The 72089-nt window shown below is 35.5% G+C and overlaps 2 protein-coding genes across 4 annotated transcripts; one reads left to right on the top strand and one right to left on the bottom strand.

Annotated features, from left to right (window-relative positions):
- Nucleotides 1-13672: 13672 nt before the first annotated feature.
- On the bottom strand, nucleotides 13673-47664 carry LOC147072746 (arrestin domain-containing protein 17-like). 2 transcript variants are annotated; one of them, XM_085946176.1, is made up of 9 exons: nucleotides 47458-47664; nucleotides 26563-26715; nucleotides 24956-25167; nucleotides 24253-24435; nucleotides 23305-23493; nucleotides 18570-18849; nucleotides 15594-16534; nucleotides 14591-14926; nucleotides 13673-13800 (listed from the first exon to the last, which is right to left on the bottom strand). In XM_085946176.1, the coding sequence occupies exons 1-7, from the start codon at nucleotides 47570-47572 to the stop codon at nucleotides 16368-16370; spliced, it is 1299 nt and encodes a 432-aa protein (XP_085802302.1). In that variant the 5' UTR covers nucleotides 47573-47664; the 3' UTR covers nucleotides 13673-13800; nucleotides 14591-14926; nucleotides 15594-16367. The 2 variants fall into 2 exon arrangements, with proteins under 2 accessions (XP_085802302.1, XP_085802301.1); XM_085946175.1 differs by having other exon boundaries at nucleotides 14591-16534.
- Nucleotides 47665-54921: 7257 nt separating this feature from the next.
- LOC147072745 (arrestin domain-containing protein 17-like) lies at nucleotides 54922-71674 on the top strand. Of its 2 annotated transcripts, XM_085946185.1 has the most exons (8): nucleotides 54922-55164; nucleotides 59498-59710; nucleotides 60654-60806; nucleotides 63459-63670; nucleotides 65300-65482; nucleotides 66477-66665; nucleotides 67071-67311; nucleotides 70752-71674. In XM_085946185.1, exons 3-8 carry the CDS (start codon nucleotides 60776-60778, stop codon nucleotides 70889-70891), a joined length of 996 nt encoding a protein of 331 aa, XP_085802311.1. In that variant the 5' UTR covers nucleotides 54922-55164; nucleotides 59498-59710; nucleotides 60654-60775; the 3' UTR covers nucleotides 70892-71674. The 2 variants fall into 2 exon arrangements, with proteins under 2 accessions (XP_085802311.1, XP_085802310.1); XM_085946184.1 differs by lacking the exon at nucleotides 59498-59710.
- Nucleotides 71675-72089: the final 415 nt, after the last annotated feature.

Genomic DNA, 72089 nt, shown 5'->3' with positions numbered 1-72089 from the left:
TTAAATGAGGATTTAAGTAGGTACCAAATCCACTAGAATTGTCGGTACTTGGTATCATATTATGAAGCACTGATTGCGACCCCCTTTTGTGATAGCCAAGTAACATGCCACACTTGGCCATATAAGTTAAATAGTCATTTTTATTAGTTGTAAAATAATAAAATAAAACTCTAGTCGTAAAATAGCGCCTTTTTTTGCTATTTGTTAGAGTAAATTTGTGGTGTGTGTTTATCTCACTTAACTAGTCGACCTGTCATGGGCCTCCCCCTAAGCCAGGGGCCCTAGGCCAAAGCTCTGTCCTCCTTGTGGGGGCCATGGGATAAGGAATTGTGAAACACAACACTAATATTTAGTTATCAAATATAATATGTAGTACATACTAGCAGAGTCAGCTGTCTAGCTAGGTCTTGTACTATTATAATCTAGATTGGTATCATCATCATCAATCCAGATCGCCATGGCATGTCCAACGCCTCCAAGAATTGATTTGCGAAAATTTAAAAAGGGTGTACACATTCAGTTGTAATATAATATGATTTCATTTATATTTTGATATGGAAGCATTAACCATTTTTATTTCGTATCACTTGATTCATATTATATCACTCACGACTTACCGCAGAAGTGAGAGAATGAGAAGATGTAAATCCTCGTGTTTTAAACTGAGGCATAGTTTTCTCTTACCCTCGCGCCAGAGACGAAGGGTGAAGATAGGCTGTTACGATCCGATATAAATAGTGCACACTAAACTTATTTGTTTTAATTGACCTAAGACTACAATGTGGAGATAATGTTTATTAGTTTTTTAATTTCAATTAAACCCAGCGTACCAAACCATAATAAAATTGTCAAATATTCGTATATCTATAAAATATCTATAATTAGGTATGCCATTAAATCAAACACGATTTTAAATATTTTATTGATTTAACAATTTTTTTTCTCTATTATAGTTTGTTTAGGCAGGCGTAACAAGAATTTAAAAAACTAACCAACATCATCTGTAATAAAAATGTGTGCACTATCTGTGTCAGATCTCCACAGCCTACTCCCACTATGATGATTTGGTTTGCGCAGGGTTAAATCTGCAATTTGTATTCTAAGTTCAATGAAAACAAATAAGCATGATTGACAAAGTTTAGAATACATTATTTATATCGGATTATCACAGCCTACTTCCACCCTTCGCTACTGCGATGCACAAATGGATATTGGTTTTTATGGGCACTTTCTTACCCATGACTACAATGCAAACACAATAAGTTTATTTTAAAAATATGTGATTTGACTTTAACTTTGTATTGAGTCCAAAATCTTCTGGAAGGTGATCACTGTAATCAGACAAATTAGACAGGTTGATAAAAAAAACCACAGGTTATTTTAATCGTTTATTTTTTTCTCACAACATAAAATTACACAATATAATAGGTAAAATTATGCCAAAATGGTTTAATATAACCATAAGTTATAAAAATATGCATATAATAATATATTATTATTTTTAACACTACACAGGTCTAGACAGGCCCAATGACAGTGTATTTAGTAATATAAGTGAAATAATCACAAACACCAAGGCTTTCGGAAAACGCATAAATATATTGTGTGCTCACCGGGATCGACCCCAGAGCTCCCGGATGAAAGGCCAGCGCCTTACATACTGAACCACGAGAGCCATTTAAAGAATATAATGTATTATAAAAATAAATTGCAGACCTGACAAAGAAAAATATATTTATAGTGTAGAAAACCTTAATTATATGTACTGTTGCCATTACGCATATGGTATGATAAACACAATTAATTTAATAACACAGCTCACTTTCGTTTATATAGACTAATGAGGTAGGCAATTCACCATGATTCACCATTGGTAGTTATTCATAGAAGGCACAGACATAGTATTTATGTATGGCATGTTGAATCGTTAAGTTTTCGTGTCCCTTTCATAATATTAGACATATAAATGTAATATAAAAAAATATTTTCATATACTAAACACAATGTTTTTAATTAAACTATTTTTAATTGGTAAAGCACATTGACTGGAATTCGATGGATGCAGGTTTAAGTATATTTCATGAATAGATCTTATAAATTATGTAAGTATATTAAGTACTGTTTTGTATCATCTTGAGTTAAAAAAAGATTTAAATCTAAATAAGGCCTCTTGAGAACAATTATCATTGTTAAGGTAGACTGTAATAGATATTAGAGACATCTAGTAACATATTTAAGAGACATGGAAAGATACGTGTTCCTCTGTAAAATTTACGAATTCAGAGACGTCAATTTGACTTATCTCTTTTCGAATTTACTCATAATGTATTAAGTACAGTTAATTAAGCATATTCAACTCATTTTTCAATTTATAATGCCTTTTCTTTTTGTTGATATAAAACTATTAAAAATAATTACAAGATAAAAAGAACTTTTTATATACGTTTTTAAATTTTCTGTTGAATTATTATGCTCAATATGCTCAAACTTGTACTTCATAATATGAAGTAAATAAAAAACAAACAAATATAGAATACTGAAATGTCATTTTGATTTCCATAGTTACGCACGTATATATTAATAATTTAGTTGCTAGGACCACCCCTAAGCAACCAATATTAGTCTTTTACTTTTTACGGATATTTCTGAAATAACTTTCTATACAAAACAGAATTAACTGAAAATGAATTCAATTCTGCTTAAAGATGGCTAAAAGTATTAAAAGAATGCATTGGCATTGTGTTCTGATATATTCTAAAAGTTTCAAATGTCTAGCTAGTCGGGAAGTTAGTTAAAAATCGATTGCAAGATTTGTACTGGATAAACAACCACCGGACAAACAAGAATACGAGCTAATAAAAATGGTTGTAAATGACTAAGTCATGATATTCTGTGTGCGAATGGAAAAGGAAGATAGGTCACAAAATCACAGCCAAAAGCGAATTGAGTTTTCAACCATTCTGTGTGTGAACTTATATGGTTCTGTGTGAAATTAACTAGTTAATAGTCGTCGATTCGACACATCATGTTAACTTTTTTAATATTATTATTATAGATTATAGGTACATCAATTCTTTTTACAATTTCAAGACTTCTCTCTTTTCTTTTAATATAAATAAAAATGATTTCAACTTAAAAACATTTCATTTTTTAGAAAAATTTATTTTGTTTATATGACCATAGTTCTTGAGAAAAATAAAAAATGAGTAGTATTAATTAGTCAAGCGACGATTCTATAAATGCTTATTTTAAAAAGGCCTATTTACACCAGCAGACTCGCAGACCGTTGTGAGCAATCGTCGACTTTAAATAGCAGTTACACAGTACGATTCAACTACTAACCCGATTGTATTTGCTTGATTTTATTGGTTGATAATATACCCTTAGTTGCTAGTGTTAACAACTATAAATAAATCAAAAAATATCTATTCGTAAGTTTGGTGGCAACACTAAACAGTCTTCCCTCATATTATCTTGTTACTTTATTACTTAATAATTCAAATGGAAACTATTAGAGATTACATTTGGACAAGGAACAAGTTGCTTATTATATTTGGTAGTATATTATTTTATTTTATATTATTATTGTCTGTTAACATAATGAAGAAAGTTAAGCAACATGTACCTAAACGTCAAATTTGCGTTATGTTGAAATCAAGAAAGGTCGCGCTACGTGAGGCCCTTGTTGGAAGCTCACGGGTAATGTGGATAGTTTCATAAGTACTCGCTAACCTTCGACCCAACTATCAACAATTGGCAAGTGAATCGAGAACTAAAAATATGAATTGTTCTATTTTGGCCACGACTCCAGGAAACGATCCAGTGACATTTTATGATCAGTAACGATCGATCGTTGTAAGAATAAGCCAATTTAATTTGAGCTTAGTTATTTTAATTGTGTGTTTTTCTAGAATTAAAAAATATATTTTTTATTTTAATTAGATATGTCAGTCGTTAACAATCAAAACTGGATGTGTCCACTATTTACCGTTCAGAGATCTTTTCTATAATTCGATTTGCCGTAATGATGTAAGTATTAAAAAAAAGTTTAATAAAAATGATCTATACCAGGGGTTCACAAACTTTTTCGTCAAAGGAACAATGTTGAAATCAAAAATATATCGCCCTTTCTTTTGTATATACTTATTTTGTTTTTAAAAAACAAGGCAAAAAAATATTTCATTGTGTAAACTTATATTTTAAACTAAATATACATTATTATTACTCTTATTAATATACTAAAAAATAATATTTAATTTTTTTCACTGTGTGATTTATGCAATTGTTTGTTTGAAAGTAAATCTAGTAAAGTAAAAACAGATGCAATATGGTTGTCTGTTAATTTTGATCTAAGTTTGATTTATTAATGCTCATTGTAGAAGATGTTTTTTCACAAAATATATAGGTACTTCCAAATAAAGAACCCATTTGATGAGCATGAACTATATTTGGATATACCTCAAGTGAAAGTGCTTTGTAGAGTTCAATCAAATTCTTATCACGATAAAATGCTTTTGCTTCCACGTTCTCTTGCAAATCTATTAATTCAAACTGCATATTTACGGGAACATACGGTGACTATACGCTTACATCATTGGCTGAAATGATCATGTATCATTCTGAATGTAACTAACGTTGGACATATCCGGATTAAATCATCCCATATTAAAAACCTATTTCCCATGACGTTTATTAATGTTTTTTGGTTAAAATTGAAAGTCAACCGGATATGAATGCAGTTATATATTCCGCTAATAACTCATTTTAGGTATATGTATATGGAACATGTCCAGTTTGATTTACATGCCTTACGCGTCGGCTTAAATTTCGTGGGTCCCAGGTTCAAATCCTGTGTCTGCCAAATAAACATATTGTTTAGGATATATTAACATATATTAGGATCGGACATGGTCAAATAATAAAATAATATTTAATTAACAATTTTTTTAATTCAACGAAGATTTAGAATATAATATTCTTTTTCGCGCTTCAGAGAGTATTGTAAGAACCATTAGTTAAAATTCGTCCCAATTATATAAGATGCCTATAGTATTGTGGTCAATACGCGTGAGTGCGAATCCCGAGACGCAGGTTCGATTCCTGCAGGGTGTCGTATTTTTTAAAAAAGATTTTTTCTATCGGTTATATATTTTTCTGAAGTTCGGAGAAGAAGAGACAAATTATGTATGTAAAATAATATTTAATTGCATGTATCATATTCCTATCACTGGATGTCCCTATCACTGGATGTCGCTAGCACCTATCAATAGAGCTGCTATATAAAATTGTTGAATGTTCATACAATTGTCATTGTAAATATCTATATTATATCTATAGCTCCATATGGATCATTATGAAAGATTGACTCATTGACAATGGCTACTGAAGGGGATTATTAACTGCTCAATTCCGCCCTGTCAATATGGTGGTCATTAAGAATAAAAGATGTACTATTTGTTACATGTATCACATATGTCACATGTAATATGTTAAATGGTAAACAGTAAATATATCAATAATTCTATCTTAAAAATAACTTATATTCTATGTATATGAGTTTAAGCAATAATTTTAATATCGAAATATAAGAATATTAATATAGTATTTATATATTACTAGCTGAAGTACCCGGCTTCGCACAGGGTCGCTTCGTGGTTATATTTATCTTAATCTGTGTTATACAATATGGCAATATGAAAATAATTCTAATAGGAGTAAAGGTCAAACAAAATACCACTAAATTAAAATCGAATCCAAAACATGCCAACGTTATTAATGTTATTAATATGTAGTAAAAAAAATCAAAATTGCATGGATCAAACAAACAATAAACGTTGTATTTTATATAATACTAATTTAGAAACCTTCGCAGGTGTGCGCACAATAGAGGTGGGAAAACTGGTCGATTTTGAAGACTAAGTATACTTACTACCAGTATTAAAAAATACTTAGTATTGAAACTTGTTCCAAAATACTTACTAGTATTTGAAATATCGGCTATAATAGAATCGTTAAAAATACATCCGCTTTTCGAAAAGTCCCATTTTCGAGACAGGTACAGCTGGAATTATGGCACTAGTCACTCCTGTTTCAGTAGAAAATACTGAAGCATTAAAAGCACTGGTTTCATTTATCTGTAAAGCATTTTCATTTACAGGTGGAGCTATATTTTGCCTGGCAAATTCAATATGAATAGTTGGGTGCTTGCGCTGTAAAAGTTTCTTCAAATTTGACATTGACTTGTATGAATTTTTTATTTTACAAACATTACAGATGGCATAATTTGTAACTATTTCTTTGGAACGATTCCACACGAAACTTAACCTTTTAGTAGCCATTTTTACAATAATTGTTTGTTAAGTATAATATAATTATTATCCATTTATACAATCACGCATACAATTTGAATTCAGTTTATGTTTATAAGTTCCAATTATAACACTAAAAATCGAGAAACTCGACGTGACAAAACCAGATAAACACGTAGTCAGTTCAGTTATTCATTTTCAGTTATCAGAACTCCGCTATTCCGGCTTGCGACTGACGTCAACTCGATGTAAATGTTTTACTCAACTGAAACTAAAACTAAAACCCGTCGCATACTAAACATACGCGAGTCGCGACGCCGAGGCGATGATTTCATACGTAGCAAGACTACAAACTAGCCAGCGGACGGCGAGATCTCATACCATGCGTCGAACTCCTGTACTCGATAAAGTTTCATACTCAACTGAAACCAAAACTCTTAAACTAAAACCCTAAGGCGAACTCAAAAGTATACTATAAAACGAACATGACGTGACCATTTCTGTCCTTCACTATACCAACTTTACAACAGAGGAGAAAGGGAGAACAATGACAGTTGAGTATAATATCACGACTAGACATACGTGTATCATGATATCTCGCTCGCGCGCATTTAATATCAATAGCGTTGAAAGTCAACCAGCATCACGGAATAGCGAGTCACGGCGATGATATTATTATCGAATGCGTTCGAATTCGAACATCTAATACGTTTCAAGTTTCTTGAAACAAGTTTATTGGGCAACAAATACTTAGTATGGGTAGTTTCATCCGAAACTTAAGTACACAAACTGGTGACAGTATTTCCAACTCACCTCTAGCGCACAACAACTGACAAAAGTTTCATTGTAATCGGATGAATGTTATAGGAACGCATACGAATAGAAGAAGAAGATGATTTTCTAATTCAGAAATCTTCGTGGGCATGCGCACGACAACTCACCAAATTTTCATTGCGAATAGAAGAAGATAAAATAGAAAAAGAAGGAGATGGTTATTCTAATTCAGAAACCTTTGTGGGTGTTATCACAACTTCTGACGAAGGTTTCATCGCAATCGGATGAATGGTACAGGAACCATACGAATAAAAGAAGAAGTAGAAGAAGATGGTTTTCCTAATTTAGAAACCTTTGCGGGTGTGTGTACAATAACTGACGAAAGTTTCGTCGCAATCCGATGAATGGTATAGGAACCATACGAATAAAAGAAAATAGAATGATGAAGAAGAAGAAGATGATGATTTTTCTAATTCAGAAACCTTTGCAGGTGTGCATACAAATACTTACCAAAATTTCATCGCAATCGGATGAATGGTATAGGAACGCATAGGGGACAGACAGAAAGACAGACAGACAAACAGGCATACAGACAGACAGACATTCATTTTTATATATAAGATATAGCCTATACTCTTCACGGAAGTGCAAGCAATAAGTTAACAAAGTTTTATCGCAATCGGATGAACGGTATGGCAGTGCATTCAATACGAACAAACAAACAAACACACAAACAAACAAATATTAGTTTTTATATATTAGATAATAATTAATTTTTATTTTATAATTCAATTCAATAGAACTGCACAATATTGAACAACATCTGTACCTCAGAGCTATAGTGTTGTATGTACGATATTGCAAGAAATGAGTTAAGTACAAAATTTATTTCTGAAGCAGTGTTGCCGACTGTCATTCACAAAAATATACTGGAAGAAATTAAGCTAGATGGCAGAATAAATTCTAGATTTTTTTTAAATGAAAAAAGTATCTGGAACTAGCATTTCAATAAAATGGGTCAAAAAAAAACAATAATTTTATTATAAACATCGTTTTACAAGAACAAAGATCTAAAAAGAATTTAGTATCTTATAATAATAATTAATTATAGAATAAGTCATAAAATTTAAAACTATGTTGGTAAGAAATTTAGTTATCATTTTGTATGTAACATTTAGTGTATTAATAAAATTATAAGACATTTATATTTGTCTGCAACGCAGCGCAAAACACACACAGACATTTAAGGTTTGAATACATTATCATCACAGTAAGTTGCGACTACGGGAAAAATATGTATAATGTCATTTTTCTTGATATTTAAAATGTTATCAGGCTGATGCTCTCATCCCGTAGCACATTTTGAACCTTTAAAACGAACATTGTCAGTAAAATCTGCCGAAATGGCCAGAACAACAATGAGGTCACCTCACGCGTATTGTGCTACATCGCCAACCACTTAATGAACGTTTTTCTATTAAATTATTATCTATGTCTACTCTCTATGTATGCTGGTTGGGGTCTGTTCAAATTTTATCTATGGACGCAATATCACAAGTAATTTTAACGTATGCACACTTAGAAACTGTTAAAATTAATTGAAATTACCAAGAATAATGAATTATTCAAAATACTAGATAATAAATTAGAGTTGGCACTTTCCTTAATTGAATTTATACAGATAGTGATCATTCAAAATATTCTGTGGAACGACGAAACCATGGACTTAATTTGTCATCGTGACAGCATATGGCACTGCCACTTGGTATGTTTTCCTAGTAAGATATATAGTATGTAAGACCAGCATGTTGATTTTCAAGCAAATCTGGTATAATATTCCAGCTTTATTATGAGAAGTTTTAAGCTGGTTGTGGTGTCCAAAAAACGCTAGATTTAACGCCGTACACCCGATGGAAATGCAAGCTGCCTATTCAAAAATGCGAAATCTGTCAAGAAAAACGCCAGGTTGGCAACGCTGATTTGAAGTATTATAACTCTCAGAGCCAATTCAAAATAGAAACCTGAAATTTCTAAAATCAAAAGCTGTAAGTCTATCGACATTATTGTTCATACTATATACTAGTTCTGAGGTACAGATATTATTATACATGATTCGTATTTATACAATTATGTTTTACATACACACTATTATAAAAGTATAATTAGTTAGGTATCAATTATTACATTTCGTGTAATTAATAGTGAATATGGTTTTCCTTTTCAAGAGATCCAACATTCACTTGGTGGACAATTCATGATAATTCTATAAAATTCTTTTTCAATCGGTATTCACCACATATAAAAAATAATTTTATGGTGAATACTAAGTGATTGTTAAAAGATTTTACCATAATAACATATCAATGTAATTAAATGCTATTATAGGTTATTCTGTGAGTAAATAATATTATTGTATTACAATTTCATTACTAGCACCATAGTTAAGACAATATTTTTTATAAAAATGTATAATAATAATTAAAATATAATTAAAATTAAATAATGTTAGGTTTCCAGATGTTTTATTTTTGTTATATAAATTTAATCCAAGGGCAACATTGTAATATATTTTATCACAAGTGGCGTAATTTTGTATTGAAACCATTATTTCATGCATTTTCTAATTGTTCTAAAGCAGGCGTTATTATTTCATTGTGTAAACTTATACTTTTAATATTAATACTATCGACTGAAGGTACTTGATTGAATTTAAATTTAAATTCTAATGCCGTGTACACTCACCAAAGGTAAACACACACTGGTGCCGAAGATGCCGAAAGGCGAAACCCGGGTCGCAAAAAACGACTTAAATGGAATAGTACAGAGCTTGAATCCATTAGAATTTATATTTTTAACTAAATATACATTATTATTACTACAAAATAATATTTAATTTTTATCACCATGTGATATATACAATTGTTTGTTTGAAAGTAAATCCTGCAATCTAGACGGAAATTTTGTGGTATGGATACGCAAAACAGATGCGATATGGTTGAATGCAATTGCAATATAACCGGACTTACAGTGGTGATTTGGGGGTTATATTTTGCAACAGAACCGATAAAATTTGACGGCTAACAATACAACAATGGCAGCGGTGCGACTGTAACTGCGCCAAACCCCCCTCACTTCGCACATCCGCATACACAAATATCAAAGTGTCTGACCATTCCTTCTTGCTAGAGGATATTTAATTTTAAATAGTCGATTTGAGGAATAAAAAATAATACAGATTTAATATAAATCTCGCAGGACACATCATAAAGTCACACTTTGTGAACCCCTGTTCTAAAGTGTTGAAAAATAACGTTATATTTTACTATGCTAGACATACATTTTAGTATTTTAAATTTTAAGCTACATATCTATATAATATGATCTTAGGATTGGTTATAGTTCATTTTAAAAGTTACATATTATCAGATACTCCAATCACTCTGCATTCTGCATTACATGCATATTTGCATGATGGAACTCAGTATCAACTCTATTAATATTCAATCAAACACTTGGCGATGAAGTGGCGATCGTCTGCAGTGGAACAATAGAGAAATGGCACATGAGATTCCACACAGAGAGACACAGAGTTCCCGATGTCGGCGTATAGTCTGAACAGAACATCTCAGTTGGGAGGGCGATAAACCGAACACTAACAAAATCAAAATAAAGGAGAAGAGGATACTTGCTTTTCCCTCCCTCACCCGCCACGTCTTCACACCAGTTATGCAGGCGTATACCGTGGCGTAACGAATGTTAGGCGCTCTTCAAATTTGTGCCGAGAGTGTCCCAGGAGCAACTTCCCAAGACCTTGGTTGGCGTGCACTAGAGTGTGCGTGATTCCTACTTAGATATAATGTACCAAGGTCAATTCTTGATGAGCAAAGACCTTCTCGCTCGCCGTAAAATGCCACAAACTTTTTAAAAGCTGAGAAATTTTCCCTCGTAGTCGCAATGGCCGACCGGTCCAACTGAGGGTCGGACCGGCTTGAGAAGCTCTTCCCTTTCAACCGACATATGGGGACACTCCCAGAGGATGTGATCGGCATCCTACAATTCCTCACATAAGCAAATCGGAGAATTTATTAGGCCAAGCTGACAGAGCTTGAAGGCAAAACCACCGTGGATACTATGATCTCACAAACTATACACTGAAGAAAGTGGAGAACACCTCCTGACATGTCCGTCTGCTGCAAACATGACACGTTGAAAGCCAATACTGTGGCCAAATATTCAAGTTAACAACCCCACAAAACCACACCGTCCAGCCTTGCACCACACCCGGTGTTAATCAGGCGTATCACGAGACCCTATGTTTGATGTAAAGCATATTTTTTTTAACCCTGGGAATGTCTCAGGAGCAGTTATCCAAGACTAAAGCCAAAGTACACTAAAATATGCTTTGAATTTAAATGACTTTAACCCTTAGAATGCTACGCAACGATATATCGTTGTTTTTGATAATGGCCAGAAATGCTAACAACGATCGTCGTTTTGCTTTTGATTTCTGAAATGTTAAGTTAATTTGGGAACATACTACTGCACCAGTGGTACGAAACATTGTTTATCTATTTAGTTTTATTGTTGTGTAATATAACCCGATTCATATATGTTTTGTGACTTAGTAGGTTTAGATATAGGTATTTTTTTCATGACATCACCCTTTTTACAATAAAAACAATTCCAAATACAAATTTCAGTTTACCATATAAAAATTTGTTTACAGTCAAATTCTTGTTTTGACAATGTTTTATTTTATTTTATGCATTTGAAATAATGGGAAAAACTTTTACTCAACTCAGTGTTTAAAGTAGAGTGGATTTGTGCTATATAAAAACAGTTTCATTTATAAAAAAATAATGAAATAAAATCATTTGCAATACTTATTTTAAATGTTCCAATAAAAAAACACCATGAAGACCTTTTTCACAAATCACGCATATTGTACGCGATCTTCTAATGAGTCCACCATGCAAAAATTTTCTTTTTAGCCGGGTAGTTTCCTAATTCCACTACTTTGTATTGTCCCCCGTGTGACATAACCGATTGTTTCCAATAACTGATAAAAATCAAAAATCTGTACGCGGATCGTGCATTTCGCTCGCTCTCGCGATCGCCAGTATGATAGAGCGAGAAAGAGGTATGTCAATTACTTGCCTCGTAATCTATTAAAAACGATAAATTAATTACGAAACGTGTCTTCATAATATTCCGATTTCGCAGAATGAATTAGAGTGGTAAGGTGTCTAAAAATAATACAATACTTTAATTTATCAACAATTGTTGGTAGCAATCCTCGACCGGATTTTGCACAACATCGTAGCAGCCAAAGGGTTAAATTAAGAGGAGAGGAGCATGTAGAGGAAAAATTAAAAACTGTAGTCTGTAACAAAACTCCCAACCAATCTAACTGAAGAGGTCCTTACTTTGTAGGCGACCAGGTCAGACAGTCCGATGGGCCCAATTAGCTGGTTGAGCCGACTTGAGCAACACTTCCCTTTCCATACATATGTTATGGTGTAAGCGCGAACCCCGAGAAGTGGCACCAATTTTTCGTCAAATAAGGGTCACATTCTAAACGTGTGTAAATACTAAGCCAGGCGTTTGTGGCGCTTCTGAAAAATGCCAATCCGTAAGGGTTCTCATACCAGTGATGTACAACTCTATGACACTTATTGCAGTCCTGTTTATATAAAAAAAAAAACGCTTTATGAGAATGTGTAGCCGTAATCTTATAATTGTAATTTATTAATTTTGAACAGTTATATTTATATTATCAAAGGTTAAGTTATAATTAGAGGCAATGCACTTAGTTTGAACACATTATGTTACTAATATTGACCTCTTTGGATAAGGATTAAAAATGGACACAGATTTTACAATAGAGTTCTTAATTCATACTTAATCTATGCATGTACACATTAAGTATCTCTTGTTTCAATTATGCAGAAAGCAACCGGTCCACAGAGAAATAGGTATTAGGTGTGATTATTTGAAACCATACACCCTATCAGTGGCGAAAGGTGGAGATAAGCTGTTAAAATCCAACATAAATTGTGCACATTAAACTTGTCAAACGTATTTGTTGTCATTGAACTAAGACTACAATGTGTCGATAGTGTTTGATAATTTTAAAATTCAATTAAACCCTGCCTAATCCAAGCTATAGTAGATAATAGTCAAAAAATATTCATTTATTTATAAAGTATCTACAATTATGCCATTAAACCATGCATTATTTGATTATAGTTTGGTATATGCAGGGTTTAATGAATATTAAAAAACTAGCCAACACCATCTGTAATATGTATTCTTAATTCAATGAAAACAAATAAGTATGACTGAAAAGTGTGCACTATTTATGTTGGATCGCCCATAGCATACCTAAACTATTATGGTTTGGTTTAGGCAGGAGTAATTTGAATTTGTACTCTTGGAAACAATTAAGTATGACTGGCAAAGTTTAGTGTCTACTATTCACGTCGAATCTTCACAGCCTATCTCCACCCCTCGCCAATGCACGCTATATAGAGATTTAACTTTTACGGAGATGAAATGGAATGTTTATGTATTTTTAGTGTGATTTTTTTCAGCAAATCAAAGGTTTGTAGAACATTTTTGTATATAGGGAGCTTGCGCGGTTCATGCACAATTTATAAAGAGCATGTTAGATTATGGTGCAATACAATAACACTTTTTTGCCCAAATCGTGGACTGGCTGGTATCTGCCAGTGGCGAAGACTCCATACTAGGCGATTATTTAAAGCCTACCTTCTTAAGAAAAATATTTTTTAATTGCATATTGACATATTAATTTACTTAATCACTTCATTATTTTATGTTATATAAAAATAATTTATTTTGCCAACGAGATCGCATATGTAGGAATGTATTACAGTATTACACAGTTTACAAAACAACTGCAAAGGTATTAAAAAAACCACAGCGCGCCGCGCCGTAAATTAAATAATAAACGCCGCGATTTCTCGACGTAAATAAATTTCCGATTATGTTTGGAATAATTCTGAATTTTTTTTGTATGGACTTTACGTCTCGTAACCTCAGCAAGTCTGCAGATTTGTAGGAAATGAGGCAAGCTCCTTTCGCAGAGCCTAAAACATTCGCGCATAATATTGTTGTCACGACTGCGCACTTTGTCCAAAATCATTAATAATAAGATAATTAAAAAAATAATTTCAACGGCATTTAATCGAATATTAATAAATAAGTAAGTATAGATTGTTTTTAAAAATAAAAATAAATTTTATCTAATGATTTTTGATGGGTATACATGTTTTGAAAAATACGTAATTTAAACACATCGCTCATTTTTATGTCGTCAATGAGTTTTTGAAGTTTCATTGAATTAGTGTGTCGTTATCATTTATTAGTGTGTGCCTATTCATTAGTAGTAAATATCGTACTATTCTCGTAAGTATAACTGACAAGTGTGCTCTTTTTATCATATCTCCACAGCCTACCTCTTTCCAAAAGTCACCCTTCGCCACTGGTATCTGCATAACTACACTTAAATGCAAAACAACTGCAAAAGTCGTGAACTTGATAATGTAAAAGTAACTGAATGAACATGCAATATAATGTAGATATAAACCAAATATTACGGTTTTTTTTTAGAAACTCTATTTCTCCTAACAAAGCGAAGATTTCAAACCATAATATATCGAAAATATGTCTTTTGCAGATGCCTTGGTTTTACGCCCACGGTGGGACATAACCAAAGAGGGAGCCTTATAAAATTTTAGTATAACGTAACTTAATGACGATTCGGCAATGTTGTTAATATAGTTGAATTAGTAGATACAGAAAAAATTATATTTTGTACGCTGGCAAATTGAAATATGCTGCCATTTTTAGCAAGTATTGTGATGTTTCGTACGTATGAAATATGTGATATTGTAATTTGTTCATATAAATATTTTAAATAACTGTCAGTCTGTATATTCAACAGCCTATTGATGTATGTTATAATGTAAATGTTTTGGTTTCAGTTAATCAGGGTTTGTGTTCAACAAATTCAAGCTTTAAGCTCAGTCGCGCATAGAAACTCGTCTTGACTGCACGTTGAAATTGTGGATGTGATTTTATTGTCATTCAGAAATCGTCGATTTGGTAGAAATCTGCTTGTCGCATGTAACAAATTTCACTTGACATTGGCCGCAGGTAGAATATCAAAATGTTGCATTAGCACATGTGAGGATGCTGTTTTTCATTAGTTTCAGCCAGCTGCGTGATGTGAAGACACTGTCGCGACTGTGTATGTGGAAGAGAGTTGCAACATCGTTGGCGGTTTTGATTTATGACCATGTCCCAGTCGAGACAATTGAGGGAATTTAAAAAAATATATGGAATTAACTGTTTTTAGCAGTGTGTGTTTACAATGCAAAGTTCAATGATTTGTAGCTAATTTAATTAATAGTCTTATGCATTAATTACATTGAGCTACTTTACGAGCTGTTTGTTGGCGAATTTAAAAGCGGGCGATTCAGCTACTGCGATTGTGATGATGACACACAAAACTTTCCATTCGCTGAGAAGCCAACAAGCTAGCGACTATTTTGACAGAATGTAGTTCGTTCTTTACCGGGAGGTTGCTACTACGTTCTACTCTGCAGACGCAGTAGGCCCACGCCGGCGTGTAGCGTGTAAAGTTGACCGGCTTACAAATTTTCTCGGTAGATTGTTTACAATCTGGTTGTTAGCTTGTTCGATGATGACACTGGGCGACTTTACAAACAGATTGTAAATTCACCAACAAGCAGCTCGTCATTGACGCATTAGTTACCTTTTTTTCATGTTCAGTATTGTACAATAAGGCTCCCTTTATAACATCTTTAGCAATGACTAATTAATTTCATTGTTTTCCTTCGCATTTCACTGTCATCAGTAAAATATTAGTAAATTCAAAATCTTTCATAAACCGGTTAATAATATATAAAAATATACAGATTGGCCCATAGAACACATTCCTTTTGATCCTATAAAATAATAAATATTGATTGAAAAATCATAAAATCAATTGAAATGTTACTCAGTTTCTGAATTTTCTTGAGTGTCTCGACTAAATCGCATAGAAAATATTGACAATCTACAGTTGCTAACATCGAACAAAACTGTATCAAAAGGTTTGAGATAGCTTAACTACTGATCTCTACTATGGAAGGAATCTCTTACACTACACGTATTAGGTTATATTATAGCGGCGGTATTTTCAAATGATGTATATTGTGAATGTCGTGTGAATTATTGAATTGAATAAAAAAAAGTTTATTTTGACGAATGCTGTATGCTTGCATAATCTGGCGGCATAACGAATCCATACGTCGGGTACCGTGGGGCAAAATCATTTCTTCCGTGGATCCTCATATTCTCATTGTCGTCATCGCCAAAGATGGATTGGGCGGTGAACTGGCCTTCGGGATACGTGGGTTGAACTGAAAACGAATGAAAATATTTGTTATGTATGTCTGGCGAAAGAGGTAGACTAAGTTATTGAGAAGTGTGATCATCATCCGTCGAGGCAAAAAACAAAATTATCTCATTTATTGTACGTGGAAGAAATTGCCTCCTTTCTCTTAGAACATGATGTCAAAAGCAAAATGGCACTTGTGCAAAAATATATTTTTGCGAAAATCGCATTTTATGTTTTTTTTGAGTGGAAAAAAATCGTGTAGAGGTTATTTCTTAATATTTTGAAATGAAATTCAGAGCAAAAGACTGATTACTTAGGAGAAATGTAATTTTTAATTTTTTTTATTTTCATATCTTGTAAAGATTCTCAACACAAGGGCCCTTTTTCTGCAACAATTTTTTTTTTTTATACAAAGGCCTTTACACATTTTAAAATAATTATACATAGTATGTTTTTCTAATATTATTTTTTTAACCACTGCACATAGACTGGGAAAATCGTGTGCATGTTACGTTTTTGTTATACGTTAATTGAAGATTATATGGTTTACTTTAGTGAAATGTGATTTCATTGATTTAGCTCCACAAATGCCATTTTGCCTATAATGTAGATAAAAAAAATTACAATCAAAACTACATTCATAACTCAAAACCAATGACATATTAAATGGACGACTCACTTCATACCCGGCGCGCACGAGAAATTGTGCATGAAAGTCGTTCACAGATGTATAGGTAGATGTCACGTGACCATTGACGTATCCGTTTCCATTATGCGATACAAGCTTCGAGAATTTATAGTAATATAACCTTTATTGTAATGGCGTATTAGTGTCATGACTCATTGCGTTAGAAACAGGTTCTCGGTTACTTACGACTTCTCGGAGATTAGACGCCAGTGAGCTCAGCGAATCACAGGCGACTGACTGTCCAATGGTTCCTGTCATTCAATTGCATTGAATAAACATTCATCAATATCTTAAAATGGCATTTTATAAATAATAAATAATACTAACACATGCAAAGTGATATCCCATCTTTCTTGGAGTGTTTAGTAGATTTTTTTACAATTTTTAACTAGGCACATTGGCATTTTGTAACATAATAATAACGGTGGAGTCGAAACCTGACAGTCAGAAATTTTGTATGGGCAGACCCAGCGGTGTCGCCAGACCGCTTGCAAGCAGAATGTTCATTTGAGCGTAGGATACCGATATTTAAATATGAATTTCGCCATCCGGCAGACCCGTCACAAAGTGAGTGTCATTTTATTTTCTAGATGCTTCGTCCATATTAATGTCATTGCTCAAAACCATCAAAATGTCACAATAGTGCCCTTTTGCTTTTGGGGCAACGATATATGGATGCCTCATTGCCCCATATCTCATTTGAAATGCATATTATGACCACAGTTAGACTGTGGCAAGTATAACGTGAAGAGTGGCCGTTTCGAGAACTACAATCCTCCCTACCCCTTTCCTCTTCTTCTCCTCGCCGTGCAATCATTTGACTTTCGTTATTTGTGCGTGCTGCAAATTCGTGTAATGTGCTCAAACGTGTCAATAATGCAAAAAGTGTTGAAAAGTGGTAGCAGGAGGATTATAAGTTGTGTTATAACCTATTACGATGAAACAAAAAACAAAATGAGTTGTGGGCCTCTAAATAAAGTCGATGCAATGACAGGTAGATTATTCTTAGACATTTCAGTGTTACCATATACTTAACTAAAAATATCCTGACAGATTGGAAAAATATTGTCATCTTGTGTTGTATTCGATATGCACATTTTGGTTCAGAAGTAGGGGAAAAAAGTCTCCTAATACTGGCAACCCTTTCATAATATATCAGAACGCCACGACGGCGGCCATGACACATCAAGTTATATTTTTTGCAGTGTAGTGAAGCACCACCATTATTTATCACAGAAAATAACAATATATAATTTTTGCTTTGACTGAAAAATGTGCATTATGATACGTTAAAATTAATTGACCCAGTTTAAAAATTATCAAAAATACAAGATAAAACGTTAAATATTCTGAGAGAAAACTTTATTACCGACAGAATCGTACGAAGGCGGCAGATTTGGGGCACTCGGGACACTTGCGCTGGGCACGGGATAAGAAGATCCCGGCAGAGGTAGCAGCGGCACGCTGCTGTTAGGCTCTGGCGTGAAGTTGTACTCTTTGTTGATGGACTCTTTGGTCTCGGTCACTTCAATAGGGGCACCGCTCTCCACGGACGGCATTTGGAAGCCGTGGAGAGGAATGGTTCCTATAAAAATGGGACGGCTCTTATCTTTGTCAGTTGTGCAGCAGTCAGAGGGCGAGCAGATAACCTGATAATCACAAATGATAATGAAATTAATGAGACTTGTCACCATATAATGTGAATACTGTGTAATTACATCTTCTTTGTCCATGTCAGCTACAGTACACTCTCAGTAATCCACCGCTCGATTATCCGACAACTACTATAATTCGCCGTTATTTTTACTAGTTGAAAGCACAAAATCAAGCTCTATAATTCGCAGGTATTCGATTGTCAAAGTCAGTAGTCCGCCACGTACAAGTATACAACGCAGATGAGACAGGCTTATTTTGGAAACTCCTCCTTCGTAAAACATAAAGTGTACCAGGGAGGAAAGTGACTAAGGACCGCATCACAATAATTATTATGCCATGCTCGAATGCAACTGAGACACACTAAAAAAGCTTTTGGTCATAGGGAAAGCCAGGAATCCTAAGCCATTCAAAAATATCTGCCTCACTGAACATTTGGTTGTGTCAAGTGATTTACTGTTTAATATTTATTTAATAAACTTAGTTTATAAATACATATGTATAATTTAGTAAATACTTGATTTTGATTATAAATAAAACAGTAATTTGCTATTACAAATTTCTCAAAAAAACTATTTTTACGAAATACCTGTTTTAATTTTTACCATATTTTGTATGTATGCACTATAATCCGCCGCTTTCACTAATTGGACACTTGTCTGGTTTTTGGGATGGCGGATTACTGAGAGAGTACTGTACCTAATAGGCGTATAATGCAAACTATATGGTGCCTCCAACAATCCATGAAACTTTCCAGTTTTTTTGGGTCATCAAAAATTATCCTATAACTGCGACGCTGTAACCCAGTAATGTTATTTGACAGCAATCCAGGATTTGTCTCCAGTTATCTTGAAAAAAAAAGGCAGGTAAGCCTCTTAAGGCATCCATGTTGCCCCAACCATTTGTAAGGTGCTATGACTTGCTACCAGTGGTGAAGGGTGGAGGTAGGCTGTGGAGATCTGACATAAATAGCGCACACTAAACTTTGTCTGTCATAGGTACTTATTTGTTTTCATTGAACTAAGAATACAAATTACGGAAGGAATTGATTAATTTTTAAAATTCAATTACACCCCGCCTAGACCGAGCCATCATAGTAAGACGTAGGCTGTGGATATCCAACATAGATAGTGAATACTGTATCAGTCATATCTATTTGATTACATTGAATAAAGAATATAAATTGCAGATGGCGTTGGTTAGTTTTTAAAATTCAAGTAACGCCTGCCTAACCAAACCATAATAGATAAAAAATATTCTATGGATAGACGAATATTTTTTTCTTGGTTTACGCAAGGTTTGATTGATTTTTAAAAACTATCAAGTCAATGTTTAGTGTACACTATTATCTTCACAGCCTACCTTCTACTATAAAACAGCACCGTCAGAATGAAAACGTCGAACAGGGTGCAGTCATGAATCCCAAACATTCCGCATTGAGTTGAATCTTGCTCATGTCATTCCCTATCGAATGGTTAGTTCTCTTTGCGATGTGCCATCTGCCACGATGCGCACCCCGGGTATTTAAAGCTGTCGACAATCTTGATGTTTTGACCGTCGCTAATCACAGGAAATCTGGATCGAGGCAGGTGCTATTGCACAAAACATTGGTTTTCTTTGGTCTGTAAATAAGCACAGTACCAATTGTTGCGTAGTCTGTTGATTATCTTCCGAATGGCCTCGATTGAACTGTCAAATAAAATATCGTTGAATTACTCCAGATCGCACGGTTTCATCCGGTGACAGCAATGCCTCGGTCAGGTGGTATTGATTTTCGTAGTATGAAGTCTAAGACATATTATGTATACTGAATAAAAAAGTTTTACTCCAACCTTATTTTCATCAGAACATTTATAGCGAAAAATGTAAATAATTTAAATAGACAGAAAATAGTATATATTATTTTATATTTGACAAAATAAATATTATTACATAGCTCTATTTTTTTAACAATTGAAGAGTGACATTCCAAACCGGCCTTAGTCCAAAATTACAAATTTTCATGTTTTGATGGAATCCGATAGAGTGTGCTGAGATCTATATTCTCACTAAAACTTATATTTTACAAAAAATCCTAAGTCTCTTAAATTTGATGTCGAAATGTGTCTTTTTTCTCAAAACAGCACTAAGGTAACGGTTGATTCTTTCCAAACTGGCCTAAGGATATATGCGCATGCGCAGTTGAACTCTTTTTGCTACATTTACGCTTCAAGCGGCCATAATATAATATTGTAACACGTCAGATTAGAAATGTCAGACGAAATATTAGAGAATTTGTGTTTTATAAGTTCATGTGCACATCAGTAAACTATTTTTTTATTGAAAATGATCCTACATTGTAGTATTATTATATAATATATTATTATGCTGTAAAAGTTACAATGTTTACCTTTTTATCAAAAAATGCATCAAAGTGAAAGAAATTTTATATAATTTTTATTCATTAATCATCCCAACAGAACTGTCCATGACCACATTCTATTACACAATCATAATTGTATACACAAAAGACACTAAACTTTATTTTATTGTGTCCCAAACTGTACTTAGTACAGACTTAGGGCCATTTTGAAAAAAAAGTCAGTTTTTGAATGAATTTTTTTGGAGTTTTACTATACTTTTTAAAGTTATTTATATACTATGTTTTCGATTCTTTGAATTTTCTATAAAATTGCCAAACATTATAGTACCGAAAAGTTAAGAAGTAAAGTGCAAATCACAAAAATATGATTATCTCAAAATCAGATTTTTAGACTTAGGCCGGTTTGGAATGTCACTCTTCAATTGTAGCCTTCCCCTCAATAATGATCTATGTTACATTTTGGCAGTTTTGAACTAAATATGCAACAATGATCTACATCACATTGCCTCTGTTTTGCAATATTTATTTTTTTGATCTAGTAACATTAAGTCACTTGTTTTTGATCCGTTCGTATTGATATTGGCCTCCCTACAATAATGATCTATGCATTTTTCAAAATGGAGGATGACACGAGAGTTTTTGTTAACACTGCGGATGCAAAAAGACTTCACAGAGAAAATTTCACATGCAAAATTGGAAGAGGAATACAAAAAACGATTAAATGAATTCAGGAGAGGCCTTTTAATTATACATAATTTCTTCTCAACAAAATAGTTTTATATGATTGTCTCAAAATCCCCAAATGTAACATAGATCATTATCGAAGGGGAAGCTTCAATTGCTAGTCAATAACTCTGTATTAATGAAGTTTTAAAATTCAGCGGATGTAAGTGGCAGCAAAAAAAAATAGGGACCGAGATGAGTGGAGAGAGCTATGAGTGGCCTTCATACAGCAGTGGATCGTCCCCGGCTGATGATGATGAATTAAAATTTTTGTTAATTAAAAATATATAAGTATGACAGGCATTTGCAAAAAATGCATTGGATTTCTTCAATTAATTTTTCTAATTAATTTACTAGAAATGTATGTGGTTATTCCTATTCTTAAATAGTCATTTAAATTGGTTACATGTAAATTGTGTGTAAAACATTTCACCGTGGCACAGTTCGCCGTGAGCTTTCTTATCGGAAAGAGATGACGGTGTACTATACGGTTTCCAATTTTATTAGATTCAACAGGAACATTAATTCAATTTTCATAGCTGATTGTGGCAAATTTCATGAATTCAAGAATAAAAACCTAACCTAACAAATCGAGTGCTTAAAGTCAGACAACGTTATCTACAAAAAAGTGTTTTTTTTTTTTTTTTTTGAGATAACATTATTTTACATTTACGGCTACATGATAGTCAAAAAACGTTGTCAATCTTTTCTAATTTCTTATTAAATCGTCAGTAAAGTTTAACGCTAATTACATAAGTTACCCTTGTATTCATATTTTTTAAAAACTATCCCTATAAATTTTAACATCATCATAAGCAAGATAAATTATAAAATATTAACATTAGGTTTTAAATAAACATTTCCCTTGTTAAATTACAAGAATCTAAAATAACGATTTTTGGCTCTCTTGTAAAGTTGCACTTTTGTAGATAGTGTTGTTTGACACTAAGCCCTCGAAATAATCCAGTATATCAGCTTTTTTCAAAATTATTTTGCTGATGGCTTCCTTCCTAAACCGACAAGAACCGTGTTTTATTTAGACATGAATTTTATGTCAGTACTATACGACCCAAAAAGGTTGGACGGTCTTTAATATACGGCCATACATTTCCGATACAACATTTCACGGTGAAGTGTGATACGGCGCACTGGATATGTACAAGTTTCCGGACACGATTTTAATTTGCATCAGTTAATCGCGATCTGTATTTCGATTTTAGTATGCTCATTGTTAAAGATAATACACAAATGAGTCCGTGGGTTCATGCAAAAGTGCCGGAGGGCGCACCTGCGCCCACGGCAACAGGATAGGGAAAATGATTTATTCTGATGTAAATTTTAAGTAGATAAAATGTGCCAATCTTACTTGTACTTCGTAATCCAAATCAATAATGCTACAGCTTTTCAAGTTGGAAGGGGGAAGAGGTGGAATCTGCAAATGCTGTTGCCAATTCAGCGACATGTTTCCATTCACCCTGCCTAGAGAATGCTCCGCTATGTCAATCGTCCAATTCTTACTCGAGTGTCTAGGATAGTGAGATCGGAAAGTGACATTCTGAAAACATACTTTTTAATATTAGCAAGCATTAATACTCTTCTTATTTATTTTATTCATTGGATTTGATTCTGAAGTGGAGCATATCGTCAATGATGGAATGTGTTCTAAATGTGTAGCTATGAAAATTGATTTTGAAAATGTATAAAAGGCAGTTAGTTACATGTTATAACTATTACTGTTTTGAAACAAAGCAAAACTCCCACTCTCCGCCAACAAAGTGTTTTTGGCCGAGGAATTCTTTCTGGATTGCATGGCGAGCTGTTTTAGACTGAGAGCAAGCGACGTGACTGGCCAGTATTGAGGGACTCCCGTCAATAATTGTGGATCCGCTGAATGATCTTCCTGGTTTTAAGATTCCATGGAAATACATGTCTGAACCGAATCCATTGTGGGCATTCCAGATATGCTTATTTGATGCATTAGTGGGTACCTAGAAAGAATCCCCACTAGCAAGTGTGATCAGATTCAGAAGACAGAGCACATCATAGAGTCATGTGACATATGTGCCTTCCCCGGAGGAGTTTCAGCCGTACATCAGGCAGACCGAGAATCTATTACGTGGACTGATGCTATGCCATTGGTATGACCAGTTCTGTGATTTTGTTTTTTTTTATAAACAAAATGTTTTACTTATTTATTTTTTACTATCGCCATATAATTATGTAATAGTATATTTGGCAGATACATTTTTTATTGCAAATTGATAATCGATTACCGTAAAATGAATCTCGGTGACCAAAATAAAATAGTGAGTACCTTTCTGAGGTGAATTATGACATCACCGATGATGTTGCTGCTGTTGTTTTCACACGTAATGTCAAACGGAATGGCCTGGCCGGAGCAGAATCCACTCACAGGAATACGACCGATTATCTTTACGCTCCCCGATGGGCTGCAACCCCATCCAAATGACTTAACCATGTTAAACTCAATCGGTTTCTGTAATATCAATAATTACATAATTTATACAATGAATTTATCACGTCTTAATACCAAATATTTTTCTTCCTGATTTTGTTGTTTACAGGATTTTTGTGCGATTTGTATTTTGATTATTTATTAAATATTGATTTTTTCATGTACAATCAGTCAGTACCTAGATTTAATATGATTTCGTAATGCTATATGATAGCGGATCTGCAATTTCATAACATTGCGAATTAATATTATTACATAAAAATTTCAAAATATTATTTCATAATTCGGCCGGTCAATAAATAGCGGGTCAGAGACGATCGGACATCTCACTCGATTAAAAGTTTCCGTCAAAGACATATCGCACCAAACTACAGTTATATGTATTATATTGCATCGATTGTACCATTGTAGTTATTTGAAACAGTAAGTAACTCCCCCATCATCATGAACAACTACAACCATATCTCATCTGCAATACCTATCCTCCGCCGTACCAAAGAATACCACATGCATAAGAGAGTACGACATACACGATACTCACAATACATTCAGGATTCAAATTCAAATCATAATTTGAAACAATAGTGAATGCCATTTTTATGTCTTGATCAAATTTCCATGGCCTGTCCAGTGTTACTTTAATAGTGTAACGCACATGTCCAAATTCTCCCTCAAATGATGACGGTAAATCAAACGGAAGCTTGCAGGTGAAAGGGTAAATATTTTTACCAGGCGGTAAATCCATGGACTTTCCTTGAAAGTAAAAACATTATCTTTATAATAATATGTAACTACCACTGGCGAAGGGTGGAGGTAGGCAGTTATGATCCGACATAAATAGTGCACACCAAACTTTGTCAGTCAAACGTATTTGTTTTCATTGAAATAAGACTACAATGTGTAGATAGTGTTTGTTAATTTTTAAAATTCAATTAAACTTTAGATATTTTATAGATAGAAGAATATTTTTCATCGATTACGGCTTGGTTTAGGCAGGGCTATTAATTTAAAAAAACTAACCAACACCATCTGTAATATGAATTCTTAATTCAACGAAAACAAATAAGTACAACTGAAAGAGTGTGGACTATTTTTGTCAGATCGCCCATAGTACACCCACACCCACGGTGGCCGCGCGGCATAAGCGTTGGACTATGACGCCGTGGGTCTCAGGTTCGAATCCTGGGTCTGGCAAGTACACATATTGTTTTTCAATTTGTGTGTGAGTCAGGGTATGGACCTAATAGGTTGAGCAAGTGGCTGACATCCATTTCTCGTAAAAAAAACAAAATCTGTTAATACAAACCTCTACTCTGTGGAGGCCCATATGATCCTATTAGGATCGGACATGGTCGGAAAAAAAAAAAGAAAATCTAAAATATTAGGTTTGGTTTAGACATGGTTTAATGGAATTTTAAAAACTAACCAGCACCGTCTGCAAATTATATTATTAGTTCAATGAAAATAAATACGTATGACTGACAAAGTTTAGTGTGCACTATTTATGTTGAATCTTAACAGCCTAACTCCACCCCTTGCCATTGATGCTTCATGATAATACTATTATATGACAATTCAATTTTTACACATCAATATTTTTTATTAGGTCAATTGGCGTGGCTTAGATCAATTACGTTAGCTTTAATTAGCGTTAGTTATGACATCTTTATTGATTCTCTATCGCATTATATCTGACCGTGCTTAACGTTTAACTGACTTAACTTCCACCTAAGTAAAGTAGGTATGCCAAATACTGCAAACAATTGATAAAAATCAGTAAATTTCGATTGCAAAATTCAAAATTATTATAACCTTTGAACCTACCGATTATTTCAGAAAATCTTGGAGTGATCCGTGTCATCGGTTAGTAATTAAGATAATTAATAACTACTTTGATGTAAAATACAAAAGCCGATTGACAATAGTAACTCAATTTAGAAAGCGCTTCAGAGAGAGTCTTGTAAGAGCCAATAGTGAAAATTTGTCGCAATAATTAGATTACAAAAGTTATATGTATTTTACATCAGTCAATCTAAGTTGACCCACCCTGTATATTGTAACAATAAGGGGTTTCTTTTACTACCGGTTTTTACAGATTACTATACAGAACATAATTGAAATTAACATAAGATTAGTAAAAAGACATACCATCTTCGCTGCCGACAAGATAGTATTTGGTTTGAAAGTAATTTTCATTTCCGTGGTAGCGTACGTTCGTACTTTTTGATTTACTGCCTACTGTGTAATGTTCTCTCTTTGTCCAACGTGTGTTCGCTTCTCCTTTGAATGTAATACAGATTCCTGTAACAAATAAGTTAAATATTTAGTTAAGTTTTTTTCTTTATTCTGTAGGTAATAGTGATATTGATATTCATCAGGGCCAAAAACTGACGGAAGTTAATGTTTCATGAAATAGTACAAAATTTAAATCCATTTGAATTTAAATTCAAATTCCATCAAGTACCTTCGGTCGATAGTATTGTTATTAATAAAGTATTTTATTTTGCTAAGATAGAACTTACAAAAGGGTTAACTGTCAAACTTTGATACTGCACTCCCTCCTTAACATTGATGATCAGTATAGTCTGGCAAATCATCATGAACAGCTTCAACTACGGCAAAATTATTCAAATTTACTTTGAAAATCTGTTGTCGTTTCGCATAACTTATACATTGTTTTACCCCAAAATTGTGTTCAGCGATGAGGCTCATTTTTGGCTTAACGGGTTTGTTAATAAGCAAAATTATTGCATATGGAGTGAGACAGCGCCCTCTTAAGATACAAAGCCGGAGCATATCTTTTTGCACAAGCATATTTCTCAAACGAGTGGTCCCACTGTTCAGCTGTAAAAACCAGATCCCAGATTGCTTGACATATTGATTCGCCCATTCTCGTTTCAAATTGAATTATAAAAAAATCGTAAATCAAATATGTTAACTATCGGTATTATTTATAAATATACATTCCTGTTATTATGGTAATATCGATTTCCAAAAAATGTAAAAAATGTCAATAGAGTCGGCTATGAGTGAGACCAATCCAGAAGACGCCCTACAGACTACAGTCAGTGGAGATTGTTATCAAACTATGATCAATGATTTTTTTTTAAATATGGATGTCATTGATTCGGACGAGATGTGGTTTCAATAATATCGCGCTATGTGCCATATGGCGGCTGCAACCATTGACTTATTGAAAACAAAATTTGACGATAAGTTGATTTCGAGAAATAAACCTGTCACTTGGCCTTCAATGTCACCTGCATATTCCCAGAGTACAGTGACAATGGGTGACTTTTGGAAAGAGGTAGGTTGTGGAGTAACCGAGCTTGTCAGATATATATATTACTACTGATGAATAGGTACACTAAATCGATGAAATTTCAAAATCTCAATTAGTTTGATATAATTAGTTTATAAATAAGCAATTAGATTGAATTATTTATTTTCCTATAAACGTAACATACGCTCAAAATATATTATCTATCATCTTTGAAAATATCCGTTGTTGTGTATAATATGTTCCATAACAATTTATATTTTAACCCATAAAACTAGACATTTTAAAATACTTCTATATTTAAAGACAGACTTAGGTTTATAAATAACTGATAAATAAAAATCGCGAGATAAATTATTTTATATTTTTAACAACAATCAATATTTATATGTGATTGAATACCATAGAAATTATTTTTTAAATTATCTTCTTATTAATTATTTTGAATAAATGTGCGGATGTAAGCGCTAACTAAACTATGATTTCGGAATAAAAAGCCAGACAGAGACTAAAAACGCATACAAACCACATCTTAAATTTGCATCGAATATTTCATAACATAGTTGAATCCATGCCGCAGTAGTTATGGTTATAAACCGTACTAATTTATAAAATAAAGGTATGTACTTCTGAATTTTGACGATAGATGACTATCAATTATCTTGGATTTTTCAGTGTATTTATTTTTTTTTAATTTAAATTATTTGCTTGAAGATCTATCGTTCTTAGTAGGTAGGCTTTAAATAATCGCCTACTATGGAGCCTTCGCCAATGCCAGAGTATCAACTGCCAACTTTGCCCACCTATAGGGTTATCACTTTTGTTTATAATTTTTTTGTAAGAAGATTAATTTTAATTAACACATTCAGTCGGATGATTTAGCAGGGTCTAGGGACGATTTGGCGCCGGGACAATTGGGTGCTACGCAATCGAATGAAATTTGACAATAAATAAATGTTTGTGAATTATAGGTACTTTTAAAATATATATATTTAATACTTATATATTATTAATTTTTTTGTGATTTAATTGTGCATATGTTTAAGTTCAAATGAGAATAGAGTTCTTTCATTTTTATATATAGCGTCAGGCATAATAATTCTTAATTCGCAATAAAAAATATTATGTTAAGAGCAAAATGAACTAAAACTACCAAATGGTAGATAGAAACTTATTACACTTCCTCGTCTATTTTCTGTATCAAATCTTAACGAACGCCTTTAATATAACGCCGAACGTTATTTCATTTGACAGTGTGGCGTCCATTTGTCCTGGCGTCCAGTTCTCCCAGTGCCGATTTAGCATATTATTTAACAGATTGTTAGGAATAGTACGATTACATCAAGAGATCCAGAAAAATGATATGCATGCAGGTAATCGTAAAATACAATATTAGACATCATTAAATATAATGTAAGAAAAAATGGATAGCGTTGATGTAACAATAACTTTTATGCGTAAAAAATCAAACGACATGATATTTCATTGCCAATGAAATTAAAGACGTATCGCAAATATTTTCATGTCTAAATTTTATCAAAACCAACAAATTTAACATTCAATGTGGTTTGTTAAAATCTAGAGAAGTATGGAAAAATTACTTAGCCTTTTAGTAATAACCTAAAATACAATCAATTTTTTTATAAATTAAGTAAGTAAAACCATAAAAAGGTTTTAAAAAACTGGCTATTGCACGCTTATTATATTTTTTATTCCTTTACCAAACTGATTTGTGACAAATTGATAAAAGTGTTCGTAACAAATATTGTCTGTTATGTTTCAAACTTTTTGGGATCGGTAACTTTGCCCAGCTTACTAATAATAATTGAACAAAACATGAACGTGGAACAGGAACGATATGGCTGGTAATTTTGCCCACTTAGTTGTTTATATAGTTGATATAAATAAATGATCATCTTCAAATAAAAATGCTTGTTATAAAAATAACTGTTGACATGGACCAAAAAATAAATGTAATTATTACATTCAAAAAGTGGGCAAAGTTGGGTGATTTTACGCTATTATTTTTATTTTTAATCCAATACTGAATATATTGTAGGTACAAGATTCAAGAGTGAGAAATTATTATTGAGTAGGTACGTAAGGGGCCCAGTGATTCCCAACCGGATTCTGTAGAACCCTGGGACTCCGCAAAAATATACAAAAGCTACCAACCATAGACTAATATACTATATACTACAATGGTGGTGAACCTATGGCACACGAGATGATTTTGTACAGCATGCGAATGTTTTGAAGAGATAAAAAAATAAGTTCCAATAAAATTTACAAATAAATATAATCCATATGGGGATAAATAACTCAAACCGCGTCAGCATATTGATCAGCGATTCAATAGCTGACCGCAATTATGAATTCCTTAATATCCATTTCTCGTAGTGTCCAATTATTGCAAACTCAGTCAATATCTGACTGCAATAATTATAATTTCCGTAATATCCGTTTTCCCATATAGTCAGCCATATTCAATTATCGCAAACTCGATATAAAATAGCTGACTCAATTATAATAGTAATTATTTCCTAAATATTCTTTTGATTGAGTATGTCCATAAATAGCGGATCACAATTGATTGGGAATGTCACTCGATTATAACTTCCTGGTCTGGCAGTATCTTAGTTTCTGTATTGCTCCGTACAGGATCTCGCTCTACCGAGCCTCAGACCTCGGAACAGTATTATAATTCTTGTACCAACTGTTTACGTCGCATATAAAACTCTCTCCTCTGACTCTTCATCTCAACTCCTGGTCACCCTCCTACAGCGGTCTCGCCCCTATATCTACAACGAGACCGCCAAAACGGTGACCCGCAACATTTGAATACCTGCCAAATACATATAAAATTCATAAAAACCTTTTTGTTTTCATTTTCCCCATGAAAAACTACTTGGCACGTCAGGAAAAATATTTTTTGGGAAATTTTGGCACGCGTACATAAAAAGGTTCGCCAACCCTGATATTATACTACTACCAACTGATAAATCCAGGGTTCCGGTCTAGCTCAGACAAAGTTCAATTCGAACCCTGGTATCACAATTTTTTGTTAGTAACTGGTAAACGATCACTTTTTATTCTTAGTATGGTTTTTTTTTTTAGGATTTGGGCTTGGTAAAATAACGCACCGGAATTAATTTTATAACGGCAGGGTATATTTACGTCGATGTCATATAATTATTATATAGTTTTATAATTTGTTTTACGGACACAATATGTCTTTTTTTTAAAGAATTATTATAGGTTATTCATCACACACAATTTATAAGCGCAATTGATTCCAAAATTTTTATATCCCCGAGCTGGTTACTTATAATATACAATAGCCGCGAAATGCTATCGACACGCGATTTTTTTTTTATAGTTTATGTTACCGAGTACGAAATACGTGTCCCGCATCTTACTATTTTCGTCATACTCAAGCCATCTTGAAATTCATCCCCAACGGTTTTTTTCTTGGGCGACGTTGCATATCTCCAACGGTCAAAGACAATGTTGCCGGCCGACTTTTAACATTATTTTCTATTTCGGAATCAACGCTGTTAAATTGTTTACATTTATTTTGTACGGCACACTTACGCGTTATTACAACGTAGTGTCCGTACTGCGGATTTTTTTATATATCTTAATTTTACATATCTTACGATTTAGTTATGACGTAATACTCTTTTTCTTCTCCTAGCACTGCCTAACATTCCTCTCTTTCATTCACAATACAAGTTATTACAATCTATTGGCGTTTTGCCTACACATTCTACTGACATGTTTAAGTGGCAAAAGCCCAATTTCATTCGTCGTCTCGCATGCTTTATTATTTATTCAGGCCTGGTCTTCCACGAACCGTGTCCTCAGCCTCAAAGACACGGGCCGTGGGACTTATTTCTGGAAAGAAACGTCCCTCTGGGTGGTCAAGGGTGCGGCTCGGTGCAGTTTATTTGACTACGAGGCCAAGGGCATGTTCAGGCCACTCTACACCCCTAAAAGGTACTCTAGGTATAAGACCCGAAGTCCGAGGTCGTGACAATTCGACCTCTCTGGATTTTGGCGTGAACATAATCCTTGGTCTCAAATAGGCCACCGTTCCCACCACTTGACAAACCGTTGGGTATAGGAATATCGTATACAGTGTTTAGTTTTACATTTATTTTAATTACTTTTGGTTTAATAATGACTCATATATTCCAGCCTCGGAATGTTTACTTTAATCAGGTTTCTATTATTCTATTCAGTATTCTACAAGTTATTTCGTCAATAGACTTCTCCAGAATCAGAGTGTCTAAGGTCTAGGCGTTCGTTCTAGAGGGTAACACGATCGGGGCTATGACTCGCCACATCCAACCTATTTAGACCGTGAGTCGCGAATCTCAGGAACCGGAAAGGGAGGCAGACGTCATCTCGGCCTATAATCAAGCATCACTCCTAAAGGACCGATGTAGACACCAGCATGCGCCTTTTTAGTCCGCCCAATCGAGGAGAGGGTTATTACCAATGCATTGGTCGCAATCCATGGGTTTAGACGGGACTTCCAGTTCGCTCGGGTGACGATACATATACATGCATTCGTTTACATATTTATATATTCCCAGATCTACTAAAGATCTGGCAAATACAACAGAGAAATTCAAATCGAACTTAATTCTCAGGTAGGCTATCAGGGTGTCGGATTATATGTTTTATTAAGCCATATCGTGTGATCAGTGGACTCGCTTATCCGTCCGAATTTAATATGCAGGCATCAGTTAGACCGATGTGAGAATTGCAAACTAATTTATTCCCCCTTTCTACGGCATCGGCTCTCATCTGATCACGTGGCCACACGTCTTACCCTCTGATAGTCTAGAAGATACCTATTATAATAGTTACCTATTGAACCTAAATAGATACTAAAAGGAATCTAGCTTAATATTCTAATTTAACATCTAATCGTGGGGCAATTACTTGCTTACCTAGTTTTAACTTGTGGTTTATGCATAATATTATTAATGTTATATCTAAATTAAGTATATATATTTTTTTTAACTAACAAGTAGGTATCGTCTTGACGATCTCAGTATGGTTTCTTTGATATTATTTATATGGGTATCAGATGGTGAATATTGTTTATTTTTCTTTGTTTTCACGGCCGAACAATCCTGTCAATATCTAGCTCGTGATACTGGGAGGTTTTCGGCGCAAATGGGCGTATTTTTTTTTTTTAAGTCATCCACATATACAGCCTGTGGTTTTGGTCATAATATGTGGGTCCGGATGCATGTTCATAAAGTTAAGTATTAGCAGAATATATTATTTTATCATAATTCTAAGTTTAATCGCCTTTCGTTCCCGCGCGTGACGTCTTACGACACTATGCAAGAGTCCGCATTTATTTTCGTAAAATTAGTTAAGTTTATATTATATTATGCTGATATAGTAATAAGTTTGTTTCTGATCTTCCTCGTGCGCGGCGTCCTACGCCACAACACGAGGGTCCGGGTTTTATATTTTATGTGGTTACATACAATACGTATCGCGTCTTTCGTTTCTTTTTATTTCTTATTTTTTTGATTACTCGTTTTTGTTAGTTATTTCGTACGTGTTTCAGTGACCTTTTGGTACGTCGATTCACGTAGAACGGTCCGCAGGGAAAAAGCGTTTCGGTAGTCGGCGCCTCCCGCTACGTCTAAGTTATTGAGGGTTTAGGTCGACAGACCTATGTCTTGTAACCGCCCTTTCATTGTCCGCAGTTGGTGTGTTAACTGTCGGATCATTTCCAGCTGAGGGGGGTGAGAGAGGCCTTCTAGCACGCCCCTTCTTTCCGCTCCTAGGGCATTTAAGTGGCTTTTTGATAGGTTGGTGTTCGACTTCTGTTGAAGGCGTCCCCTGAACGAAAGTATCTAACACGTTTTCAATCCTATCGTACGTCACTAGTCCGTCAGACGTTGCTTGCGCGGCGTGATCGTCGACGGACGTCACCTTGGCAACGTCGATCATCGAATCAGCTTCGCAGGGCACAGACGTCGTTGATTTAGCACCTTGTCGTTTCTTTCTTTTCTTCGCTCCCTTACGAGCGACCGGCAATGCTCTTGGCGAGCCTCCTGTTATCTCCTGTTCCACTCGTGACGGGTCGCTTTCAGGTCGGTCGTGTTACGATGACGTATTCGGAGAGTGATCAATTCTCATGTCTACATCAGGCGTCTTTGACCCGAGTTGTTCTAGGACGTCGTCTCGAGGGTTGGGGTTTAGAGGAGGCGGTACCCTGGGCTCCGTCGGATCGCTTCCTTCTCCAGCGTCCGCGTTTTCGTCTCCTTCTGTTTCTACTAGTGGAAATCGCTTCCTTATCTGGTCTACGTGGAACTTGTATGGTCGCCCCCGTCGTTCCACGTAGTACATGGCACGTCCAGCCTTCCAGATTACCTGGTGCGGACCAGACCACCTTGGTAACAAACCGACGCAAATTCCAGGTTTCTGGTTAGGGTGCTCCTTGGTGTATACCATCTCGCCAACCTCGTAAGAGGGGGGTCCTGGTCCAGAGACAGGTCTGCGTCGCCTGAAGTATGCCTGTTGGTTGGCCATCACTGCTTCGTTCATTTCTTCTCTGTTTAATGCTGCTCTGTCGCTAGCACTGGTCCTCAACGGGTTATCCCAGTATCCCGGTCGACACATACGGAATCCCCACAAGACTTCCGCGGGTGTAAACCCAGTCGCTTCATTTCGTCTGCAGCGCAAGTCGGCCAGAATGTCTACGAGGGTTTCGTCCCAGCGGTCTTGGCTCGGGCCCGACAAACGGATTCGCATCCCTTTCTTTATCTCTTGGTTTCTACGTTCAGTGGGATTCGCTCTCGGGCAATAGACACCCGTGGTCCAATGAAGTACGCCCCAGGCTTCTAGAGCGAGTGCCCAAGACGGGTGATTGAACTGTGTCCCATTATCCGTTAAAAGTGCCCTCGGTGTCCCATATCGTAGGATAATTTGTTCGCGTATTATGGGTAACGTAATTGCTATCGTCGCAGACCTTATCGCGAATGCTTCGACCCACCGTGAAAATAAGTCTGTGATGACTAATATATATTTATTCCGTCTACGTGTAGTGGGATAGGGTCCCATAAAGTCTAACGCTATTACTTCCCAGGGCCTTTTGGCTTCTACGTGCGAAGTCTGAGGGGCCTTGTGTTGCAGTCCACCTCGTTTTCGGGTGGCGCAAATCTCACATGCTCGAACGTAGGCCTCGACTTGACGTTTTCGTCTGGGCCAAAAATAGTCCTCGCGAATAGCAAAGTCCGTTACTAGTGCTCCCGGATGCCCACTTTCATCGTGGAAAAGTCGCAATACGTCTTTCCGGAGTGATTCGGGTACGACGAGTGTTGGGTCTTGGCTTTCATTATTACGTATTAACATATTATCTCGTACGGATAGGCCCGCGAGTTTCCTATTCGGCCCGGTATCTGTGTTTAATAGATTTATTAGTGTTACCGTTCTTTCGTCGGTTTTCTGTTTCTCAATGATAGCCTGTCGCAAGTTTACCATGGTTATCAACATGGCACTTGGGCATTCTTGTCGTCTCGTAGGAGCAGCCATGCGTTTACTCTCTTCTTCAGGACTCATGGTAGATCCGGCAGGACTTTGAGGAAACCTTGAAAGATGGTCAGCTAAGTAGTTTTCAGCTCCCGAGCAGTGTACGATATCAAACGTGAATTCGGAAAGTAACATTGCCCACCGAGCCAATTTTCCTCTGCCACTCTTCGCAGTATTCAGCCATGTAAGGGCTTGGTTGTCCGTGATGAGGGTAAACTTCTTGTCTTCCAAAAATTCTCGATATTTAGTCACACCCCAGACGGCAGCCATAGTTTCTAGCTCGTTAGAGTGGTATCGACTTTCGACTTCGTTCAGTCGTTTACTGGCATATGCTATGACGTCCCTTCCACCATCGTCCTTAGGCTGGAAGAGGACGGCAGCAATTCCATGTCCTGAGGCGTCCGTCTGGAGACAAAACGGTCTCGAGAAGTCCGGTCGGGCCAGCCTTAAGGGTCGGCCTAAAGCTTCTTTTATTCGTCGGAATGCTTCTGTGGCTGCTTGAGTCCATTGGAATTTGACAGTAGTCCTCAGGAGTTGGGTCAAGGGTGTTGCCATTTCTGCAAATCGCGGTACATACTCTCTTAACCAATTACAGAGTCCTAGGAAGGCCCTCACCTCCCTTCGCGTCTTTGGTTCGGCCGCCGCCTCTACTTCTCGAAGATGGTGGGTCTGAGGTTCGTTTCCCCTTTCAGTTATCCGATGACCCAGATACTCCACCTTTCTCCGACCTATCTGGCACTTCGCTGGGGCTACTCTAAGCTCGTGGTATTGTAGGCGTTCCATTACAAGGCGTAAGTGACGCGTGTGATCCTCCCACGTTTGGCTGTAAACGATTATATCGTCCAAATATACCAAACAGATGCGGTTTATGAGGCCTACCAGCACCTCTTGGCTCATCAGCCTCTGAAAAGCAGATGGCGCGCCACGGAGGCCAAACGGGAGTCTTCGAAACTGATAACGGCACCCATCGGCTGTGGTGAAAGCAGTCAGTGGCTTGGTATCCTGGTGTAGGGGACATTGCCAGTACCCACTTTTTAAATCGATGGAACTGAATATGGTTGCCGTGCCCAGGTCCTTAAGGGTCTCCAGGATGAGTGACAAGGTCGTGGTTTCCTCGGCGGAGACAGAATTCAATCTTCTATAGTCTACACAAAAACGAGAAGTGCCATCTTTTTTCGGGACCATTACGACGGGGCTACTATACGGACTATTGCTCGGCTCAATAATGTTATCGGCTAGCATCTCTTCAACGTCCTCTTGAATCTGTTTACGTCTTGCCTCTGATTGACGATACGGTGCTAAGTGGAACGGCGTCGTATCCTTTAAAAAGATCTTATATTCGGTCGTTCTACTCGGCGGCCCGGTCGCTGCGAATCGATCCTTAAAGTCCTCCATGACCTTCATCAATGAGGACCTAGCCGCATCAGGAATATCGGGAGCCAGCTCGGCCAATACGATTGGGCCACATGGCGTCGGTGTCCGTGTCGTCGAGCAATGAAGTGTCTGCCTTGTTTTATCTCCGAAGTGTATACAGCGACGTTTTAAGTCGATTACCGCTTCTTGTTGGCTTAAAAAGTCCAAGCCTAAAAGTAAGTCAATATGTAATTCATCCAGAGCGAGGGCCCGTATTTCCAACGGACTATCTCGCAAGAATCCTTTAACAACTACTTCGCCTCTGGTGCGAAGATTCGCGCCGCCCGCAGCAATAAGTATTTGTGACGATCCGCTCGTTGTATACGGTGGGCACACTAATTCACCTCGGATAAGGGTATTAGTCGCTCCGGTATCGATCACAGCTTCATATGTGCCATTTACTCCTTCTATACGAAAAGGTATCTTGAGGAGATGCTCGACATTCAATGGCGGCATTGACTTCCCCCCGATCTGATATATACCAGTGATAGCCGAGGTATCTGTTAATACGCACACTGGAGTGCTCGAACCGTTAATAGTTTTACTATCGCTACGTAATTCCTTATTACTAACACTTTTTATATCATTTAAATCCGCAGGCAAATGCTTACATACTAGACATACAGCATCTATTTTATTCATTTCGACACTGTAAAAGTCACTCTTACAAGTCGCACATACGCTATTCGTTACCTTATTTATTTTTTTAATATGTGTATTTTTATTCTCCTTATATGCTAGATGAGTTTTATTAAAGTCATTTATCTCGTTAATAACGTTCCTGTTTATTTCGTTCTTAGCAATAATACTTCCCGGTAATTCCGGCGTATTTGTAGTGTAGAGTAAATCAGCTGTGTTTCGTAGTAAGGGCATTTTTTTTATATCCGAAGGGGCACCTGTTTTCTTTGTACTTTGTTGCGGCGAGATTACCCGCTGTACCCCCGCGTTAACGGTGCCGTCTCCCTGCCCCGCGCAGTCAGCTGATTTCGTTCCCGTGTATCGTGGAGATAATTCCCCCCGTACTCTTGCGTTAACGCTGCCGTTGCCTCCCCGCCCCGTACGATGAGATGCATAAAATGATCGTACGCGGTGTTTATTTGAAATGATGGCGTTATATTTTCTCCCCATATCCAACATATCTTTATAAATATTATTTCTGGTTTGTTCCGACTTATTTAATTGAGCCGGTGTAATACAGAATTTATCAATAACAGGTTTGCCAGTGTCAGCGTTAAATCTACTTACGGTTTTTACTGGTGTCTCTGCTGTTTTTACTGCTTGTCGATGGATCCTCGTATTTTTAATCTCACAAACATTCATCGCCTTTTTAGACACAGTATTTATTATTTTATTACTACTAATTATATTTACAGCTTTGATTGGCTCGCCCTGCGGTTGTTTTCCAACTTTTCTATACCGGCGTGCGGCAATATTTATATTGTTTAGCTTGAAAATGGCTAAAGTTTTATTCAGAATCGGTTGGAAAAAACCACCAGGCGGTGCGTCACGAATGCTTTTTTTTATTATAGACGCTACATTTACAGCCCCTAGGAGAGGGTCCTGTTTCATAACTTTTTCAGCTATCGAAAGGATGTCCTGACTAACGTTACACTTCTTTCCACTTTTGAACACAGGCTTTTTCACAAGCACTTGAAGAGAGTCCTGCGCGACGGTACCTTTGCCAGTGCCGTATGCAGCACGTCGACTGCCATCTGCGAGCCTCAGACGGTGGTCGGGTTCTGCATCTAATCTTCATTCCCTCGGTGTCTCCTGTGTTCGCTGGATCCTTCGTTTCAGTACCTCGCACTCGGAATGTTCATGATACTCAGGGCAATAGTAACACTTCCGAGCTCCGTTAGCATTTGAGTAACTTCCACGGCCCCTAGTTCCAAATGAACCCCGTCGAGGGTATTGGCCTCTATACCCGTAACTCGTCTGAGCCGGCGGTGCTTCATAATTAGTGGTCACTTCGTTCTCCGTTTTTGTAGCGAGTGGTGCGAGGCGTGTATGCGATACCTCGGCGGACCGTGGTTTCGCGTGTCCCCCGGTTTGTTCCATTCGTTTTGTCTGCTCGCCTCGCCACTGACAACTGCATGTTTGAGGTGTGCCTCTTTGAGTGGGTGTTGGTACGGCGATGGTCGGGTTTGTTTTTATCATCCGTAGGTCACGAACGACTTCTAGTAGTTCTTCGAGTGTCTGCCACTTGCACGCTCCCACCCACAATTGTACTCTTTCTGTAAAAAGTTCGTAAAATATGTCGGCGAGGTCTTTACTACTTGCAGTAGGCATTAACGCCTTGGCGAGGTCTCGCTTGTTTAAGAGGAAGGCATAAGGGTCTTCTTCAGGACGCTGTGCTGTGGTTTTCAGTTCATCTTGTTGTTCTCTGGTCCTGGCAGGTGACTCAAAGTGACGGCGGAGTCGGTTGGTAAAGGTCTCCCACCCATCGTCTGGAGACACTGTTCTGGCCCAGGACTTGGCTTCGCCTTTCAGCTGCCCCAAGGCACGTCCTGTCCAGTTATCCTCTGGGGTTCTATACAACCGGAAGAACTCTTCGCATCCGGCCAGAAATGTAGCCACCCTATGTTTGGGGTTACCCCCAAACGTCACTTGTAGTTCTGGCTTATGTGCCCACGGTTTATATGGTAGTTCTGGTCGGGGCACTACCATCGGAAGTACACATGGTATACTAGGTGTGGTCACTTCGGTGCGCGGACTGTCATTAACAAATGGTCGCATTGTTTCGAAATTAGTCGCGAACGCGTTGTCCGTGGAGGCCACTTCCGTGTCGATAATCGGGTCGGCCATGTTTAAAGAGTCTTCAGATGTCTCCTTGTTGGTGTCGGCCTTCGTTTGCGAACGTGTCCGCATTGACATGTGCACTCGTTTAGTTTTTTTTTTTTTTTTAAATAACAAAAAAAAATATTTTTATTTTAATTTTTTTCGGTCCTCATGGTTGCGGGATCGGCAAATCCGTACAATTCACAAGCCGCATATTTTGGGCGCCACATGATAAATCCAGGGTTCCGGTCTAGCTCAGACAAAGTTCAATTCGAACCCTGGTATCACAATTTTTTGTTAGTAACTGGTAAACGATCACTTTTTATTCTTAGTATGGTTTTTTTTTTTTAGGATTTGGGCTGGGTAAAATAACGCACCGGAATTAATTTTATAACGGCAGGGTATATTTACGTCGATGTCATATAATTATTATATAGTTTTATAATTTGTTTTACGGACACAATATGTCTTTTTTTTAAAGAATTATTATAGGTTATTCATCACACACAATTTATAAGCGCAATTGATTCCAAAATTTTTATATCCCCGAGCTGGTTACTTATAATATACAATAGCCGCGAAATGCTATCGACACGCGATTTTTTTTTTATAGTTTATGTTACCGAGTACGAAATACGTGTCCCGCATCTTACTATTTTCGTCATACTCAAGCCATCTTGAAATTCATCCCCAACGGTTTTTTTCTTGGGCGACGTTGCATATCTCCAACGGTCAAAGACAATGTTGCCGGCCGACTTTTAACATTATTTTCTATTTCGGAATCAACGCTGTTAAATTGTTTACATTTATTTTGTACGGCACACTTACGCGTTATTACAACGTAGTGTCCGTACTGCGGATTTTTTTATATATCTTAATTTTACATATCTTACGATTTAGTTATGACGTAATACTCTTTTTCTTCTCCTAGCACTGCCTAACATTCCTCTCTTTCATTCACAATACAAGTTATTACAATCTATTGGCGTTTTGCCTACACATTCTACTGACATGTTTAAGTGGCAAAAGCCCAATTTCATTCGTCGTCTCGCATGCTTTCTTATTTATTCAGGCCTGGTCTTCCACGAACCGTGTCCTCAGCCTCAAAGACACGGGCCGTGGGACTTATTTCTGGAAAGAAACGTCCCTCTGGGTGGTCAAGGGTGCGGCTCGGTGCAGTTTATTTGACTACGAGGCCAAGGGCGTGTTCAGGCCACTCTACACCCCTAAAAGGTACTCTAGGTATAAGACCCGAAGTCCGAGGTCGTGACACAACCAATTTGGCAATAACAGGTAGTATATGGTTGTTATTTCTACCGTGTAAAATTTTTCTATTTAAAAATCTATTGAAAAATACTGAATTTTTAAAATTATATCTAGTAGCACTGATTGTGTCAGTGTTGCCATTCTTACTATAATTATAGTATTTGTACTATAATTTTGGTCCGCGTACTATGTACGATATAAAACAGGTATAGTACGCCCAAAATACTATAATTTTGAATATCGGAAAAAACATGTAAAAAGTGCTAAAATTTCGATATTTCCGTTCGATAAATTGTTGCTATACCGCTGCTAAGTACTATACCGCCGTACTAAGCACAGAGGCCGTATCTGCATTTTAGGCAAGTGGGAAAAACGAGCTCACACATTATTTTACTTTTGCTGCTTCTACTGTAGAGCTTTTGGTTTATTTTATTAGCCTATAATGCTTTATTTTGGTGTAAGATTTGTTAACATCCCTTAAAAAACTCATATCTGTTATTTTTCACATAAATAATGCACTTACGACTTCCTCCATACAAAGCATTTCTTAGAGCGTACTAAGGTAATGTGGCCGTATCTACATTTTCCCCCCATTAATATCAGATATCTTTTTTTCACGCAAGAATTCTGGAGTAAATGGGATTGAATACTATTTAGGATTTCTTTAGGATAATAAAATAATATGGTTTATGATTTTAACATTATATTGTAAGACGATTTATTGTAATTATATTTATTTATATTTATATTTATTTATATTTTTTTTTTATATTTATTATATAATTTATATTTATTATATGTAATTATAAATGAATATAAAAGTAGCAAACAACAGAAAAGCAGTCCTATAAGTTGAAAGTAGTTAGTTATAAAATGTCTAAAATAAGTAAAAAATAAAAAAATTACATAAAACAATATAATATACTTAAATGATTTGAAAATCATATAAATCAGTATTTTGTCTAAAAAGAGTTAGGAGTTAACAGGCAAATCTTTCCAAAACTTCATTCGGTTATTTGGAATAATACCTTTTCCAGAGTCGATTAATTTAGATATAATATTATCCTTTTTTTCTTTAGTTATTCCAATTGGAGTTTTAATATTACCAGGAAAAGGTATACTGGACTTTAATACTTTTGCAGATAAGAAGTTCAATTCAATCAGTGGTCCGTCAAATGTCTTTTTGTATGTTAAAGTAGTTTGTCCTCTATTTGCGATAACTTGTACCATGTCATGCAAGTATGGCCTTTCCGTGTGCTTTTTATTTATTTTATGTATTGAACTGAAGTCTTTCCACTGGAAGAAATCACTCAAATTCATTTCAATCACAGTCACTTTTCCGGAATTAGCCTGCTGAACAGCTTCTTTGAAATCGTTGAAGTCGTATACTTTTTTCATTTTTGTCAATGATTTTTCCACTTGATGGTGAAAAGAGTCTGCAGACATGAAGGTATGTCCAGGTTCAAAATACTTCATACATATAGTTTTAGCATTTATATACGCACTGTTTACTATAAATACTAAAAAGGTAAAAAACGTCCAGTTTCATTTTGGGCTGTACAATTATCTACCCATAAAATAATATGTTCGCAATCACGTTGGGCAATAAAAAACTTATAGAAAGCACTTATAATGTCCTCTTTTTATCTGCCTCTAATAGCATTGTGCCAAACAGCTGCCATTGCATTAATATTTCTATTTTTTTTGCCTACTGGCACAAAACTTTTGTTGTATGCTATCAATCTCTGGACAAAAATTACCGATTTGAACATATCACAACGTGGAAGCATTATAATTTTTTCCAGATCCACAGAAAAAATTACTTCTCTATCCTCAGGTTCCTTCTCTGCGTCATGTCGGTAGAACGAGCGTGCAGACTCTGCCTTCGCCTTGTGTATAATAAATTTTGAACATATCGGGCAAGATGATTCCAAAGATGCTTCTGAGTGTTCATGTAAATTAAAATTCTCGCATGATTCACACTCTTCGTGGCCTAGTTTCACAAAAGATCATTTTTTTTAGCATTGAACGATATAAATCATATGAGCAAAAATCAGGATTTTTTCTTCAAAGTCATCATGCATCATTTTTATCGATAAATCACTCGGAAGATACCGTCTATTAGGATCATGTTCCCTCCTGTAATGTGATATGCAAGGATTAAAAGATTCGATGTGTGTTTCTATAATATCATGATTTAATTTATTATGAGGAGTCCTTCTTTTTCTCCCGTCAGACATTGGTGTAATTCTTGTGAGGTTTTTGGATAATATTTGCAGAATTTTGTCATTATTTTTTTTGTATCCCAATGTACACAGAAAGAATATTTTACAGACAATTGTCGTCATGCCATCTTTATTTTTTAATGAGTATTGAAAAGTAGCCGATCTTCTTGAATTGCTCTATCTGCAGTTCGTCTCTTTATGGGGTTTTTTTTTGTGGAATTTAATACAAATGCCTTTTGATCACAACGCGACATGTTCCAATATTCTGCATTTATATTATTTCTCTGGTTGATGTTAATATTTATATGGCACTTTTTTGCAAATATCTCCACAACTCTCTATCATTACTGGGTGAGACAGCATAAACCTTTTCTTGTTTTTTCTGAACCCTTTCATTTATTGAATTTTTGAACTTTCTTCTTTTTCTTATCTCTCCATTTTTAGTAAAAATGTCTTCAACTTGAGGGTCGTCAATTTGAATATCTTCAACATGAGGGGCATCAATTTGAATATCTAAGAATTGGGGGGCATCATTTTCGATATGAAGATCTTCAATTTGGATATCTTCAATATGGTCACTAACACGGAAACCATCTATTATAAATGGAATGTTTGCGGATATTCTGACGTCTTGCACTGGTGTGGAATCATTTTGTACACTATCAACAAATATCAATTGTTCGGATTGAACTTAAAGAACTAATAATTTTCACACTGTTAACAGATGTGAATAATATCACTTAATTTTTGTCTATTGGTAATAATTTTCGCGCCATGTTCATCATCTTCCATCCTCTGCTTTGTGAAAACATTCTAAAATTAAAACAAAAAAATATATTACTAATCTGATCAATACATTAAAAAACTGAATATCAATACCTACTATACATAATAGGTTAAGTATGTGAAAATATAGTAAGAGATCTTTTTCAACAATTTCTATTTGTAAACATGATTTCTATTACACATTTAATATAATACTATTTATGAAAACAATAAATGCACAGGTTTGCTGGCACCTTTTATAATATAAAATATTGAATAAACCCAGTGCCAATCCACGAAAACATAAAAATGAGGTCAAGTAGACGAAACTAACAGCTGATAACTAACATTTTTATAATATTTTTTTATTAGTCGCAACCGGAGGCACCATCGCTTAAACTTGACATTGAAAGGTATTTGTTATAAGAAGTTATTGTAACTCATAAAATATAAAACATTTCACACTACAACACATTGCTAACATTCAAGTGGGCTTTGTGAATGTCGCCATTGAAAAATGGTCCAAACTATTTTTACACAGTCAATTATTCGAGCCTGACCCATAAATTTGAAATTCATTCAGCGCATGAACGATTTCCTATCGTACGGTCAACAATCGAGGAGTTGTAACCATCGTATTGCAATGCAACCCCGCGCATGGACGATCGAGCGAACGGCCGAATAGAAAATCTGTGTTCAGACACAAAAATTTACCCCGATTCGAACCGGCCGGGGTCCCATTGGCAATGCTTTTAAATGAGAGCCCGCACATGACAATTCATGGCCGGCCGAGAGTGCACTCATACATGCACGCACAAGTGACGCGGTCGTATGTAGCGCACGCATACATCGAACCGCCACATTTGACTTGACAGTTCATCGATGCGTACCTATTGGCTTTGCATGCGCGTACCAGTCGCATTTTTTCAGTTTCTTTCTTCATAAATTAATAATATATACACCCACATTTTAAAACAGTTTGATAATCTATACAAAACCTCTATATATTATATAATATAAGCTCTACAAAATCCATTTTGACGTTTCTTATATTGCGTCCGCCATTTTTCGGTGCGGAAGCATATCATCAGTGCGCGCGCATTGCCTCCAATCTATATCACGCCATGCGCGCTCAAACATACTGGCCGGTAATAATTTGGATCATGCGCGAGCAAACCAACGATTGTCCGAATGCTACCGGCCGGTTATGTAATCGTCCATGCGCAGTAGGCGTAACGGTTCACTAATTGCTTTTATGGGTTTGGTGCGCACATGTTATGAAAAGTATTACATATCACAGCAACATGAGTGACCAGGCGTCTCCGACCGGCGCCACCGGCAGCGAATCTGTATAATAATTTTGAGGTTAAACTTTCGGCTACGTAAAAAAACAAATATTTACTTACAGTGCGTAAATCAACCAAAGTCGAAGTAATCAATTATTATAATACACTTCAAAACAAATATAAGATAATATTACTGCAGTTATCGACAAAAAGCGAATCAAATACACGGTTATAGAATCATTAGGTTCACACTGAGTGACTGTCAAATGTTGAATGCGGCTTTTGCAGTCACCAGTGGCGCACCCAGGATTTAATATTGGGGGGGCCCAAGGAGGAGAATGTAAATTAGTCCTATAGGCTCTTTTTCTTCTTCACAGCCTAATTTCTCGTTTATCGGTCTATTGCACTCGGTGTACCTACACCATGGTCCCCACATCCTGAAACGGGCCCTCAGGCTAGGATATTTGGCGGACCCCCTACCTACCACTAATATTTAGTTTTAGTTCAAATAAAGGGTACTTATACAGTGAATTATTGGCGATTGTTAATACATCTACTTTAATAATGGAGCTGTCGAGAATCGACACATAATAATCAAAAAATATATTGCACAATTATATAAGTAATTGAAAATTTTCATGGCCATGAAGTATAATAGCGCCTTTTTAGAATATAATAGTATAGTAGACATGAAGTATAATAGACTTTTTTTACTATTAAAGCTAATTTATGATGTGTGTTTATCTCACTTATCTGGTCAACCCAACACGCCAGGCCCCCAGGCTAGAGCCCTGTCAGCCCTCCCCAGCCATGACCTACACCACTCCGGAATTCGGGTGGACACCGAGAATTTTTTGACAGTTCCATTAGGGATTGGGTTTCTAAAAAAACCTGACATTAGTGTTTCGAAATTTTTGTGTTAGTAATTAAAATCTAAGAATTTTTTCTAGAAAGGGTGCTGGAGAATTATTACAAATCATTTTTTTGCCGTGTTTTCATTTGTCTAAGCCCAAAGGTATAGGTTATTGGCTTTCAATTTCAATGTTTAAAATCATTCTGATAATCAATCAAATCATTTTTTTGCCGTGTTTTTATTTTTCTAAGTTATTGGCTTTCAGTTTCAATGTTTTTGGGGGGTGCCAGGGCCCCTTGCCCCCCCCCCCCCCCCTGGGTGCGCCACTGACAGTCGCAATAGGGGAATGGGACGACTGGACTCCGGACAATTGGACGCCGTACTGTCGTAGACACGTATACAGGACGTAGACGAGGTATTTTAATCAGTTTCTATCTACTACTTTGTAGTTTTAATTCATTCTCACCAACTATTGAATCATGATATAATCATTTAAATAATAATATTAAATATTTTTTTAAAGTACCTATAAGTACCTAACGTCTATTTATTTTCGAATTCCGTGGCGTCCAGTTGTCCCGGTAACAAATCGTTCTAGACCCCGCAATTAGCGATCGAACTACGGTATTATTACTAAAGCAATTTGGCCGTAACAACAGCGATACTAGGCTAGTTCAGCCGTAAGTCCGAAAAACTAAAGGATATTAGCCGTATCTGTGTCAGATACGTCTTAAATCCTTTAGTAAATGCTAGTTACGGCCGAACCGCTTAGTATTTATCATGTTTTTCCTCATACTGTATATATACGGCTTTTAAAAAACTCAATTTTCTCTGGAAATATAGCAGTTTTGGCTTGTTTTTTTTTACCGATCTTATACAAAAACTCTGCTGAATCCAAATTCATCAAAAAATGAAAATACCTAAATACGTCAGTTACGGCCTCTGTGCTTAGTACGACAGTATAATTTCGCAATATAAGAAGATTTGGAGGACTTATAAAATGTAAAAAAATCCCTTGAATGAAATTTTTTGAATTCTTCAGTAAGCATTTTTGGTCGGAAGAAGTGCATAAATAAAAAGGGGACTAGGAGTTTCTCAAATTCTCGCTTATTTTTTTTTTTGAGAAACAAAAACCCTATACGTTTTCAACAGATGACAACGCGTACTATATTTTTTCCCCAAATACTATAATTTATTTTGGAGGCTCTGTACTATAATTCCGCTTTGAAAAGATGGCAACACTGGATTGTGTCAAACGTCAAGGGTCAAAACAAAAGATGACATTTCCGAAGTTTCCGAATATTCGACAATAATTTTAACATCGATGTATTATTTTTACCTAAATTGACGAGGCTTTGTTTGATTAAATTCAAAGTCATACATACAATTGTATAAAATATACGTTTTTTTAACTGGGCTAAAAAAACGAAAACGATTGTTAAAATGAATGATAAATTACCTACTTTAAAAATTAAGTAATGTTAAATAAAAATAATAATGTTAAAATTTATCATGTAACTTCCGCTATCTTGCATACGCATCGCGAAAAATATCATACATATAATTTTATTGCAAACGTGTGAAGTATTATTGTAATTTTTTGCGACTTGCCTCTGATGCTTTTTGGTGTGTCCAATGTGTATTCAATCCTGCCATTGATGATTTGTCCAGAATAATACGTGTTGAATTCACTGTCGAGTATTATATTGACGTCTTTAATGCCCATTTTGCAGCGTATTTTTTAAAAATAAAATCACGATTTTATAAACGTATAATATAGTCGTATGTATATTGTATGTACACAAGTTATATCAGGTAAGTAAGGCGAGTGCAAGCTTCCCGGTCGAGATGACGTCATATGACATCATTATGACGTACTACCGGAGTGATAATAGCATTCGAGAAAATAGCGAGTGGTCAGACAGCGGCGCTATTCATTGTCACCATACACATATAGGTGTATCATAATAAAATTTTCTATGGTTATTCTGTGCGCGGTCGGCATGCCTCGAGCGTGACGTCACAATTACGTCATCTCGTCTGGTGCCACACGAGACGAGAGTTAGGAAATCGCGGTGAAGATACTGCGTCGTTCTCGAACGTACGGACAGTGTTGCCAAGTCTAAATTTAAAATTTCAGTAGATTTTGACAAAAAATTCAGTAGATTTTGGAAAATGTAGTATCTATATATATATATATAATATATAAAACAAAGTCGGTCTAGTTACACCATTTATAACTCAAGAACGGCTGGACCGATTTTTATGATCTTTGATTTGTTGGATTTGTCTCCGCTCCGAATAGCAGAATAACTATTAAAACATTTGATAAATCACGGAAAAAATAAATTATGAAGAAAATTCATTTTATCATACATTTTGTATCGAACGGCTTTTGACTGATATCGATGAATTTAAAAGATGGAGCTCGCCCATACGAAAACAAAAGAAAATCACAAAAAAAAAAATCCGTATAAACGCCATCTCTAATACATTACAGAAACAATAAACAAACAAACAAAAGAAAGTATGTACATGGCATTTTTGACAGTTGATTCAGTTCAGCCTCAGATAATATCGAAAGACTTTGTTGTAGAAAAATAGCGATTTTGATCGTGATTTTCAAACGATAAGTTGCCTTCTAAAATGTTCACTTTGTGAGGTTATCAAATTTGTGAATGTGCGCGTATCGATAATTGCTTCATTATGTAATTTTGAATTGTGTGATTAATTTTCCAGTGCCGTCGTGACCCCGAACTTCGCCTAGTTTTAGTGTGATTTTGCGTAATATCATAAAAATTAAAATGTTTTCGTAACTAGTAATTATATCCAATGAAGTATTGCGTTGTCAATTTTGTACAAGTGACATGAAATTTCACATTTTGTAGGAAAAACATTAATTTTTGATCATTGAAAGACACCAGGCGAAGCATGGTGTACTTACCCGAACTTCGCCCAGCGTTGTATTTTTCAAATGTAGCCATATATATAAATAAAGGAAAAGATTTAATAGTAAATAGATGTTTTCAAAACAATATGAACCATAGTGATGGGTGTACAAGGTTCAATTTAGCAAGATATTGGTAGTAGGCGAAGTACCGAACCTGTTCTGGCGTGTTTTCATACATTAGATAAACTTTTGTCAGGGTTGTCAATAAAACTAATGTGGAATAATTTTAATAGTTATTTATGATTTTTTTTTTGAACATAGTAGTAAGTATAAAAAAAACATTTGTTTACAACTGCAATAAACTAAATTAACTACACATATGCCTATACCTATTTTAAAATATGTTATAATCATTAGAATACAACTTATTAACATATTGAAATTGAATCGTTTAAAACTACTGAATCAAAATCAAAATTTCTCTGCGATAATATGGGTTCAGTTCGAGTAGAACCAAAACAATATCGGTTTTAATGATTTAAGAAATATAACCAATGGAAATATTACCAATGAAAATATAAAAACGAACATTTGTTTACAACTACAATTAATTAATTTAAATCAACTATACATGTAAGTATACCAATAACGAAAAAAATACAAATCAATCGCATTCGATTAGAATGCCATAGATAAAAAATGATAGGTAATAAAAAAATCTTATGATACAATTATCCAGCAAACTTTTATGCACATAACACAATATTTATTCACTCATAATGTCGTATACACCATACACATTAGAATACAGCTTATTAATATACTGAAAAATTGTTTAAAACTTCTGAATCAAAAATCAAAATTCCTCTGCGATGTGATTTCGGTTCGCTTAGAACCAAAACAATATCGGTTTTATTAATTTGACAAATATCATCTACCACCGGCCAGCCATATCTGTTTCTTCCTTTATTTCTCAAAAATTTTATCGTATAAGTTTCATTTATTTTTTTAATCACTTGTCCAATATAAAAGCGATCCAATTTCTGGACAGGAAATTTGACTAAAACAAAACAATTAACTGCCAGATTGTCATACTGTTCAGGTGTTTCGCTCGTTATATTGAAATCAATATCAGTTTTTATGTTTCTACTCTCAAATTCTTCAGACACTTCACCGAATTTAATAGATTCGGTGTCAACATCACTATCTTCTCGAGGCAAAAAGTCATCAGATTCATCTAATAGCGAATATCTACTAATGCTACTAATAGTCTCTTCAGAATCTGATGAATCTGTAAGTATAATGTGTTCTTTTCGCTTCTTAGTTTTAGTGGGTGGAATTATTTGAATATCCGAAGTTATTGTAATTTTTTTTGTTTTGATGCCTTTCGTGTTCTGAGCATTTCCAATCTTTTGGATCTTTAGATGTTCCAGGTAGAATTATTTACAATTATGCTATTTGCTGATGTATTAGCATATTCTGGAACAATTATTTTACTGGATGTATTAGAACGTTCTGGGGGGAAATTGTAAGTTGACGCAGACGTACCAGGCTGGATGTAAAGTCTTTTATTTCTTTCTTTCTTCATTGGGTTGCGTGACCTATTTTCCTTCAGGTAATCTAAAAATGATTTTTCTATTGAATATTCATTTATATTTGATACATCAGGAAATTTCCGCAGTACTTTCTCTGGGTTAAAAGGGTATATGCCGGTATTTACAAAAGCACTAGTAATATTATGCCTTTTTTCGTCCAATTCGTTAATCAGCTGTTTGAGAAATTCTGGAAAATGTGCCTTATTTAGAGATGTTTCTCTTGGATTCTGGTATTTATATTTTAATAATATAGTACGCCACAACTTCTTCATGGGCCCAAAGTAACAAACATCTAACGGTTGAGTCAAATGACTTGAGTTTGGTGGCAAAAAAACAAATTTAATATTGTTTGATTGACACAAATCTACAACGTTATGATTGATGTGTGTCGCCAAATTATCTCCAATTATAACCTTTGGTCCAATTTTAGAATTAGCCCAAGGTATAGCTATTTGTTGGAACCAAAAATAACAGAATCAAACCAGCCAGATTTGCTCCTGTTATATCTTGCTCCAATAGGTCCATTTATTCGCCGCTGGTGAAATAAATGTTCCGCTTTATAAACCACATACGGTGGCAAGCAAACACCACCTGCAGATATGGCAAACATCACAGAAATTGATCCTTTTGTGTAATTCACTACACGTTCTGGATATTTAATACCGCGGCGAAAAATGCACTTGGACGCACCCGGGTCATCCACCAAATTGGTTTCATCATAATTTAATATATTTTCCGGTGGTACATCTTTCAATGTCTCTTTCAAGTTTTTGAAATACATTTCGATTTCACTTGAATTTTTTTCGGCGCGTGATCTTTTTATATTTTGAGTGGATCGTGTTGTTATATGCCCATTTTTTCCTTGGCGGATTGCCATCAAATAAAAATTGTCGCCCATTGGACAATAGGTATCGATGCACCACAAGTCTTAAGTCCAGCAGAGTCAGTGGACAACCGTAATCCCCAGCAGCAATTAAAACTTTCACAATTTTGTCTTCTTCTTCCTGAGTAAGACGGGTTGGAGAACCAACTGGTTTTACATGTTTACCATGTAGCCTATCCAGCAATGTTCTTCTTGGAATGCCAAATTGTTTTTCCGCTTGATACGACGATAACTTTTTATCTCGCATTAATTCTAATGCAATATTCATCATCTCCTCGTCGTTTTTGGTGGTGTAATTTCTTTTTTATTAGACATTTTCTTCGCACGGAATATTTTATCTGAAACAAAAAATATACTTATGTAGTTAATAAGTAATATTTGTTGACAATATCATGCAGACATATTATTTTAATACAGATATTTCAAAAACATAATTCATGGAATTTAAATAATAAAAAGTACTCATGGTGGTGCCAACCCTACGCGTAGGCGTTTGGCGGGAAAAGGCTCGAGTCTCTTATTAATTCAAATTAAATGCTTATAATCAAAGATAGAGTTCTAAATGTTTTCAATTTATAAATATAAAACTTCATTAAACCTATAGAATACAAAAATAATAACTTACCTTCAACAGATTCTTTTTACAGACAAATTTTTGTAAGACAATTCGTAACTCGACACTCCCGCATCACAAACAAACGTGTTTTCCTGACACATCCACTTGAAGTTAGATTCAAATTTTGGCACAAATATTACCACTATAAAAAAATATATCTTTGAAAAGATAGTAGGAATGCCATTGTCAAAGAAAGAAGTGTAATTTTTAGGTTTAACTAAAATAGGCGATGTAAGGTACTGCAGGCGAAGCTCGGGGTCACGACGGTATTGAAAATATGTGCTATTAAAATTAACATAATAGAGATAGGACAATTTCAATATTAAATTTATACTTTTCTTGAAAGGTAATAGTTATATAATGTTTGAGGCTTTCACGGTTGTTTTTTATCGTAGTATATTCTTGGGTTTTCACCGTGTCTCCTTCTTCCTTCTTTACTCGACGTTTCGGGCTCGTTGCAGAGGCCATTATCAAGAGATATGTTTTATGATGAAATGTGGTGTAGGTATGTGAATGTAAACGTTGCTCTAAGAATGTCAAAAGGAATCCGATTATCTAAGAGCAAACGTTGCTCAGAGTAATCTGTCAATCATTACGACCGGAGATACTGGCTCGAATATTAGATTTTGCTGATAGTGCCGGAAGCCATGACGTTTTTAATCGTAATCCATCATCCTTATTAATGTTTTCAGGGTTTCTGTGGATTTCAATGGCCTCCTTTACCAAACGTGCGAAATATCCTTTATTACGACCCAATATCTTGGTCTCGAAGTCAAATTTGTGCCCTGTATCCATCGAGTGCTCGGCAATTGCCGACATCGTGTAATGTTTAAGACGGTATGCTCTCTCGTGTTCACTCACACGCTTCTGTACCGTTCTAGAAGTCTGGCCTATATACTTTTTTGGGCATCCACGACAGCTTATCTGGTATACACCTGCCGAGTACAAAGGCTGTGAGTCCTTTACTGGTCTTAGCATATTTCGGACCTTTGTCGATGTTGAGAATATTGTTTCAATATTATGTTTCCGAAGTATCCTGGAAATAGTATCTGTGGTGTTTTTGATGTAAGGTAGATAGGCCCGGCCTTTGAACTGTATCTTTTCCTCCTGACTGATCGGGTTGATTTTGCTTCTGGTGGCTTTTTGGATCATATTGTGAGAATATCCGTTTGCTTGAAGAGCCTTTGATACTTGAGATATCTCGGATTTTAAATACGAAGATTCGCAGATACGCCGAGCTCTTGTCATCAAAGTCGAAATCAGACCCATTTTTTGAGCAGGGTGGTGGTGAGAAGAAGCATGTAAATAACGATTGGTATGAGTTGGTTTCCGATAGACTCTGTGTCCTAGAGAACCATCCAATTTTCTGATAACTTCCACGTCAAGAAATGGTAGAGCTCCGTTTTGTTCAATCTCCATCGTGAATTTAATCATCGAATGTAGATTGTTTAAATGGGCCAAAAACTCATTTAGAGCTTCTATACCATGAGGCCATATTAAGAAGGTATCATCGACATACCGTAACCTTTGCAACCACATACCAACGCCACCGCATCATGGGTTAAGGATTCAACACATTTTGTCAAATTATTGGCTGATATGACTATAAAGCCTACTGACCTCTTAGTAAGCTTTGATGTAGAGTCACTATTCACAAATGTCCCCCTAGATGATACCCTAAAATTAATAGGTGAAGTTTTCTCCGCAGAAATGACTGGACTTTTCAAGCACTGTTTGACGTCAAGCTACTTTAGCTTTCAGGGCAAAGTGTTTGAACAAACCGAAGGAGTCGCTATGGGGTCCCCTCTATCTCCCGTGGTTGCGAATTTTTTCATGGAAAATTTTGAACAGACAGCTCTTGACACGTGTAGATTAAAACCTTCGTGCTGGTTACGGTATGTCGATGATACCTTCTTAATATGGCCTCATGGTATAGAAGCTCTAAATGAGTTTTTGGCCCATTTAAACAATCTACATTCGATGATTAAATTCACGATGGAGATTGAACAAAACGGAGCTCTACCATTTCTTGACGTGGAAGTTATCAGAAAATTGGATGGTTCTCTAGGACACAGAGTCTATCGGAAACCAACTCATACCAATCGTTATTTACATGCTTCTTCTCACCACCACCCTGCTCAAAAAATGGGTCTGATTTCGACTTTGATGACAAGAGCTCGGCGTATCTGCGAATCTTCGTATTTAAAATCCGAGATATCTCAAGTATCAAAGGCTCTTCAAGCAAACGGATATTCTCACAATATGATCCAAAAAGCCACCAGAAGCAAAATCAACCCGATCAGTCAGGAGGAAAAGATACAGTTCAAAGGCCGGGCCTATCTACCTTACATCAAAAACACCACAGATACTATTTCCAGGATACTTCGGAAACATAATATTGAAACAATATTCTCAACATCGACAAAGGTCCGAAATATGCTAAGACCAGTAAAGGACTCACAGCCTTTGTACTCGGCAGGTGTATACCAGATAAGCTGTCGTGGATGCCCAAAAAAGTATATAGGCCAGACTTCTAGAACGGTACAGAAGCGTGTGAGTGAACACGAGAGAGCATACCGTCTTAAACATTACACGATGTCGGCAATTGCCGAGCACTCGATGGATACAGGGCACAAATTTGACTTCGAGACCAAGATATTGGGTCGTAATAAAGGATATTTCGCACGTTTGGTAAAGGAGGCCATTGAAATCCACAGAAACCCTGAAAACATTAATAGGGATGATGGATTACGATTAAAAACGTCATGGCTTCCGGCACTATCAGCAAAATCTAATATTCGAGCCAGTATCTCCGGTCGTAATGATTGACAGATTACTCTGAGCAACGTTTGCTCTTAGATAATCGGATTCCTTTTGACATTCTTAGAGCAACGTTTACATTCACATACCTACACCACATTTCATCATAAAACATATCTCTTGATAATGGCCTCTGCAACGAGCCCGAAACGTCGAGTAAAGAAGGAAGAAGGAGACACGGTGAAAACCCAAAAATATACTACGATAGGTAATAGTTAAATTTACGGTGACAAAAAGATGGCAACACTGTTAACATGTATTTTAGTTTATGGTCCTCTCAATCTGTCGCAATCACCCGGTTAAAAGTATATTAGTCTATGCTACCGGTTGAAAGTTGAACTTTAGTGAATCGGTGCTCAACTTAATAACAGTGGTTTTATAAATTAAACAGCATTTGAAATGGGCATCAAAGACGTAAATATAATAGTTGACAATCAATGGGGCATATATTATCCCGGGCAGAATCTCAATGGGAGAATCGAATACATAGTGGACACTCCCAAAAAAATCAGAGGTATGTACCACTAATAAAAAGCATACATTTAATGCTCAAAATCCGATTCATTTGAATCATGACTCATGTGTAATGAAAATTAAATGAGTTATCGGTATATACCACACTATAAATAATTCACCAAGTTAATTCTTTTATGCATTAAGTTTGTATAATATTAACAACCATTGTTAGTAAACAAGGTCATGTAAAAGTGTACATATTTAAATTTATAATATATATTTAACAACGTGTTGACAGCTTTCCAAGTTATTTGCCAGGCGAAATTGCATTGTAATACATCCAGTCGGAGGTCATGACTTCTTTTAGTATTAGCAATTAAATCCAGATAATATTATTAATTATTATGTTTAGCATATTGTACGCTTAAACGTCACTATGACAGGTCACACTGCAGTGTTGCCATATTTTGAAAGTGGAATTATAGTACAGTGCCTTCAAAATTATAGTATTTCGGCAAAAAATATAGTACGCGTTGATTGACCAATAAACTTCTGCATTTTCAAAAAATTAAACGTGGGGTAATTTACGTCTTGTTTTTTTAGACAAAATATCCATGAAGGGTAATTAACGTCTCGTTTTTTTAGACAAAATTCAAATGTTAAGTCAGTGGTTTCCAAACTTTATGTTACTACGCCTCCCTTTTAAAAAAATCTAAAACTAGGCTCCCCCCCCTTATTTCACTAAATAATACAGACACCTTTTTAAATAGTCAACAATGTACCTACTTACGAATACAAAACTGGAAAAAAAACAAGGTTTTCCTACTTATATTACATAAATTTTTGACGAATGTGCTTGTTTATTAGCACAATCAATTTCAATAGTAGTCGATCCAAATTCATCTTCGTTCATTGATAAATGGGTTCTATCATGGACCCCACATCCTGAAGCAGACACCCCGGGTCAAGATTTTTCCACCACATATTGAAAATATTTAATAGTTCCGAAGCAAATCAGTGCCTTTTTTTTGCTATTAATAAAATAATGTGAAAAGTGCATTAGCAAATTAACCAAGAACTCAGTAAATATATTTTTGTTTGCTTCAATATATCTGGCGTAGAAATCATTTGAAAGTGGAGACATGGCGAACTTTTTTTTTGTCATTTTGATTTCCTAAGCTCCAATTTTTTATGAATGCTTTCCTTTGTCGTTTTAAATCAGTGAATGCATTAGTGGTCCTTGGATTGATTAAATTTATTCACTCAATTTTTTAAATTTTTTAACCAAATAGACAAGTTTAACAACAAAATAATCGTTCATAAACAAATTTGCCTCAAATTTCAACATTTTGATTAATTTGACCCTTTTATTTAATTTTTTTTACGAGATAGCCATTGCGCTTCACAATAGTATAGAAGTGAGGGATTATAAAATTAGTCTCCATATTTGCAGAAAGGTTTGCAAACAACCTTTAATAGAACTGTTTTTTGTGTAGTTTATAACTAGCGGCCGTTTTATAAACTATGCATTTGCAAACTGCAAACCTGTGGCTACATTAATTGTGTTAAACTTTTCGCGCCTCCCTTTGCAACACTCCCGCCATCCAGTTTGGAAATCGCTGTATTAAGTATTAACGTTATATTAAGTTATTAACCTTTTTTTAGACATGGGGATTTATTTTTGCTTCTCACGGATTATTTTGGCGTTTTGCTTCTATTGGCAACTTTTTTATCCTATTTCTCAAAATTATAGTATTTTGGGCGTACTATACCTGTTTTATATTGTACATAGTACGCAGACGAAAATTATAGTACAAATACTATAATTATAGTGCAGTTGAAAACACTGGGTCACAGCAGTGCTGCCATCTTTTTGTCACTGAATTATAGTACGCGGTCCCAGAAATTATAGTACGCACTGTCTTCTCTTGAAAATGTATAGGTTTTTTGTTTGTCACAAAAAAATAATAGGGAATTTAGAGAATATTACTTTATCTCTAACGGTCAAAAAAAATTACCGGTGAATCTGAGAAAATCTATTTCGTTTCGAGGACTTTAATTTACCTCTCAAACTTTTGTTTTCTCGGCTCGCCAAATTTTCCTATATTATGAAAATAATTATAGTAGTACTTAGCACCAAGTTATGCTGTACCGAAATTGTGGTAGTTTTAGTGTATTATTTAAACATATAAATAAAATCCTTATTAAAAATATACTTTTTTCCGATATTCAAAATTATAGTATTTTGTGCGTACCTTTTTAATATTGTATATAGTACGCGGATCAAAATTATAATACAATAGAACTATAATTATAGTACGGTTGGCAACACTTGGTCAGATTTCATTGAATGAATAGCTTAGTCCACATTTAGTCACTTCAACACCGACTTCCTCTTCAACTTTTAAATTTTGGTTTTACACCGAGACGTTTTGTGCATGCGCAGAGGAGATGAATCCGTTTTACTGTCTACATTCGTTTATCACAGCTTTCACTTCGTTGAGTCATAGATTATACATCGAAATAGATTTGCAGGTGATGAATAAAATTATTCACGGTAATACAGCTCCACTACGGAGCGTACGGGAAACTAGTGTAAAAAGTTAAAAGAAAACAGTAAGATTTGGAATAACAAATACTTAATTATATTAGTTATTTTTTTTAACTTATTGTCACAATCATATTTGTAATAAATAAGCATAATTGAGTGTGTCCTAACGACAAAATCAGTCATGGAACTAGTTTAGTGCCATATATCGGTGTACTTTGTATTACATTAATGATATTTATTCTTATATGGATATTCACCCTCGCAAATAAAATAGTCTATGCCCAACGTCATCTGAATATTCTGGTTGTCAAAATAAATATTAAAATTATACTAGATATATTGTAATTACATCAATTTAAGTTGAAGTGATTTAAATTTAATGATACAATATGTTTTCTGACCTCTGTTCGGAATAATGAGGGCAACAGAATCAAATGAAAACGTCCTTTTTCAGAACTTTACACGGCAAACTTTGACATGTTGTTGGGAATGGTATAAAGAAAGATAGAAAAACAAAATACTCGTTTAAGGGAAGCAATACCGCCCAAAGTAAATTTGGGTATCACCCTTCGGTATTTGACTACCTATCTGTGATTCTTTCATGTCACTTATGTATTTATGTAAAGTATCAAAGCAGTTTATTTCGATAATGCTTACAGAGGTGCTCAAAGCAATAGGTAGGTAGGTAATTGAATGTTTGAAAGATTACGTCAAGGTAATTGGTTTATTGATATCTATAAGTAGGTACCTACCTACATAATACGACACTTCAATACTACAACTAGATAATAATTATATACAACACGACAGTGACTCATATGCGAACCACGAGGTTTCATGTTTACTGTCAGCCCCAGCTCCACTCTTTGTTTCCTTAGTCTTGTGGAACTCCTTTAAAAAATACGAACTCAAGCAATCAATTTTATTTTTAACCCCTGCTATCGACATGCCAATTGACTCATATGCAAACCACAAGGGTTCATGCTTGTTGTCAGCCCCAGCGCCACTCTTCGTTTCCTTTGTTTTATGGTACTCCTTGGAAAAGTAGGACCTTAAACTTTTTATTTAATTTTTACCCCCAAAACTGACATTCCAAACTTTCCTGCCAATAATATGTAGGCATCATTGCGCTTCAGTTTGTTCGTATAGTCTTTATGGTTATATCCCATAATGCGCAATGTGCCCTAAGGCGCCGGACACATAGAATCGGGCGTGCGGGGCGCTCGCGTATTTTGAATGTGAATCATCGAAAATACAACGTGATCAAATATGACAGAGCACACTGGTTTTGACGAAGCACTGTGCCCGCCCGCCCCATGATTCACGCGTTATTTGTCTTTTCAGCGGGACGAATTAACGAAAATACTACATTGTCAAATATGTCAAAGCCCATTGAACACGGCAAGCAAAAAGGGCGCGCACTGTTTTATTTTATCCGCTTCTGGACGCGTTGTTGATAGACGGGCGAGTAGGCATTATTTAATAACTGTGAACTCATTGTTTAGTTGCTGGGTGTCCGATATTTCGCTGGTAGAATTATGTCATCGTGAATATGAATTACAAGCCGCCGAGAAATAAAATAATATTTTTATTACTTTGTTATGAGAGACGCTGATAATAATAATTATTTTGTGCTTCTCGTGCCCCTTATTATATAGGTGAAGGGTAATGCGCGGGTGGGAGGGGCCTACTTCGTAGTGAGCGCCCCGAGCGCCGTTTCTGGTGGGCTTCATCACTTACTCCTCAATAAAATCCATTGTCATCATTTCAGTCGACATTTTGCAAGAAATCGTAATATTTCAATACTAATATGCATATTATTGACAACGACAACTGACAGGCAACTGCACATACGACCCGAATCTTACCGAAAAAATACGAAGCTGCTGGGGTGTTGAACAGAAATCCAAGCCGGTCGGATCGCAGTGCGTTAGTACTTTCATCACAAAATGGCGGCCATTTTCAAACCGATTTCAAGGCTGACGACGCATGCCCTGAGTTCAATTATTCGTGAGACGTATGGAAAATCCCGAGTGTAGACCTGGCTATTGAGGTATTTCAATAGTGTTACCACAGTTAAAAATATCTGTAAAATAATTATTTGTGTGCGTGTACATTTCACTTTTATCAATTGTTTTTAAAGTAATAAATTAATAACTGCTCATTGTAATATTGACATTTTTTATTTTAAGTGACCGCATATTATATCATTATATGGCGGTTTTTTTTCGAATTTGGTAGGTACCCCAAGTTTAAAGTAGATTTTCTTGTTACAGACCTACTTACAAACTAATTATCTGTAGAATGGCCAAATATGGAACTACGAACTACCATAAGACGCCATTTTGAAAATTTCATTTGAATGTCTGATTTTGTCCAGTTACGAGTCTTGATTGGGTAGTTTTCGACAGTGGCGCCCCCATCCCATTATTCAGATAAATTTGTAGGTCTGTAATTTCCTTTGTGATATCATTAGGAGTCGACCATATATGCCTTCACCTGATATAATGTGACTTGAAAGAACCAAAAAAATATCTCATTTTTCTGAAAATAAATCGGTGCTGTTTGGGCATAACCTGATAACTGCTTTTTTTGGTCATTTTATGTTAAGAGTAAAAATTGGGTCACTATCTTCCATTTGGTAATAACCCGATACCTATATAGATTTCATTTGAAATGCTCAATCCCAAAGACCTTATCATAGTTTGATTACTGATAAGTGACATTATTTTCCTAATTAGTGGAATAATTGACAATCTAATTATTGTCATATTCTTCTTCAGTTATTTATTTTAAATTTTCACAATATTAGACAAAAATATCAACCGAGATTTATGTGGGCAATTCAAAGCTTAAAATTGCTCTCCTGTAAATTCAACATTTTGCAGTTAACAGGTTATCCCCAAATAACATCGATATTATAATGTTCTATGTTATCATTATGGCTGACCCGTTATGATCAGATTATATTATTATGTGATCATTGCTTCTTCCAGGAATCTGCATAACGTTCAAAGGGGAAGCTTCTACGTCATTTTCAAGCTCAGAATCTAATCCATCCGATGGCTCAACGCACTACAAAGGTGTGCAGTACTCAGGAAATGAACAATACTTTCATATGAAGTATTACATTGCCGGCAGTGAAAGTGGTACCTACATCATTCTTTTCAATTGAAACAGAGTTTTGGTGAACTTTTTACTTTTTAAGACATACTTTGAAACTACAGTCGAACTTGGTTATTACGAGGAAAATGGGACCGACTTAATTTTTTTGTTATAAGCGGTACTCGTTATATCAGAGAATAGGTATTTTTAAATGAGCGGTCACATAACAAAAAAAAATCGAAAATAAAAAATCTGAAAACCATCGTAAAAATCCCCAAAACTACAAAATAAGTTGTTTATTGTAATGAACGCTGGTAGGTACCTACGCACTTCACAAACCTTGGATTTTTCAACCATATGCGTGGATACTTTTTCATTATTGTCAGCAAAAACAACAATTAGTTAGGTACTTAGACACTTAACTAGTGTCATAAACATTATCTGTCCCCGGCGGCATACTGTCCGATCGGATTTTATTGCTTAGGGTCGAAATGTTTTAAAACGATCGACACATTAACAGTATTTTAGCTCGGTATATCCGATAAGTTGGTCGTTATAACAGTGAATAAATGTATGGAGAAAATCATAAACCAAAATGTCAACGAATGTTTCCTCATTACATCCGAGATCTCGCTATGTCCAAGATCGTAATAACCGAGTTCAACTGTATTAAACGTGGACTTAATTCATAGGCTTACAGTTGCAAAAAATCAGATTACCTAAGCTTTAATTTAGTATTCAACACCATATCTAAACTGAAGATCAATTAAATCAGACGGTGAATAAAAAAAATCGGTGTGTGTACTTATGTACGCGCATTAGAAGTTATACTTCTTTGGCGTAACAAAACAAAAACAAAACTTGTGATAAACTTGATTCTTCGACTAGCTCTTAATTATCTTGTTAAATTACACACTCAAGAAAAGGGACCGCTTATTGGAACGCCGTTGGTTTATTTTTATTAACTTTAACTTATATTACTAAGTTATATAATTGTTTATCATTGTTTTTATTTTTAAAGTAACAACTGCCACTATGACGCTTAATAGTTTGTTTACGTAAGGAATTTCAAATTGCCGACAATAATAAATTCGCTGCCTAGCAATGGAACAATTCTAAACTAATACTGTATAACTGTCATGATTGCACTATCATTTGATATATTAATATTTTGTAATTGTGATCCTTATCGTCACAACTACAAAATAAAAGAGAAAAGATCTCTAGATTGGATGGAATAAAGTATAAAGTTAAAGAGCTGAGCATGAGACATAAGCAAAGGCCCTGGGTTACATGCATCCTTTTCAAGCTGAACAATAATTACTTCCGTAACCTCTCAACTGACAACTGTAAAATTAAATTTAGAATACAAAAAGGCATTACACGGCTGAAGGCACGTGCAATCTATGGTTAAAAGATGTACCTGGGCGCCACACGATACTGAAACCGTGGAAGATAATAATTTTATAACAGTGTGGAATAAAGGGGAAATAATAAATGAAAGAGCAATTTATGTACTTGACCGAAACTATATTATAGCAAAAACAAGAATATTACATTAAAGGGTTATTAAGGAAATACTATAATAAAGGCAAGCAGCTAAGTTTTAAAAGAAACATTGGAAGATAAGTGAATCCAATAATAATAGTTTTAAAATACCAAACTTGGAACGACACAGAGGCCTCAAGCACTGCGGCTGCAATCGTGCTGCTTTAAGTGACGTCCATTATAAATGTTGGGTAAAACCAAAGCAGAGCACGACTATACTGGATGACAGACAGAATCAAAAAGCCTTGTTGCTTCTTTCACACCTCGCGACGTCCGTTGCGGCCGGAAATTCTGTCAGCAACATCTGTGCAATGGCGTACGCTCCATGACGTGACCATACATATTCGTCGGGGTTGCCAGAGTATGAATGTTAGTTATGTTCATTTTGAACATAACACATTCTGTGGCGTAATGGTTGTGCGTTCGGCTGATAACCGAATAATCGTTGGTTCGAATCCAATCGAGTGTGTTTTGTGTGAAAAAATTAATTATGTGTTACATGTCACATGCCAAAAATACACTCTGATCTGTGGGTCTATTCTATGCTTATCGACCGCTAAAGTGATAAAGTGATAATTATTATCAAACTTAGGGTAGGTTTGTATCAAAATATTAGCACTTATTGTAACAATTACACGAAGTTGGTTTTTATTGTTGCAATAAGTGCTATATTTTAACAGCACATATCTTGCTGCTGTTAAAATATCGCACTTATTGCAACAATAAAAACCAGCTTCGTGTAATTGTTACAATAAGTGCTAATATTTTGATACAAACCTACCCTAAGTTTGATACTATTTATTAATTTAGTGTTCAATAAGTATAGAATAGACCCACTGATTTTCCAAATGCGCCTAAAGAAGTATAACATCAAAAATTGATATTTTATGTACTTCCAATTGCAAAATGTCAAGTTTAACTATGAATAATTAGTATTCAACATCATAACACACAATATATCCAAACTGAAAATTATATCAGATTTATCCGCCATTTTGGAATTTATAGGGAAAATTTTAAAATGGCTTCTTATGGCTAAATATCTTAAAAATAGCTCATGCCAAATTTTATGGTTTTATACAAAATTGCACAATTTGTCGAATTATCTGAGCTATGCCGCTGAACTATAAGTTAAATTCACTTTACAGGTGATCCCATTGATATACCAATTGGCAAGAATCTTTACCCTTTTGCCTGTCAGCTTCCGCTCAATTTACCTTCATCGTTTGAGGGAGAATTAGGATTTGTGCGGTACACAATTAAAGTTACGTTGGACAGGCCGTGGAAATTCGATCTGAACACGAAAATGGCATTCACAGTCGTGTCGAATTTGGATTTGAATTCAAACCCTGTGTACGCGGTGAGTATCCATTCACATCAATCACTAACGCTTAGTAATGAACGATGTTGAAGAAAAACCTTCCATGTATAGATATACCAATGTAAATCGTCCAATGTTTGCATTTGAAGCTTAACTGATATTCCAGATGTTGGCATGGAGTGTTTTCAGTCAGAAGACAACTTAGGTATACCCATAGAGCTATAGATGTAGTTTATTTATATTTATATTATGAAAGTGTAGTAGAAAGAAAATTTACTATGGCTAAATTATATTTTTTTTATTCCTTCATGCTAATTGTACTCTGAGATTTATTTTAGTATTTTAGAAATAGTGCGGTTGACAGCACTGCGAAAATTAGTGATGTCAAATATATTAAACTCTCAATTATCCGTGTGTGGATTGTCCATGCACGATACGGTGTATACAACGATACAATAGCTCTTAAGAAAATTCGAACTGATATTAGATAATCATTAAAAGATTCCTGCAAACAAACCAAAATCACAGATTTTCTTAATAAATAATGTTAAACTTGTTAAAATAATTGTCTGCTTTAGAAATGTATAACATGTCTTTTAAAAAGAAAAAACCATAGATTGGATTATCCGTGTTTTTCATTTATCCATGCTGCCTCTCCCCACCATTAGCCCGAATAATCGGGAGCATGGTCCCCATATTCTGTAGCGGGTCCCCAAGCCAGGATATTTGGCGGGCCCCGCTACCTATCGCTAAGGTTAAAGGCAGTCTAACACTTTACGGTGACGTTTTCTAATTGATGTTCGAGGTCAAATACAGTTCAGTGTATTTTTAACATTTTTTTAAGTCATCGAATTATGGAGTTGTCGAGTATCAACACAAGACAACCAAAAATTGCATTGCACAACCATATATTTAAAAATGTTAATAACCTCAAAGTAAAATACGACTTTTTTCACTATTAGAGCAAATTTAAGATGTGTGTTTATCTCATTTATCTAGTCTACCCACCACGCCGCCCCCTACCTGAGCCCAGAGCCCTGTCAGCCACCCCTTGTGCGGGCCATGATCGGGAGTCTACTGTAGTACCCTTTCAAAACTCTCATGTACCGCCAGGAGTAGATAAAATACAGTTTGGGAAAGACTGCTTTAATATAAAATGCTCCAATGTTTAGTTATCATTTAGTGCTAACACCGCGACGGGCGTGTTTTCAGCAGTTGGCCATTAGATATAATTAACGTGTTATTTAAATGTGGTAATTACCGTTAGGCAATTACTTGTAATTATTCTGTGGCAGGTCAAGGGAATTTCATATTTTTCCCTGGCACATCACCCAGACCGATCTGTGCGTGCAAAGCTCCCATAGATTCTCAAAAAAAGACTTCACTCTTCCTTTCAACTCCGTTACTATATTCATGTTTTGTCTTGACTTGGCCTCATGCCTTAAATTGTTACTAATAACTTAATCTAATTGGTGTAAGAATAGGAAATTAAACTTAAAATTAAAGTCCGTCTTTCAATACAATATACAATCTTATTTCTAAACTGGTGACCCTGATGTAATTTTTTTGTTGTTGATAATAATAACATAAAGTGACCCAAAAATACTCTGAACTAAACTGCCATTATATAACCTCACATTAACATTATTAATTTTTTTTTTGTAATAGTGCCCGCTACAATTTGAGTTGAACAAGTCATTCGGGTGTTGCTGTTGTCCATCAGGCAATGCTTCCGTGGTGGTGCGGCTACCCGTCAGCGGGTTTTGCTCCGGTCAGTCCATGCCTTTTGATGTCACCTGCGAAAACAATAGCAGAACATCCATCAAGAATATCAGGATTCGCTTGAGAAAGGTATTTGCTTTTGGTCAATTTCTCAAGAGTATTAATTATATCTAATCAATAATACTTGTATCTATATCGTGGGTTACTGCCAAAAGTTGATAAGTCTCGAAATCATGTTATGGAGTAATTGCAATTTGAAGTTTAACAAAATCAGGCATATTGTGCCGGCTAGACGGCAGCGACTTGCCTGTGCGGTATAGACTTTAACAGCGCTTTTCGGTTTGCGCGACCCTCAGTTTTCCCGTCCATACACACGGGCTTCCCGATACAAACCGGTTTGCGCAGGTAAGTTTGTCTGGGTTTATCTAGGTGTTTGAATCTAGGACGATCCCAGAGACCAAGATGACGCACAGCAGCACGTCAACAAACAAAAATAGCTAATATAAAATATTTACCAACAATAAACTGAGATTTATGATGGCAAAGTCTCGTGAACTACTGCTCATCTCATCTCTAATTTGTATTCTAGTTTAATCAAAACAACCCTTTGCCACTGCAATATATGATACAAAGTTTTAATATATTGATCGAACGATCGAATAGAATGTAAAGTAGTGCTGATATATTGTTAAACATCAAACATTTTGCGCAACAGTATTATTTGTTATTATTATGACGTTCATGCATTATGTTGTTGCAATCAAAAGGTCGTTGATTTACTTTGCGCAATTTGCGGAAAATTGATTCATTTGTAAGTATTTGAATGCGAAAACATATTATCGACATAGGTCTTCACAACAATCATTCACATTGCTTATTATAGCTGGATATTTTATATCAGACTTGCTGGTTTAACCCCCGGGCGAGGATTGCTACCAATTACTGTCGATACCAATTTCGTAATGCCGTGTGCAGTGTGAATTACTACCTGAAAGCGCAAACACTGATCTACATGTGTCATCAAATTAGCTCCAAATTATTTTGCATCAAAAATACCAGCTGAAAACCAAAAATGTGAATGTTGGTTCCTGTTGTTACTTTATATTTAATTGTATGTTTTTAGGTTATCACATTCCGATCTCATCATCCCAAAATGCTCACAGAATATCGCACGGTGGATATAGGCGAGTTATCACTTGGAAAAGTACGAGCGAACATGTCGCTTAACTGGCAACCTATGCTGACGATTCCACCACTCCCCCCGTCCAATCTATTGTTCTGTAGCATTATCGACGTTGGCTACGAAATAAAGGTACAAATATTCTCAATTTCTGATGTTTCACATAATACTAATTTAAATTCAAATTCTGGAATTACCGATAAGACGTGAACTTTAAATATTTTGCATACAAACAGTAATAAACTCTTATGTGTCATTCTCAGTTGTATATTTACCATAATATAAACCTATAAATCCAAGTCTGAAAATGCTGAATGGCAAAATCTGGGTTCGTAAAAACGATTCCTCTGGAATAAATAGTACAAAGCTTTCATCGATTAGATTTTATTTTCTTATGGCTAAAAAGCCAATCATCTTGAAAAAATTGATTAGTTATTATCTAAACATTGTGAATTCATATTTATTCACTGTAAGATTGTAAAGGTAAGGAAGGGTATATTTTCTAGTAAATAAACATACATATTAATTCAATTGCAGGTAACCTGTTCACCTGCGGGTTGCCACTCTGACGTGGACAGGACTTGCCCCGTCTTTTTGGGCACCATCCCTCTCGTCGGTTTCCAATCCAATTCATCGGGGGATGCCCCACCTTTGGAAACCTCCCCCACTTTGCCAATGCCGGGCACCCCTTACCCAATATCCATGCCCATGCCTACACCTACGGGCTCACCTGATAGAACAGATCCAAGTGCACCTCCGCCCCCGTACGGCTCTGTCGGTAAGAACCATAGAATTCGGATAAGTAAATAAAAAGTTTCTTTAGGTACCTATTGGTTAATGAAAAATTTACCACAGTAGACAATTCACACCTGTAGGTAAACTGCCACAAGTCTAAATACATCAAACAGAGGAAATTTACTGTGAAGTTTTTACCCATCATATTTAAGTACCTACTATCATTTTGAAATAAATTTAGTAACAGTTTGTTCTTTTAGGCTGAGATGCATAGAATGTCATGAATCAGTTCACACCATTTATGTAACTGTTTATCGACTGATAACAGATAACACTACAGCAGTGGCGAAGGGTGGAGACAGGCTGTTATGATCCGGCATGAATAGTGCACACCAAAGATTGTCAGTCATACGTATTTGTTTGTTTTCGTTGAACTAAGACTACAATTTACAGATAGTTTTTAAAATTCAATTAAACCCTGCGAAACCAAGCCATAATAGACAATAGGAAAGAAATACTCATCTCTATAAAATATCTAAAATTATGCAATTACATCATACATAATGTCACCACCCACCTGTAGGTAGGTGTCTTCGCCTAATAAATTAATTAGTAATAAGCCGACATGTAAACCTGATCTCTAACTATACGGCTTAGTAAAACGCCTAAAACGCTTCCTTGTCTAATCATATATAATGGTTTATCTGTTCACAGGTTTTTACGCTACCCGTTCGGTATGTAAACATATCGAACGGGGCATCGATTGCTACGAACAAGGTAATACAGTATAAAAGAATGATGGATGTGAAATTGCCTTGTTCTGCACAATAAAACCTGTGATTATGTAATATAAAATGTTAGATATAAGTTTATTATGTAATTGTACATTAGTATAAATGGGGAAGAAGGATTGCCAACATAAAGACGAGGAATGCCGTCGCGAGAGATTATTATAAGAGTGTATAAGTGTAATTAATATATTTTGTAATAGTATGAAAGAAGAAGAATAACTGTTAACATAAAGAAGAAGAACGCGGTAGCGAGTGATTAGTATTAAAAGTGTATATAAATAATTAATATGTCTTGTGGGACACACTAATCGAATAATATTTCAATCCGTAAAATCGTTAATAATTAAACTAATAATTATAGAATCAATGTATAACATGGCAACACCGGCCAACGCGCGGGTATGTGTGCGTGTCGGTGTAAGAATGCTGCAAATGGCCATACTTAATTTATAACATGGCAACACCAGCCAACGCGTTGGTGTGTGTGCGTCGGTGTGTACGCAAAAATGTCTCGCGCACGCAAAAGAAAAACCTATTACTTCACTAGAGTCCTTTAAATTTAATTTTTATGAAATATTGTTCGATTTTTGTGTTCATAATTAGTATAGTTATCGTCTGTAATATAAAGCATGAGGAAATTCGCATATTTAAGAACGCATAAATTCTTGATTGCAACTAGCGCGGGCTTCGCTAATTTCTGATCAAATAAATTAAAAACACGACCTTTATGCAGCTGTGCGGTGTAAAAACAGCGGCTAAAAATAAGGCAATGCGGGGAAAATATCGCCGATCGATATACTCTTGCACATTGACACCGAATTTCCTTTACGTGAGGTAGTATCTTGCTATTTTTGGAAATAGTAAAATATTATTTCATATTACTATATAAGACGTAGTTTTAAGAATAAATTGTTATTACTATAAATGTAAAATTGAAAAAGGTAAAGGCAACAGACAGGTTTTACGTCGTAAAATCACAAATGTTTATGTGAAGGTCGATGGATAATAATTACAGGGCCTATTATTATGTTAATAGGTACCTAGTAAGTAGTTGTAAATGCATGTAATTTAAACGCTAATCAAATCGTGTGTTTACTCCTGGCATAAGACTAAAACCGCGAGTTTATGCCGGAGATAGCTATTTAAATGCTCTAAATAAATTCATATAAAATCCATAGAATTAGATAGACGATATTTTATAACGTCAATATATCCATCCACGTGCACAGAATATATTATCTCTTGATACTTGGTCCTTCTGACAAACCAGTAAATTCTTATTAAATAAACAAGAGGTAACATGTAGTACGAATTAACGGACATAGTAGAATCTTTGGTCACCCCTTCTCAAACTCTTTGGACCAATTAGAACAAGGGAGGCTGCTATAAAAGAGGGCGCATCCGAGAGATTTTTATCAGTCTACCGGATCATCCCTCGGGAACAACATCTTCTCTACTAGCAGCCTCTCTTCAACCAGTCTCACCAGTCTCGCCGCGCATCTCTTCGCATACTCTAGACGCTGAAGTACTACCCGGTGGAATAATTTCATCCCGTTTACTTACGGGTGAGATTAATTTCTCGCATATTCACCCGCAGTAAACGTGTCTGTCGCCTCACCTGCATCGTACGAATATTGTACCAGAAATATAAACGGAACGTGTACATTGGAAAAAGAAAATAAACAGAGTTAAAGCACACTCTCAAGAGAAAAGAAATATCGTCTTTATTTTTATTAATAACCCCTCACCGACTGAGCTGAAATACATCAACGAATTGCGCAGTAGCGTATCGTTGAGGGGGTGTTGTTAATAACTTTGAATATTTTATAGATAGAAAAATATTTTTTTATCTATTATAGTTTGGTTTAGGTAGGGCGTAATGAATTAATTAATTAACCAACAATATTTGTAATATATATTTTTAATCCAACGAAAACAAATAAGTATGAATGAAAAAGTGTGCACAATTTTGTTGTATCGCCCAAAATATACCAAAACTATTATGGTTACACAATTTACAGATGGTGTTGGTTAGTTTTTTAAAAATCAATTAAACCCTGCCTAAACACAACCACACTTTTTCATTCATACTTATTTGTTTTCGTTGGATTAAGAATACATATTACACTTATAGTGGATTCATTTTTTTAAATTCATTATGCCCTGCCTAAACCAAACTATATTATGTAGATAAAAAATATTATTTTATCCATAAAATATCCAAAGTTATGTGTGATTTAATTACATAATATTAGATATTTATAAATAAACGAGTATTTTTTGATTCTTATCTATTATGGTATGGTTTCCGCAGGGTTCATTGATTTTTAAAAACTAACCAATATCATCTGTGTAAGTATATTATAGGCTTATTTCAATAAAAACAAATACGTATGACTGAAAAAGTTTAATGTGCACTATTTATGTGCGGATCTTAACAGCCTACCTTCACCCTTCGCCACTGCTGCTTGCAATGGTTGTTCTGATTCTTGTATTCTTCTGAATCACAGTCAGAATGCAAGCATTGAACAGGTGGCATTTAATTTTAGCGTGAGTCCCAGACATTCTGTGTTCAGTTGTTTGACAAGAGCTGATCTAAATAATGTTAAATTCTGAATCAGGGACTTCACATACTCCATGTTTACGTTACTATTTCTCAAAAGTATAGATGTATGTATGTTTTTGTCAACAGTTCAACCGACATACCAAGAATGCCAGTTCACTGCCAAATCGATTTTAGGGCCCGAAGATGACAAAAACATGAAGATTTACGGAAGAAAAGATTTTGCACCACGTTATCCCACATATGAATTCACTAAACCGCAAAAATAATCTAGGTTTAATGATAACAATTGTCGATTCTTGATGAAAAGACATTTTATAAATGAAAAAAAACAAATATTTGAGACTTTCTTCCGTTCTTCCTTCTTCGTTTCTCAATGTTTCAGAATTACTGCAGAACCCATTCTCAAGAGATATTGTATTGAAATATACTCTTAAGTGTATGAATGGGAACACTGAACCATTACTGATACCATTGCCAAGATACTAAGGAAACACGAGATCGAAACGGTGTTTTCAATACCAACGATTATGCGCATTATTTTTAGACCCATAAAACCCTCGCAGCCTTTCGATATAGCGAGGTAAACTGTTGCAGATGTCCAAAAAAGTATGTTGGCAAAACCTGACTAATGGCAAAACAGCATGTGAATAAACACAAGAGGCCATATTGATTAAAAAACTACAAAATGTGAGCGATTGCAAACACTCGATGGACACGGGCCACAAATTTGACTTTGAGACTAAGGCATTTGGCCGGAATAAAGGATGTTTTTCCCACTAAGTAAAATAGGCTATCAAAATTCATGATAGGCTGACAGTATTAATAGAAATGATGGGCAACTTAAAAAATGTCATGGCTTCTGGCACTTTTAGCAAAAACTAATATTCGATCCGGTACCTATATCTGGTCGTCACAACTGACAGTACAGAAGCACCCCCTTTTTTCTCTGAGTAATGTTTGCTCTCAGCTAAACAAACCCCTTCTTGACACACTTAAAGTGGTGTTCGCATTCATACACCTTACAGCATGGCCCCCACATCTTTAAGCGCGTCACATGGGTGGCTTTTTGGTCAAATGGGAATTTACATAATGGATTGGATTTAAGTTGGTAGTAACAGTGCCGAAGACACCATACTAGGCGATTATTTAAAGCCTACCTCCTTAAGAAAAATATTTTTTAATTTTATATTGACATATTAAATAATATAATCACATAATAATATATTCAATATGCCCAACGACATCTATCGTGTAATTGTCATAATAATTTTACGATCTTTTCCACTATTTCAATAAGCACCATTTATGGCATGTTTCGAAGGTTTAAAAAAATAAGCGACATCTCGTTTCATTTCACATATTGTATGGATTACGTTCGCGTGAATCGAAAACTTTTTTTATATGAAGTTTATTTCTCATAATTTCAAGACGTCTGCGGCGGCCCATATAAATTTGTAAGCTATT

The sequence above is a fragment of the Rhyacophila brunnea genome, unplaced genomic scaffold, assembly GCF_057557595.1.
Source record: "Rhyacophila brunnea isolate RB1 unplaced genomic scaffold, BYU_Rbru_1.0 scaffold_19, whole genome shotgun sequence".
NCBI classification, from domain to species: domain Eukaryota; kingdom Metazoa; phylum Arthropoda; class Insecta; order Trichoptera; family Rhyacophilidae; genus Rhyacophila; species Rhyacophila brunnea.
The sequence above is the reverse complement of the archived record's forward strand: the minus strand, read 5'-3'. Positions and strand labels throughout refer to the sequence as shown.

Excerpts from the sequence above, each read along its gene's own strand:
- LOC147072746 (XM_085946175.1), bottom strand. The coding sequence starts at position 47,572 with ATGGGCATTAAAGACGTCAATATAATACTCGACAGTGAATTCAACACG. Across the intron at positions 26,716-47,457 it reads CACACCAAAAAGCATCAGAG|GAATCTGTATTACATTCAAA; the intron begins GCAAGTCGCAAA and ends TATTTGTTACAG. Across the intron at positions 25,168-26,562 it reads TCTTGTCGGCAGCGAAGATG|GAAAGTCCATGGATTTACCG; the intron begins GTATGTCTTTTT and ends TTTACTTTCAAG.
- LOC147072745 (XM_085946184.1), top strand. The coding sequence starts at position 55,050 with ATGGGCATCAAAGACGTAAATATAATAGTTGACAATCAATGGGGCATA. Across the intron at positions 60,807-63,458 it reads CATTGCCGGCAGTGAAAGTG|GTGATCCCATTGATATACCA; the intron begins GTACCTACATCA and ends TTCACTTTACAG. Across the intron at positions 66,666-67,070 it reads ACGTTGGCTACGAAATAAAG|GTAACCTGTTCACCTGCGGG; the intron begins GTACAAATATTC and ends ATTCAATTGCAG.